Source organism: Nelumbo lutea, chromosome 6, assembly GCF_056320005.1.
Source record: "Nelumbo lutea isolate HS-2025 chromosome 6, American lotus-T2T, whole genome shotgun sequence".
In the NCBI taxonomy this organism is placed as follows: Eukaryota; Viridiplantae; Streptophyta; class Magnoliopsida; order Proteales; family Nelumbonaceae; genus Nelumbo; species Nelumbo lutea.
Genome location: NC_142689.1, coordinates 9,098,542 through 9,166,343, shown reverse-complemented (window position 1 = coordinate 9,166,343; position 67,802 = coordinate 9,098,542). Strand labels below are relative to the sequence as shown.

Here is a 67,802-nt window from a genome sequence, read left to right as displayed (position 1 = left end):
ACAAATGCAGCCTGTAATGAAAGGGATTGGCTTCATGCAGCATCCAGTGCAACTTAACTATTTACTACTCTCTCTTTCTCTGGGATGAATGGGATGAAGATAGTAACTAAAGTTCCTCACCATCTTCAAGGTACCTACACTGTGCCCAATGTTGATAAAGGTAAGATGCTTTTAGTTCAGCAATTTTTCGGCTGGCAAAAGCTTAGGCTCAGGCCTTCAACTTCAAGGACACACCATATTTAGTACATAACAGTCTGGGTTCTCTGTGTTGCATGTTCTGAGGATCAAAACCTGCAAAATGATTGGGTCTTGCCTAATAGAAATCTTCAATAGATTATTTATTATTACACCTATATTTTCTTACGGTATTTATTTGAGGCAAAGAAGAAACAATTTCTATTACAATTTGTGATCCAATCAATATGAATTTTTGGACTAGACATTCTGTCAGATGGGGCCACCGGTTCAGCCACTGGGTCTGATAGGTTATGGGGCCCCAGACTGCCAAATGCATCCCAACAACAGTGCCCTCTTGCCAAACTAGGGTTAGGCTCTTGTGATCTTAAAGAAAACCAAAGCTCTCACCCATTTAGATTTCTCTGCATAGATCCAACCAAGAAGTAAGAATCCATAAAAAAAAAAAAAAAACAAGAAGGATGCGGTGATTATGGCACAAGCTATCTTTAGCAAAAGAAAAAGGGCACATCCAATGCCAAAAGGGACAAAAGATGCCCTCCTTTGTCTTTATATGTACAAACATTTTGTCTTCAATACAAGGCTGTACCCAATTTATTAAAAAACTGATGTGCCCATATCAATATTTTAACAATAAAATAATAATAAATTCACAGTAATCAGTTTGTGATGGAATAGACCCGTGAGCAGACAACTAGCTTGTTACAAAGGAGAAATAGACTGGGCTTTACAGAAAAGATAACGGGTCTTCTGTAAATCCTCTTCCATAGCCTTAAAACCACAATCTATTCCACTCATCCCAAGAAAACAAAACAAAACGAAAAATAAAGTTCTAATCAAAAGGGGTATTTTGCATTGCAAATGTGAAGTAATTTTCTCTGGCTCAGTTTAGAAAGAATACAAATGCAAATATGAAATTAGTCTAGGAGACTTAGTTGGTCCAGCTAGATATTTAGCTAATTAAGACTCATATTACTCCATTATGAGTATTCTGAACATGTGTGGAGGAGTGAATGAGTGATTATTGTGATTAAATTATTTCTGTTTGACTTTACTTGGTGATATGTACTTGTGTCTGTACAGTTCACTACTACCCCCACCACCACCGGACAGTTCAGACTAGTCCAGGGTTTGGAAGCCCAATCTGAAAGTAATGGGCGCCCCTACCCACCAAAGTAAAGTACGCCTGCTGTCGAATGGCTGACTGGCAGAGGACCAGAGGTGCCAGAGAATTGGATTGGGTCAGGCTTTTGGGTAGAATCAAGTCCCGGTGCCCGGTGGGCTTTGGAAGTGCCGACAGCCGAGTCCAGCCTGACTTCACAACCTTGGAGGAGCACGGCAGCCGGCAGAAAACCAGGTGCTTCTGTAGAGAATCTGGGTTAAATCAGGTCCTAGTCAGGCCGGTCCAGGTTGGTTTAACTGTTTAAGCAATGTTTAATTTCAACCCAACCCATGCTTAAAATTGGCTTAGGCCGGATGACCCAACCCTGAACTTTTGAGAGATTGGGCCAAGAATTTTCACCTCTAATTATGCCTTTGATTTCCCTATATTAAAAGGGGTTGGCCACCACTCCAATGTCGGTGAGGCATCCTCTATTAATAGAAAACGGATTAAATTAACCAAATAAACAACTGAAGCAAGTTGAAAGAAACCCATCAGAATAATACTTAAATACCCATCAAACATTCAAACTTAATTTAATGGATTTTACTCCATAAGTGATTAGTGTAATTTGTCTTCTAATCCAATGATATGGCAGTTGAAAGTTGAAACTACATTATCCACTCTGGTGTAATGGTTAAATCTCAGACTGACGAGTGTGTGAATATGGATTTGAGTCTGCGAAAAATGCCAAAAACCCCAGATGGATGAGACCAACATTGAGTAATGCCTTGGGGGTCTGCCTCATTTTTGGACCAGTAATTTTAAATAAAGTAACCAATAGTATGTTTGGATGCCATGTGAAATTAAATAATTTCATTAAGCTTTCTGAACATTTGGACCACGATTTAATAAAATTCTAACTAAAAAAAGGATCCACTTTTGGTTGTTGAGAAAAGATGGAAATGAATTCATTCCTGGAAGCCTTAAAATGACCTCTTAACAAATAATTTTAGGTGGTGACTTTGTCAGTTGTGGCGTCAAATACATTGGAAATTGACAATGGGATCATTTCAATGCAGGTGGCATCCAAACATGCTGACAATGTCTTTACTGTTTTTACTTTTTCGTGCCATCCAATTGTCTGGTTTATTTGTTTGTTTTGGAAAGGAAAAGTGGAAAAGTACTTCGTTCGTTTTACTGTTACTCGTGTCTCGTGTGTCGTGACTCGTGCCATTCGATTGTTGAATGTCGGAATTTGCGAAGCTTGGGTAGAATCTTTAAATCCATCCATAACTTGACACCCCCGATGGTCATATTAGTAGGGTGATAATGGGCCGGGCCGGACTTGTGGGCTTATGACATTAAAGTTTAAATTATACTGGGCTGGGCCTAGGATGGACCTGGAATTTTCAAGGCTTGGCCAGGCTAGAAATGATCACCCCTACATCTTAGCTTACCGATACAAACCAACTCATGCTGCTGCATTGATAAGGGATAAAAGAAAGAAAGAAGAAATTGCAAGTAAGAGCCCGTTTGGGAAAAGTCAAATTTTGGGCTCATGTAAACTTATATTTTTAACTTTCTGGATTTTTACCAAACAGGGCTTCAGGGCTTTTCGGGTTTCTTGGCTCATGCAACGCCCAAAACTGCTGCATAAAGGCCCTCCCAAATGAGCATTAAGACTTAGGTCGTGTTTGTTTAAAAACATTATTTATATGGTTACCAAGTTGAGGTTTAGGGTTGGAACTCTTTGATGAGTTCCTGATTAGTAGAGGGAAATGGAGCATTTCAAGAGAAGTTGGTAATGATGAAAAAAGGTCATTACCCAATGTTGGCCCCAGCTATCTGGCGAGGTAAACTGAATGCAATCCTGACTTTTAGCATTTTCTGATACAAAGTTGGCCGCTCTAAGACTCAAACCCGCTCAAACCCACATTTTAACACTTGCCATACTGATATTTTACCATTACACCAAGCAATGACCCCTAAATTGGCGAGGATGACATTGCTAATTGTTATATTGTGTCTTGAATTCTTTGTTGCGGCCCACTTCAACTTATAAGGCTTTAAAATCAAGCTTCCAAGGTACACACCATTACCTGGGGAGAGCCTAACAGAGATGAGATACTTCGAGCAGTTCTCAATTGTTCTAACCTTTGACAACTCTATGACTATCATGGATAAATGATCCCTTTCTGAAGGACCTGAACCCAACAGAAAATTGTAGAAGACCTACAAATCTGAAGCAAAAGTAAGCCAGGGTTTATAGTCAGCCCATTTTCACTCTTATTCATTTACACCAGTGCAAATGAAATTTGCATTGCAAATAAATGGAACCTTGAGTTCTTTTCTTTTTTCATGGTAAAAGGAGCAGATTTTTTCACTCATAATTTTCAGCTATACATTTTGCTCCTTCTGTGGAGAAGATAGGCTTTCTACCCTTAAACATTTATAAACTAATGCCAGCCTTAGTTACAAATGGATCGATCAATGGAAGAAAACCCCCACTTTGAAGTTGAAATAGGTAAGTGGCATGCCTGAAAGGATAGAAATAAGAACAAGTACACATCTGATCCCAAATAATAGGGATTAGTTTTGTCTGGTTGAATTTGTTAATTGTTCGATGAAGTTTTGTTGTCTTCACCAAATAAGTAATGGGCACAACAAAGTTCAAAATTTCCTGTAATGGAAAAGTTGTTTCATTTTATACTACCTCCAAGGCCGTTTATTTTTCAATAAGTTATTTATCTGGGTAAGTTTTTACCGGAAAACACTTATTTGGGTAAGTGCATTTACTCATATATATATATATATATATATATATATATATATTTTATTTCACAGGTAAATAAGGCAATGACCATTTTAGCCATAGAAATCCATTATTAAAAGGGATATTTTCTATACATTCAAGTGTTGGCAATTTTTCCTCTGTGGAAAAATTAGTTATCCATCTAAGAGATGGGTATCAGTGACATCCAGAAAGTGATACCCATGAAGATAAACTTTTCTTGACCTCAAAGAACCCCCCAAACTTTCCTCCATAAGCTTATGCAACAATGTATAGAGGATTGTTTTGGAGGTTCTGATTCTGGTTAAAGAGTTCCTTCAACAGGTGGGTTAAATCAATTGCTGCCTCCACAATCCTCATCTGTTTTTCATTCACTCGTTCTCCACAGAAATAAAATCCAGTCCCAACTGGGTCATCATAAACAGAATTTGTTTGCACAGACCCAATTAATTCATCCTTAATCCAATGAAAAAGAAGGTTATACTTACAGCCTAGCCAAGTTGAATTCTCAATACAATTCCTGAGGCAACCTTCTCAAAAACAAATGACAATCTGGGTCTCTAACATTGGTTTCCTATTGATTTCGAACAGCGACTACTCACGGGTCCTCACTGTAACCACAGAATACTTGGCCAGAGTGAGTGGTCTTCAACTCTATTCGGACTTCTAGAATACCCACTAGAATTTATGGGCTTCTACAGTACACAGTAGCAGCAGAAATTATAAACTGGGAAAAACAATGCTTACTTAAGTTCTGTCTGATAACGTAAAATGAAGCTGAAAAAAGATCAAACAAGGAAAAATATAGTTACTTGGACGGATTTCATCGTGTCCCCATAATGCGGATCCGTAGTCAGTGCCATCAGTCATGGAAAATTCACCATGAAACAGGGAAAACAGAGCAGAGACGAAGAAGAAAACAGAATTTCTGCAATGTAGAGGGGAAAAGAGCAGAAACCCATTTCGGAAATCGAGCAAAAACTATAAAAGGTTAAATGATAAACAGAGAAAGTTAAAACACTTGCACTGTTATACTGTTATGGGACGAAGTCTTCCACACTTTCTCTACAACCGAAGAAACGTGGAAGAGAAGTTAGAAAAGGATGGCAATGGTGATGAACAAAATAAAGATAAAAAGAAGGGAAGAAGTGGGATTGGTCGGTGGTCATTTGCAAGGCTGTTTAAAACAAGAAAACTGAAGATATTTGCAGAGAAACCGAGAAACACTCAATCAACGAGATGTTTTGTGTGTGCAGAAAACGTAGCGTGGTTGCACTAAGAGACGTAAAAGTGAGGACTGAAGGGTGCTTTTTATAAAGAGAAAAACCGAAAAATTTAACCGAATCAAGAAAATTGAATAAAAAAGATCTGGTTAATCAAACCGATCAGTTTAATATTTTTGAAAAATCAAAAGATTGATTCGATTTTGGGTTAACCCGAAGTTTTAAATATTGATCCGCCCGATATGCTGGTAGGGGAGTATCGGGCAGTATTGGTATTGTTTATTTATTCAAATTCGGTTCAGGGGCGGTTTAAATTTCTTCCACCCCCTGAATCAGTCAAAACCTCAATACACCCTTTATAGGGGCACATCGGGGTGCTCCCGATACAATACATATCAGCCAATACATAACAATTTTTTAAACCTTGGGCTAACCTAAAAAAATCAGCGATTGACCAAACCAACCAACTGAAGAGCTGAACCGGTCAATTGGTTAATTGGTGGTACCAATTCGATTTCAAAAAAGAGCTCATGGTTCAATTAACGAAACCGTAGAACACCCCTACGCATCACCCTGGAATGGAATATTTACTTTGGTTAGTGAATAAGTATTTAGTGGCTGATAGGGGTAGTCTGGTCGGACCATTCAATCCATCTCTCGTCACGATTCTGGTTTGTATTAACCTTAATTCTGCCTTTAGTAAACTGTTGACTTGGTCATTGACCCGTCAACCTGGGTGGTTGAACCATCAATCAGCTTGATCCGGCCAGTGAGTCACAGATAACAAATTACAATATATGTTATTTTTTTAATTGCACCTGTATCCATATATTTAGGGGAATTTATAAAATTATGTGTTTATGAATGTATTATTTTCTGCATATATGATTATATACTTATAGGTGTTGTGATATGTAAAACTAGAGTGGGTTGGGCCTGGTCCAAGGGTTAATCAACCCAAACCAAGCTCAATTCAAGGCTAAGTTCAAGCTTATCAACCCAAGCTCAATCCAAGTTGAATTCAACATGACTGGAGCCAGCTTCGGGCCCAATTGGGGCTTGAGTAAGCTTAGTCGGGCTAATCGGGTTTGAATTAAAATTTAAGCTGTGTTTTGCAGATCTACCTTATATTGGACTTTATATTAGGAATGGTGGTATAATATGTGCATAATTATAAATTAGTAAATATACGTATTCATTATACATTACAATTTTAAATAACAATAATAATTTTAATATTCTTATCAGAACATATTAAAAAAAAAAACAAATAATCAAAACATGGTGGGCTGACAGAGTTAAATTTTGTATTTTGTCTCTCTTGTTAATAAAAATATTTATTATTTATTATGGAACTTGAGGATATTTGAATCGAGATCTGAAGGGCCATAGCCCTTGCAATTCACTTTGTTTTCAACTCAAAATGGTAGGAAAAGAGACAGACCTCAATTATGATACCGTGACATGGTATGTTATTGTGATGGGTAGAACTCTCAACTCTGTTCCATGTTTGGGCTATGTTGTTGGGCCTGCTTGTTTTTCTTAAGTCAGTTACAGGACAAAAATCTTTATCAAGATGGGCCTAGAACAATCCTAAGATAATCCACCAAGTTCAGCCCTTCATTCCGAGTAATGAAAGAGATACCTCTTTTCCTACGTTTCTTCTGGCAAACATTTTCTGCTCAATAGTTTTTTCTGACAGCGGAGAATTTTCATTTTTTCGGTAAGTAAAAGGTTTTCTTTGATTGCGAGTAAATTTTTGGCTTGTTTTATCACTGGTTTTTCCAATATCTTAACAGGAATAGAGTTGTTAATAGGTCGGGTGTACCCGATAAAACTGAACTGATTAATAATTGTGTTGGACTGGTTCCCGTTTTTTTTTTGTAATTTTTTTCTTTTTTTATTTTTAAAAGGGTAAATTTCATAGATAGTTTATAAGATAATTTATCGTTTTTATTAAGGTTATATTATAAAAAAATTAATATTAATTCAGTTCTGGATTTATTTTAAGGAATCGATTAATAATCAGTTTGGCACTGGTCCAAACCAGATCTGACCATCTGTTTGGTTCACAGTTGGAATTGGAATCAAAATCCTTTGGAATCGGAATCAGAATGGCCTATACCCATAATCTGTTTGGTTCAGATAGGAATGAGAATGGGAATTGAAATCAACGGGAATGAGATTTCATTCCCAAGAAAGAGGCAAGGAATGGCCATTCCCTCAAATGGGGGAATGCCATTCCAGTAGGAATAAGAATGAAATTCTGATTCTGCCCAACCAAACAGCTGGAATTGGAATAACCCATTTCAATTCCGATTCCAAACCCCTATTCCTGCAAACCATACGGGGCCTAACTTCAGAGTTCAGACGGCCCTTGGCCCATTTGCTACTATAAATTTGCATTGTAATCGTGGAGGGAAATAATTAAAAAAAAACCTGAAATTTGTGGTCCAGTTAAGGTACATGACGGGGAGACCTTTAATGTTGGGTACTGATCCAATGTAGCAAATGGGCTCAAACCTCTTTTTACATTGGGAAGGGACTGATGGTTTCTGTGGGCTGAAAATTTCCAGGCAAGTTGGTAAAACGGACCGCCTCCAACTCCAAGCACCTGATTTTGGGTTTTACATGGGCTCGATTATTAGCCGAAGGATTTGTGTTGGGCCGAGTTTTTATTTGATGAGACCTTATTAGATGTGCTTAAACCTTAGAAAAGAAATGCCAATAGTTCCTCTGTGTTTGTTGAATTTTGAATACAACCATTAGCGCTGCAAATGGTACTCGTTTGACTGAATTCTAATCCAAATTTGATCTGGTTCATAATTGGGTCAAATATGGATCCATCCTATTTGATCCGATATAATTCGATTCAATTTGTTTTAAATATATATGTTCATATATGCTTAAAATTCATATTATATCTATCAATAAAGTTGATATGAATGTTGTATTTTTATTAAATTGTTACAAGTTCAAGTTTCATACCAGTAATTTCGAATTCAATTTGTCCAATAAAATATAATATTAAAATCATTTTATTAATTATAAATAACACTTTGATCATTTTTAACTTAATTTATTTATCCTATTTAATATTCGATTATAATCCAAATGTAAATCCACTGGATACTGATTCGAATTGGATTAAAACAAATCAAATTTGCATCTATCAATATCTGATTCAATTCGATCCATTTACAGCCCTAACAACCAAAAACAGGAGGGGGCTTACGTGGGCATTTCTCCATGAAAGCGCTTCCGTCTGAAAATCAATAAAAACAGAGAGGAAGGCAGTGGGACAGCTAGACAACTAAGCAATCGTTACAGTAGGAAGTGGGGTTTGACATGGACAGTGCATGCACTTTTGCTTTTCTGGGGAGCAGTCTAGTTATCCCACAATTGAATGGAGTCTCCAGATTTGTTGCTGCATCATCTCTTCACATGGCTGAAAGAGAGAGATGGGGGGATTGCAGTTGCAGACAAGAATCTTAGATGAGCTGTTTGGAGAAATATTCTCTTCTGGACAAACTCAGAATCCAGAGGATCTCCAATCTACTTTGGCGGCATTTGGCTTTCTGGTTGGCCACAAAATGGTGGGTCTTCTGGAGCAAAACCTTATTGCATGTGCTCTACCCACAAATCAATTTTCTATTTTTGCTTAACATAATCAGTTTTAGCTTCATTGGAGATTAATAAATTGATAAAAGCTTGATAAGCTATTCTCTAACTTTTATTTTTTTCCCCTCTAACATGGGTTTAGAATTCAGATCATTATTGGGTGTGCTTGGTAGGAAAAAAGAAAAGAAGGAAGATTCTTTGGTTTTGGGGACTAAATTTTTCTTATTATCTATTTTTCTCTCTACTGGGTATACTACTAAATTCACTGATGGAGATCGGCTTCACTCAATGCAAGGCCCGTTCCAACATTGTTCGAATACATTTTTTGCAACCTTGTATCGAGACATCTCCAAACTTCTATGTTTTATTTCATTTCATGGGGAAATATTCGGCTATGATGGCTGTTCGAATGGAGTTTGCACTGATTGAATCTGGTTTCCTACCGATAACTTAGTAGCTTGGAAAAACTTTTGCTGTTTGGAAGAAATTAAAACAGCCTGGTTGTTTTGGAGCTTTCTGTGCATGACACGCTACTATGGGTGAGAAGTAAAAGAGTAATTACCAACCAATATTCTTTTTAGTACAGAAGACAAACAAGGAACTCGGTGGGGTAACGTGCCATGTGGTGGAAGATCGAAAGCAGTTCAGACTGTTTTGGATTGGACCCGTCCAAACCAAAATCAATTTGAACAGATTGGATGGGCCAACAAGACATAATTGAATTGGACTGGCCCAGACTTAATGGTCCAAAGTATTCATTGGACATCTGTAATGAATTTATATTGGATTAGGTTAGATGAAACAACATTTGAGCCATAGATAAAAAATAAGAATATAGGTGTCAATGGACCAAGTTTGGGTTAGAACTAATCTTGGATTAAATCAAATTTGAACAGAATGAACAGTCTAAACATCGAATTGAACCGGTCCAAAATATTCATTTGATTGGATTGGACCTGGTCCATTTATAATGCATCTACATTAAACTGGATTGGATTGAACGAAATTCAGTCCAATTGATACCCCCTACAGCCTGGGTTGTTTTGGAGCTTTCTGCGCATGACACACTACCATAACTGAGGGGCAGGGTTTCCATGTGGTGAATGCCAGTGGGCCTAAGCATGCATCCCTTCTACCACTAACTCCATTAACTGGGTCTAGTGTATAGCACCTTACTAAGTGGAGGACATAGTGGATGCAGTTTTTTCTTCATGAGACATACAGAAAGATTATGAAGGTGGAGGATAAATTTGAGATATGCAGAAAGATAGATTATGGAGGTGGAAGATAACAGTTAGAGATAGTCACTTGGTATCCTTCTAAAATGGAAGCGTAGGATCAAACTCGAGTAACTGTAGGCATAGGTAAATGGACCTCATGTGCACTCTACTTTTATCCCGATTAGACCTCTAGTCATTCAGTTTCGATAGTTTTGAGGCCTATGGGTTCGGGCTTGGCTGTAAATAATAGGCCTGATTATTTTTTGGGCTGGTCCTGGAACTTTTTAAATAAATCTGGCCCGATCCTGAATTTGGCCTGATTAGTATATTATAAATAATAAAAAATATATGTTAATCATAGATATTAGGTTATAACTTGTATTTACTATTAGTAATATTTTTGATATGCAAAATATGCGATTGGGTAGGTGTAAGTTGAAAAATATGAGAACAACTCATGAATAACAGATCCCGAGTGAATTGAGAGGGTGCAATTTTTATATCGAAACTTTTGGCTATATAAATTGGGGCCCACTTGAAAGGTCTTAAGCAATGTTTGATAAAAATCCTCAAGAGCAAAATTTGATCATCATAAAGCTATTTATGTGGCTTTCCACAGAAGCCAGCTCAAGATAAGCTTTGGTTCAGCCCCATAAGTAAGCCTCAGTGATGTACTTTCAGAAGTCAATACTGGAGTTGAGAAGTTGGCACTCCATTGGTTATCTAGAGCATGTGATGTCATGTGCACCTTGAAACATTTAAAAATATCAAGACTATCTTTTTCATGTTTCAAGATATCGTTTTTCCCTCTTCTTTATTAATCAAAAATGAGATTTCATTCCCAAGGGAGGGGGATGGAACATGACCATCACTCAAATGGGGGAATATCATTCCATTAAAAAATGGGAATGGAATTCTAATTCCGTTCAACCAAACAGTGGAATTTGGGATGATCCATTTTGATTTTGATTCCACACCCCTAAGTTTCTAAAACCCTTAGTTATTAACTTCTTTGCTATTTTCTTTTTTAGAGTTGGCATTTAAGCAACACAATGATCTGTGCATTAATCATGCTCATTTCTATAAATTTACAATTTTATTCTAGTTATTCAAACTGTGAATGGGCATTTGGATAAGTGTACCACTTACCACAACATAGATTAACGACTTGGATTTGAGTGTTCATTTCTGAAAGTACTAGGCATGATTTTCAAAACCTGACCGGACCAGATGGTCAGACCAGAAAAACCAGGAATATGTTCGTTTACCCCAAAACTGTTATTTTGCTAAAAATCGTTGATTTGATCAATAAACTACTAACTCAGGTGGTTGAACCATTTAACGGTTTTGACCGTTTTTTAATTTTTTTTTTAAATGGGCCATCCATTCGCTTCAAATGATCGGACCATTCGACCCGAGAATCAGATCCTTGATCGGTTCATTGTCCGATTCAATTTTAAAAACCTTGGTACTAGGTACCTCCTTATAATTTTTCCCAAATATTGATCCAGGCCTACCTAGAAAGTTGTGGTCCTGGCTAGAAATGATCACTCTTAACTTCATGATCTTGAATACTGACCAATAGATGGTCTCATTGGTCTGAATTGGCCATGCCAGCCCTTCAAATGGCACAATGAGGGGAGATGATGTAAATCTATACACCCTTCTATAGGAGTCCGGATCTTCTTTGGACTTGGGAACATTCTTCTTTTTTCCTACCATTAATCTAATTTTGACTTGGAACTTCCTCATCAGGCTGTGTTTGGAAGCGATGCAAATGGAGTGTAAATCTTTGTTCAGGGTAAATTTGCACTCTAATTCACTTTTGCCTGTATTTGGCAACATTACATTCACTTTTGCTTATATTTATGCATTGACAAATGACAGACCAATGCATATTTACATTGATAATAAGATGTAAAACTACATCAATAAAAAAATAGTAAATTTGCATTCAAAGAGATTTTTGATAAAAAAACATATGCTTGAAATTTGCAAAACTAACCAAACTTCACAATTTATATGAACCGTTTTACACTCTACATATTTGCAAACGCAGTATAAAGGAAAAATGTAAATACAAATAAAGGTTTTGCACTCTATTCCTTGCCTTAGAAGTTACAGGTCCAATTTTAAATCCAAGCTTAAGGGTTTTCACATTTCTAGAAAAGAAGAGGGGAAAAAGGCTTTAAGTCGTCCAATTTCTGGTTCTTTTAATATAATAAATGCAAAGAAGTACACAACAAGAATGTGTTATAATAATAAATCATTGAAAAGAAGGCCCTGGCCCATTGGGGCCTGCATTAATTTCTTTGGATTCTAGGGTTTTCAGGAACCTCTTTGCAATAAGCGCCAATGGGCCATCTCTTCAGTGGATGGGAGAGAATTCTTGTTATTGACTTGTGGATTATTAGGCCCATGTGTGGCCCGGGAAGCTCTAGGGTTGGATGGTCGTGTGGTTTATTTTTACAATGCTTAAAAAAAAAAACTTGTTTCTTAATTTCTCATAACCTCAAAAAGTCATGGCTCACCACAAGTATGTGCAAAGAATCTGAAGTAACGTTTGATTGATATCCCAATTGCTCTTTCCTTATTCTCTGCTTAATTTACTCTAGCTATAGGTGTTGGGTTGAAGGTCCGAACCCGAATCAGATCTGGCTGGGGTTTTGGTCGAGCAATAGTAATTCATCCAACTCCAACCTTGATTTTGACTAACATGTTCTAATAAGTTTGGATTTGACTTATCTAAATTCTATTGGCTTAATCCAATTCGACTTGATGGGTATTCTGTAATATGGATGAAAAATTGGTGGGTGTGGATTGATCCACGTCACACTTTGTAGAGGAACTAACTTGTATACAACTTGTGAGATAGATTGGATTGGATTCGAATCAAGGTATATCCAAATCCGATTCAATCTGGTCCAAAGATCTGATTGGAATGGTAATTAGAATTCAAATTCGTTAAGGATGTCAAATATCTAAATCTAATCCGATCCGATTCAAATTATGAAAAAAAATTGATAAATTATTAAAAGTCAAAACAAAAAAGTTTATCTAAAGAAAAACAAGAAATATAAGTAGTTTTTCAACTATTTTGATCATATATATTAATATGTACATGCCTTTTTATAAAATAATTTACAAAAATGTAATATAAATATATTTAAATATATATATATATATATATGTGCATTTTTATAAGTAAATGTGTTCATATATATATATATATATATATATATTTGTGCATTTTTATAAGTAAATATGTTCATAAATATATATAGGTTGGATTGTATCAAATAGGGGTGATCCGAATTCCAAATGGCTCCGATCCAAAAATCCGACAAAAGGTTTATTCGAATCTAACAAAAATAGGATCGTATTCAGATTGGATGATCCAATCCATTTGCACCCATGTCATGATGAATGAAAAAACCACAGTTTAAGCCAAAAATATTTTGAAATAATAATGATGGATAAAATAAAACACCAATACGTAATTACTAATAAATATAAAAATAAATATATTTATCATTATAATATTATCTTCAGCAATAAATAATTTTAATATAAATCAAAATATATTGAAAAATTAAATAAAATGAGAGTCATTAGACAAGTGTTAATGTTCTTACGTTACATCCACAAAACAGAATACCACATTGCCTAATACCATCCCATTGACATGGCCTAAGGATATGTGGGTCTAGGTCAGGTCAGTCACTGTCTTGAATCGATGGATCTGATTTAACCCTACCAACTCATTTCCACCCGCAATTTATGCATTTCTGTTGGGCTATTTAACTGAGTTAAATATTCCCTGGTTGGCTTGTTTATTGTATTATGGCTTCTGTTTTACTGGGAATGTCAACAATACTTACTTTTTAATTTGACTTGAAAGACCTAACAATTTATTAGTCAATTACGCTTTGGGGATAAAGTTACATTACAGAAAGAAGTGCTTGTTTGTAGCTGAGATGTATAGGTTGTTAAAGGAAAAATCAAAGATAGGGTATCCAAACCAATCAAGACCCAAAATCCATATGATTGGTTACCCGTTCATTGAATGGGTTTTGGTGGATTTTCTGAAATTAATTTTTTTTATTACTATATTGCAATTCATAGTTTCGTTTCATATCTTGGATAATAAAATTTTCTTTTACGTCAATTTGGTTGCAATATAGTAATTTTTTGATGCATCGAAAACATTATCAGGTGGTCCTGGAGGGGGCCGACGCACACTTGTAGTGGCGTGGGTGCATGGGTGAGTGCCCTTGACAAATGCGAGGACAGACCAGGCCCCATGGCTATGGCTCGCCATACACAACACTTAACCCAGCATTAAAAGTCCACAGGCACATTTTTACAAGCATGTGCAGGACAACACTGTTGAGGCTGGGGCAATGCATGCGGTGTTTATGAGCCGCACATACCACCAAAGGTACCATGCACATCCACTCCCCTTTGATGGGGAGAGGGTAATTGAATACTATCATTGATCACTGACGTAGGACAAGCTCCACTTTGTGTTCCGATGGCACCACGACCATGGAGGATGTAAATTTCTGGTGTTATGGTTCTGTTAATGATCAGTAACGGTAATCTAAATCTGGAAGGTGAGTTTTGGACAATAAAATTCATGGAGGAGTTATCTGGAGGTTTTGAAAAGTCATGATAATTTTAAGAGATATACAGAAAGTGAGTTTTAGATAATATTTCTAAATAATATAACTCGGGAGCTTTGAGGCATAGAAACTAGAGGACACACACTCTCTCTCTCTCTCTGCCCCTCATCCTTTCAGGATATCAACTTTGTTCACATTTGTGCTTGTGGGGCACCCCGTGGAGCACCAATGTGCTCGATCTCATGTTATAGAGACAATGTTGTCAAACTTGGATTGGACATAGATCTATTTTGGTGACTTATCATGGGTTGAATGTGAACAGAATGGAATGACAAAGCAGTATTCATGTAGCTAATCCCATATAGTTGGAACAAGGCCTAGATGATGATAATGAATGGTTTAACCATTTGGTTTAACTGCTCATTCATTCAAATAAAAAGTTGTATAAAAGAAAAGATCTTCAAATTCAAATGAGATAGAAGAAAGAAAAAATGAAAGAAATATGTCAAAAGCCTTAAGACTGTTGGAACATGTCAAGTCAAGATATTTAACCTTTAGAAAGAAAGAAAAGTGTCTAGTTCAGGCTATGAAACCTAGAGAGTCCAAATAGAACAAACTAATCAAGAAAAGAAATACCCAATAATTTGATAGGAAAAGTCTTCCATCCACTTGAGTGAATTTGATGTCAAATAATTTCCACTTGAAATCCATCAAATGTGGTCCAGGCTGCCAGTTCCTCTTGCTTGTTAATAAGTCATAGTTGTAATCCGAAAGATGGATCGGACCTTTTGGATTTATGTATTTATTTATTCTTAATGCTTTTATTCATTATCGTTGAAAGAAATTGGATTTTGTTGGGGCATACTACTTTTTCATTTTTGGGTAGTGATTTAGACGAGACCTAATCAGCCCCCCACAACATCCCACAGCACATCTCTGCCGTGTATTAGAAACATCTCCCGACGATGATATCATCATTTCTGATATTATCATCAGGAGATGTTCTTAATACAAAACAGGGATGTGCTGTGGGACGTAGTGGGGGGCTGATTTGAACTCGATTTACTAAAGTGAGATAATCTCTAACAACCAATGAATTGGAATATAATGGTGGGATCCATCAATGTGCATGTGCCTGGTTTAATAATTTAGGTGGTGTTTGATATGAACTCCCATCTCTTACCCACATGATAGTATAGCTCTACATTAGGAACATTTCCCCATGAATAATAACATGTAAATACCAAAGATATTCCTAAGGTATGTAGATGGAGAGAGAGATATTTTCCTTTAAAACTAGAAAGTTGACATAACTTGAGTTTTGAGAAACTTGAAGACTAAAGAGAATTAATTATCTTAAACGCTACAAAGAGAGATGAGAGAAGAGCACATAACATCAGCACATGATAGATTAAAGTGGTAATAATGGGCAATAAACCAATAAGGGAAAGTTATTGGGAGGAGCATGTTCCCATGCATGTTGCCAGCTTTCTTCTCCTTATTTCTCACACAAAGGGATCTATATTATCAAGTATCAACACAACTTAATCAAGCAATGCATGCTTATTAAATCTAAGTTCTTTCAATTTTTTAGGGTAAATTAGAGACAACCACCCTGTACTTCAGGAGTGATAGCACACTAACATTTAGACCCCCAAACTTTTAGATTCCAAACAGTACTTTACCGCTGACCTGATATATGGGGTTGACTGTGAAAGTAAATTCACTAAATTGCCCATTGGAGACTCTACGGTCTAACAACAACAAATATTAAAATGCTGAAAATAACCATTCTAAAGTACAAGTCATTCTCAGGGTGTTGAATTGATCATTTTCAAAGTCTCCTCAAAATGAGCTTTGTTGAAAGAAAATTGAGATAAACATGTGAGTTAGGATTTCATAAGATAAAGGGCAAAATAGTCTCAAAAATTAACATAGGGGTAATTTGGAGATATAAAAATGTTTAAAGGAATATCCATGAAGTTAATTGATGAAATGCTTACGGGAGGGTCAAGATGCTGGAATCCAAAAGTTCAGAGGGGTTTTTGTAACAAAACAAAGTTTGGGGGACTAAATGTCACTACCCGCCAACGACAAGGTGGCCATCTACAATTTATCCTTTTTTTTTTTTAATTACTAATTTCCAATATATTTCGTTATATACTTTTCTAAGGTCCTCTTTTACCTACTTTAGAGATTGTAACCATATATTTCATTTGGCTTATGTAAGGGAAAGCTTGATATAAAGATAATAAGGTTATCATGGTTATTTCATTACATGGCCTGCATAGAGAAAGCTGCTTGTTATCCCATGGGTCCCAATTAAGATATAAAATTTGTGTTTTTCATTATTGATTTTTTTCGGTAATTAATGATTTAACATAGCTGATTCATTGATAAATGTTGTTATAAAACCCCAAAACAAAACCTTATATACATCATAGATATACTTATTTATGTTGATTTTATGTTTAGTAGTTAATTCTTTTGAGAATTTGTATACTAAATAATAATTACCATCCATTAATTAAATATGGATATAAAATATGAAGTTAAAAATAAATAAAAATTTATATAGATAGAATTTGAATTCTATGTGTAGGTAAGGATAAGGGTGCCAATAGTATTCGAAAATCGGATTTTGAATATGAAATTCGATATAATTGAATCGAATTTGAATATGACCTGATTTTATTCCATAAAGATCTGAAATCAATCGATTATATAATTCTTATATATATATATATATATATATATATATATATACATATATTAATTATCTAAAATAATTAATTGATCAAATTTGAATCAAATCGAATAAATGGAGATGGGTTCAACACAAATTCACCCCAACTCAAAAACCAACTAAGAGATGGGAAAATTATAGAATATGAGGAGAGCCAATTACAATAAGCAATAAATAAGATACTATTTGGATATTAACTGTTTGATGTGGGTTTTGTACAAGGCTGTCTATGCAAGGTTCAAAATATCAATATGCCTAATACGTCAGTAGGGGTGTATCGAGCGATATCAATACTATTTTTTTTAATTTATTTATTTATTTTTTCAAAACCAGTTCAGGGAGCTGGTTTAAAGCTCCTCCACCCCTTGAACTAGTCAGAACCCCAATACACCCACTGTAGGCGCGTATTAGGGAGGTCCCAGAATGATACATATTAGGCGATATAGGCCAATACATGTTGATACTTTGAACCTTGTGTCTATGATATCTGATTACTTATTTGGCAAATATACTCAAGCTTCAAAATTCAAAAAAAGAAAAAAAAATTACAACCTATCGATCAATATGTATCGGTTTTCAAGGTCAATGATATACTAAATACAAGGATCTAAGACAAGTGACTATATTCAGGTATTAATACTCTGGCCAGAGATGACCTGGTTCAAAGCTTGAAACCTAAAATAATTTCTATGTATGGACATCATATCCATCAATGCTTTGAATTCATTGTCTATAGAGATTTAATTCAATGTGCATTTTTAGAAATATTTTTGAGCTTAAAATAAATGTAGCAACCACCCACTTGCCTCTAGAATAATTAAAACTTTGTTTGGAGACTAGGTGATGGTATTCAATATCAGCAAGCATAAACAGTGCCCCATAAAATGAGTGGTCCAGGTCCATGATGCAAGGTTCAAAGTATCAGTTGATACATATTGTGCCGATGGCTTCCTGATACGCTTCTATAGGAGTTGTATTGGGTCAGCCACTGGTTTAGAGGGTAGCCAGGCTTTAAACCGGCCCCTCTAAACTGATTTAAAAAAAAAAAAAATGTACAACATAAAAAAAAAGCACCGACACGATCTGCCCATGTTGATATTTAGAACATTGCCATGATGTCCATGGGTGATGATACCCTCTATACTACCTAATAGCTAGTTTTTAATTGCAATTTTTAGGCTCAGTACAAATATAAATATATAGTGCAAATACAGGTTAGAAGTACAAAATATAAGGTTTTGCATTGTGCATCTTTGTATTTGTCTTTTCCCAAATTGAACTTTAGGTTGCGTTTGGTTGCAGTACAAATTTATTTGCACTAATACAAAATATTGATGGTGCACTGGTGCAAATGATTTGGCTGCAAATTCTGATTTATTTTTGTCTCAAATTTCACCTTATTTGTTTGACTATAGTACAAATGAGATAAAGTAAGACCTGAAGCAGAATAAATTAAAACCCAAAATAAAATTAAATTAAAATTTGCACTCTTTTCATTTGCACTCCCATTCTTTTATACTAGTGCAAAGAAAATTAAATTGCAACCAAATACAGCCTAAAAGAAAAAATAAATCCAATTGCAAATGATCATTTTGTAGAGCATGGAAAATAAACAGCGGAATTGCTTATTGGATGATTTGCCCACCAGACCTACCATAGAAGGTGGGACTTGATTCCTAGTTTCTGTCTAGTGGAATGTCTTTTCAAGGGTCCTACCATGTCTGTAGGGATTAGGCATATAAGAGTTGCACCAACTCGTTGCTTATAAATAAATAAACAATATATATATTTTTTTTCAATTTTATCTCCATGCTTCCGATGACATACTCGACCTAATTCAACGTCAGCCCAAATATTACCATTAAAAAGTTTTTTGAATTTGGAGGGCATTTTGGTAAATTAATTTGCCTGTACACCCCCTATACTTTCATGTATTTATTAAAACCTTCCTATTATTAAAACACTTATTGCAGTTTGTAACCGCTTTATTTAATTCAGTTAATTGACTTTGTATCATCAACTATTTGTATTTTCGTTTAGGAATGGTCTCAAGGGCTGTTTGGTTTTTAGTCGGAATTGGAATCTAAATAAATTATTTTCCTTATCTGTTTGATTTAGATGAAAATTGGAATTGAAATTAGAATGAAATTGAGATTTTTTTTTTATTGATGACTTACCACATTAGAATTTATAGCTAGGGTTCATTTGTTCGAGGGGGCATCGAGATGGAAGGAAAGAGGTGTCTACAATGGAATTCTCATTCTTAGGGGGTGGGGAATGCCTTTCTGCCATTCTGATTCTAATTCCAAACCGTTATTCCTGTAATCCAAACAAACCCTATAACTCAGTAAAATACCATGGCAAAATAAGCATTTTTTTTTCATTTTCTTTTGATTAATTTAGTGGAATTGATACAGGGGTAAAAAATGTGAATTCTTTCTCATGTCTAAAGAAAAATGATAAATAAGCCGGTTGCAAAGTGCAAAGAATAAGAGATGTCTTAATAATATATAAATTATAGGATAGGTTTTGTAAATTCATGAAATTGTAGGGGAGTCTATGTAAATGACCTTTTTCCATTGTTTTTTTCTTAAAAAGTAAAAATTAGGAACACCTATGCTTTCGAAGGTTGAGCCACCCAAGAATCTTTTATGTGGCAATTTGATATTTTACATCAAATTTCAGTCTATCTTTTGCCACGTGGCCATAATAAATCTTTCTTTTAGGAAACTTAATTGGGAATATTAAAATATTAAAAGTTTCTATTTCTACTGCCAGAATAACTTTGGGAAAGAGTAACCGGTGGATTGAGAGTAGGTGACCAAACCAGAGGGTCCACTAGCTTGGATTTGCCATGTCATCCTTGTCCGTTTCACTTCATCACCCAAAAATAGACCATGGGAGCCCGCCACGTCGACATTAATACACACATGCCATCCACGTGGGACGGAAGTTCACGAACAGCTTTCCTTCCCATACATAACATAGCTTTTTGCCGACCAAAGAAGAGTCAAAGCAGCGTAAGCGCCTAAGCCCAACTCCTCTCTCCCCATCCAACGGTCGAGACTCCACTCGAGCCACAACGGTCAATCTCGACCGTCAATGTCCATATTTGTTCATGTGCTTGTCCCCTAGTCGAGGCGTTGTTTTGTCGTTGAATTCTAAGTCGCAGGTCGTTCGTTTGGGCATCGCCCACTCCCACCCGCTCTCTCTCTCTTCCCGCTGTTCATGTCTCTCTGTAAATTATCCGGCATTATCAAGAGGGTTCAACGGTTATCAGTCGAACAACACTTCCATACCTTCAAACTTCTACTTCCAAAGGATCGGCCTTCATAATGGTAATGTTCAGCTGCATGCAGTCTGAAACAGATTCAATTCACAAAGCAAGAATCGATTTATCTTCTTCTTTTAGTATTATTTCCCGTTGCTTGATTTATGATATTCATGAATTTGTGTTCTCCGGCGGGTTCTTGACAGGGGTCAATGTTAGTGCCGCCGTGGCTGGAACCATTGCTGTCGACGGCATTCTTCTCCATTTGCCGGACGCACGGCGACGCAGCTCGAAGCGAATGCAACATGTATTGCCTAGATTGCAACCGTGACGCATTTTGCTTCTATTGCCGTGGGTCGAAACACAAGGATCATCGAGTGGTTCAAGTGGGGATTCAACTTTTTCTTTCTTTTTTTTTTTCCTTACAGATTAATTATGGCGTTGGAGTCTGAATTGGGATTTGGCTTTTCGGTTGCAGATAAGACGGTCGTCCTATCATGATGTGGTGAGGGTGGCTGAGATTCAGAAGGTTCTTGACATCAGTGGAGTTCAGACCTATGTGATCAACAGTGCCAGAGTTCTGTTCCTTAACGAGAGGCCTCAGCCGAAAGCCGGCAAGGGGGTGGCTCATACATGTGAGATATGCGGAAGAAGCCTGTTAGACCCCTTTCGTTTCTGCTCATTGGGATGTAAGGTTAGTTGAAGCTAGCTTCTCTCTGTCACACTCATCGCCATTATCAATCATCCATCTCATCTACCAAAACCCATTAATTGATTAAGCAAGCTATGCCATTATCACACAAAACAGTAGTGTTTGTTAATGTTGATGAAATGGGGTTACTTGGATTGATCTTGACAATAATGGGTTAACTTTTTTATTCATCGCCATTATCATCCATCCATCTACAAAATCCATTAATTGATTAAGCAAGCCATGCCATCACCGCACAAAACAAGCGGTGTTTGTTAATGTTGATGAAATGGGGTTGCTTGGATCAGACTTGTCGAGAATGGGTTAATTTGTATTCATCGCCATTATATCATCTATTCATCCATCCATCAATCTATCCAAACCCATTAATCGATTAAACCAGCCATGCCATTATCACAGAAAACTAGTGTTTGTTAAGAATGGGTTAATTTCTATTCATCGCCATAATCATCCATTCATCTATCCATCCATCAATCTATCAAGACCCATTAATTGATTAAGCAAATTATGCCATTATGACACAAAAACAAGTAGTGTTTGTTGTTAATGTAGATGAAATGGGGTTGCTTGGATTGGTGTCGACTGATTGACAAGAATGGATTAATGTTGTGTTGATGTAGCTTGTAGGAATAAAGAAGAATGGGAATGCGAGCTTTATCTTAGACACCGAGAATGAAGCAATGGAAAGAGGAGAAGGGATATCGAGGAGGAGAGAGGAGGAAGAATTGCGTGAAGGTAGGCAGCAGGACATCTATCCTCCCACGCCTCCACCTGTTTCAAATCCAAGGAGAAGAAAGGGTATCCCTCATAGAGCACCATTGAGGTCCTAACTGTACAAAAGAGAAAGCCAAATATACCCAGCATTCAATCCTTCACAGTAATCCAACCCAAATGTCTGTCTCTAATCTCTACTCTCTGCTAGGGGAGGGCTCTAAAGGAGAAGGAGAAGGAAGGAGGAGGGTACAGTAGGTACCCATTTGGGTTTGGGTCTTAATCAACATCTCACTTTCTTTCTCTTCTTTTATCTTTTCTTTCTTGTGGAGATGGGGATAGAGGAGAGCAATAATGTTGAATTATTATTATTATTATTGGAAGTTGCAAGGTGTAATGTAATTAATTTATTAATTAATTGAATTGATAAATAAAAGTAAGTCATTGTGGAATCCGTTAAATAGTTTTAAAGCCCCACCAACCACATGGACCTTTTATACAAGGAATCAGTCGACCTTTTGCTTTCTTTTTCTTATTCAATTGTTTAATCCATGGAATGGGCAAATCAGCTTTCCATCTTTCTAACTGATTTGGTGGAATTCCATGAATGTGGGTCCTTTTTATTTACCTTTTACGTGAGAGAGAGAGAGAGAGAGAGTTGTTTGGCAATTCTTTTTAGGTAGATCTTTCAATAGCCCAGCCCAGTTGCATTAACATTTTTGGGTCTGGTCTTTAAAGACCTTTCGTGGACTCGTGGTCTATCAGGATGTTAAAAACGGATGGGAAGGCTATTTTCATTGAGGAAAGATTAAAAGGCTTTTTCAGTCTTTTCATGTGTTAGTTTTCAGGTCTTTTAATCTATAGGTCTTTTAATCTATAGTTCTATTCAATTTTTAGGCTGTTTACAAGCTGAGCAGGCTTGATTTTCAGTCTATTCCCATTTGATTCTCAAAAATCTAATTGCTAAAAACTGGAGCACCAAAAAGATGCAAGAAGTCCATTTTGGGCAGATTTCAGAAAGTTCCAAATAAAGTTTTTCGTGTTTTTTACATTTTATTTTCGCGTGGAAAGACATGGAAAGATGTATATCTGCCAAACTAATTTCGGGCTGCTCAAATCTTCATACAAAAGCTCAATACGTACTTTGACTGTCAGAGCTATCAAAAGATCTTTCCAAAAAGACTTGCCAAACGGACCATAAATTAATTAATTAAATGTGAATCCATGTTTGCCATAGCCACACCTTAAATTAGATGAAATTACTTCTTGGTGGGTCCTTGCAGTAGATTCAAGGCTATAATTTTCTGTTTTAGCCCTGTGTCGCGACAATGTTGTGACAGAAGTGAACTCATTAAGGCTCTGTTTGTTTCACAGAAATGGGGGTTTGGAATCGGAATCAGAATAGATTATTCTGATTCCAACCGTTTGATTGGGTGGAATCAAAATCCCATACCCGTTTCTAGTGGAATGGCATTCACCCAATTGAGAAAATGATCATTCTCTCCCCCTCTTGGGAATGAAATCCCATTCCTGCCGGTTCCAATTTTCATTTTTGTTCTTGTCTGAACCAAACAGACTATGAGAATAGACTATTTCGATTCCAAAGGATTTTGATTCCAATTCCAACTACAAACCAAACAGACCGTAAATGCTACTATTTCCCTTCTTTTTATTACTCCAGCAAGTAGTAATGGAGTTTATAATGGCTGTTTCAAAAATCACATGAAGCGAAAACAGAAACAAAATTGCTTCCATGTGTAGATGGTATCATGATACTTGGCACGGAGGTCCTGAGCCAGCTTAACTGGGCCACCCTTGGACAGACCGAGCCTGGCCAGATCGTAGCACAGTCCAAACCTGGTCCCAACTACATAATATATGATAGTTAATACGTACAATAAGCCCTTTACCCACTAAGCCCGACCCAGGCCCAACCCCAACCGAAGTGTTTCAGTTTTTGATTTGGGTTGGGAAATCGGGGTTATCTTTGGGAGAGTCTGAATTTTTTGCTCACAAGAATTCCGTTTACATCTATCCATATAACATTGCAGCCACACATGAGGAACATTTCATCCTCTTATATGTAGGGAAAGATGTTCTCAATGCACAGAGATAGTATGTTATGGATAGACATGAATAGAATTCTTGTGGATTGAAGATATAGAGTCTCTTTGGGATGGATTTGGGGACGGGCCTCAGACCCAAACAGATGGAGTTGAATTTGGATTGGGCTATATCTAGATTCAAATCGATGAGAAATACATGATATCCGAATTCAATTTGAGTCTGATGGATACCCCATTTTTCTCTAATTGAATTTGATTTGATTGATTAAATGGATATGCGGTTCAAATTTGTTTCAATTCGACAAAGAGATTCAATAGGCCAAACAGATCTTTAACGGTTTAACCATTCAAATTGTATACAAGACTAAATACATATTCAATTCTTATTTAAAAGTTTCAACTCAACAACTGGATCCAACGAATTATAACACACAAGAAAATTCTATTTGTAAAAATGTAAAACAAAAGAGAAAAAAAAATAGTTCTATTGAAACAAAAAATATAACAAATAGAGACAAAACAATTAATAAGTTTCATGTCAATCCACACATTAAAAAAGAAACAAAAATACTGCAATAGTGCCCAACTGAACCCTTGAAGAACAGAACTACAAAAGGGTTTGCTCTCATATCTTTGTCAAATAGGAGCTTCAAACGAACCCTGAGGCTCAGTTTGGAAGGAGTACAAATACATACAAATAAGGTTTTGCACTCTACATATTTGTATTTATACTCCTTCAAAATTGAGCATGAGATTTGTAGCTCGGTGATGCAATGCACGGGTGAATTTGATTATTGAAGGAGGTATCGGTTTATGAAACATTTCCAAAGCATCCAATCTCAATGTTAAGGCATCTGAGATTAGAGATGAAACAAAAGAAAAAAGTTTCAAAGGGTATAAGAGGGAGAGAGAGAGGGATAAGTAAATGCACTGGCATCCATTGTTGGCGATGCTCGAAGGGTGCAAGAAGATGCCGGTACTCTTTAGTGGTGTTGGCATCTTTCAGTGGTTCAATGTAGTTTTGTAGTTTTGGGCAAGAGGTTAGGGATGGTACTTGTAACAGAATTTGTTCTAATGGGTGCTATAGATGGTCTTTCATTCATGTAAGCAAACCACCTCAGTTTACTTTCTCTCATTTTACTGCCTATTGGAGCTGATGGAGCGCTTTCTCTCATTTTACTGCCTATTGGAGCTGATGGAGCGCGATCCGGCTGGTCTTAGTTGTCCGTTGCCTTGCTTTCGAACGGGGTCCATCCCGAGCTGTTACAAGGTGGGTTAGTTCGGCGAAGTGTCCCTTGTTCCCGCCTAGGCTTGACCTCTTTTGCCGAGCTGTCATTTCTGCCATGTGTCTCATAATAAAGAGGTCGGGCCAAATCTTCCTTCATCAGGAGCTATTCCCAGGTTTCTTTCTATGACTTCATTTTTTTTTATTATATCCTCTTTAGTTTTACCACTCAGCCATCTAAGCATACATATTTTTGCCGATCAAACCTTAGATATCCAATCTCCAAATTTTAAGGTTTTGAAGTATGGGAAACATAAAGAGTAAAGAAAATTCTAAAAAAAGTATTGCCAAATGCCTTGCAGATACACATTGATATGGTGGAAAAATTAAAATATGCATGGATACAATAGTTTTAGATAACTATAAATAAATTAGTAATGATAGATGAACTAAAAGATGTGCGTGGTTGTCTTTAATGTAGGAGTGATTAAAAGTTAATGCATGAAATAAGAATTAAAACAAAAATTTGAATTTGAAAAGTTGTAAATTAATGAGAGAGAGAGAGATTGTAGAGGGGCAATCTCAAAAGATGTTATCAGCATTGGCAAATATCGATTCTGGTTATATATGCACATATAGAACCATAATATTTAAAGTAGCACTAGTAAAAGTTGTCTTCTTGCCTGGCAAGAATGGCAAAATCGAACTTGATTAGGGGTGTCAATTGGACTGGATTTGGTTCAACCCGATCAAGTCCAATGTGAGTCCATTGTAAATGGACCTTCTAATCTGTTCAAGTTTATTTTGATTTAGATTGGTTTCAACCCAAACCCGGTCCATTGTCACATATATTCTTATCTTATATCAATGGACCAGATATTGGCTTAATCCAACCCAATCCAATATAAATTTATTATGGACTGACCAGGTCCAATCCAATCTAATAAATATTTTGGACTGGATTGGTCCAATCCAATGTGTTTTGTTGGTCCATCCAATCCGTCCAAATTGATTTTGGACTGGACGAGGTCCAATCCAAAACCGGTCCATTTACACCCTTACTTGAGAGCAGTGCTTATAATGGGCCACTAAAAAAACAAAGCCCAGAGCAGCCTTGTGAGACCATAGGCACGAAATCTTATGAGTTTGAACTTTGAACTTACTTTCAAGTTTCGGATTTGATCGTCAGACGCTTGTAGGTGCTTAAACAATCTGCAATGAAAGCGTTGCCCCAACTATTTAGGGTCCACCAATCTAAGTTCTAGGACGAACTGACGCAGTCACTTACATGTGCTGGTATAAAATATAAACCAATTCAAACTTCAGATACTTGAACCCCATTTCACAGTAGCAAATTTTGGAAATGTGAATCATTTTCCATGAAAATCATTCCTATTCCTTCATTTTATGTGCAATCAGAAACAGCCAAAATGAATTTAGTGGAACGAGCTTGCTTCAAAATGGTCCTTTAAGACAATAGATACAGGTAGTTCTATTTTCTGAAAACAAATGTAGGGCAGCAAAGTGTCGTTGACATTAAAGAATTTTATAATAAATTTACAATGCTCTACTACATAGTTCAGACAGGGTTTTTGTTCTCAATAAATCAGTTGTGTTAATGCTAAATAAAGTAATAAACAAATGTGTAAATCTCGATATACATATAGCCAAGTTTTGGTACAACATTCCTCTTCCACTGCTCACCAATCAATGTTCCAAAACCGGATTGGAGTGGACCAGTGAACCAGGCAAAAGAAAATGACCAATATCCTGGGTCAATAATTAGTGAATGATCTGATGGTATAACTATTACCGACTTCGCCTTCCACAAGCTGCAAGTATTTTCTGAGACCTACCACACCATGTTAAGGTGGGACTTTTACGCAGAGCAGTTTGACGAAATATGGGACTAGTCCTCATCAAAGCCCCCATCATCTCCATCTCCATAGTCATCTTCATCCATTTGTCCTTGATCACCCTCACCAACACCAACAGGATTACCAAAGAGGACTCCAGTATTTTCAATCTCATCAAGTTGGTTCTCCATTGCTTCAAGCATGGTTTGGTGCTTCACTTCCATGGATTTTAAGTTCTCATCAGTGAAGAATGATTTGTAGGGTTTCAAAACCTGCAAATATAACTAATAGATTATAACTTTCTGGTAGAGGAGAACATTGCAATTCAGAAATAAAGGAGAAAAAGTTCACCTTAAAGAGATAATTTCGCTGTTCAGCACTCTCCACCAGATTCCGCCAATGCTTATCTGCTCGCCTTAGTGTTGATGCAGAGCCTACCACCTAAAAGCACATCTAAAATTCAGTACCTAAACCAGAAGAGGAATTCAGTTTTATCTAGTCTCACGGGAAAATATCCGAGCTTGAATTGACCTACCAAGACGGAAGACTTTGCTCTGGTAATCCCAACATTCATTCGCCGGAAGTCCGCCAAAAACCCAATACCTTTATCACTGCTTGCCCTTACACATGAAAAGATTGCAACATCTTTTTCCCTGCCCTGTAAAGAACATGCATTTTCATTACTTAAGGGTAATTTTAAATGGCAAATGCTAGTATGTGAAAAAACACTGTATAGACTCTATGCTATGAGAATGAATTGTGACCACACAACTGCCCTTGTATTGGCATGCATGCCACTCTTGTGACCCCAGGTCCCACTTGATGACCTCAGCTTCCATGAAGTGAGATATTAAGGTTTTCCTTTACCCTATGATTCTCACCAACTAGTATAACCCTATTTAACTCACCCCTAATTTAACAGAAAAAGCTGTATGAAATATAGCTTCATCACCTGGAATCCGTCAACTGTGTTTATATCTACTAATTTATCTGATTCCACACCAAAAGTATCACGGAAACGTTCACGGAACAGCTTCACTTGATGCCTGTAAGGAGATATAATGGCTAATCGAGAGCTAGACTTCAGCTCTGGAAATCTTGTCACTAATTTATGATACATGAGGAGAATAAACTCGACCTCATCAACATTTATCCAAGAACCACTTCCAGAAGGCTGTGATTCAATCCCTTCTTCTATATCAAAGAAGCAAAATGGTGCAAAACAACGGTAAGCATGCCATGAACGTTCAGTTTGGTCCTTGACATCAGGTCCATCTTCCAAAGCCTCATTGTAGAACTCCCTTGAAGGAAAGCTTCTTATCTGTGTGAAAGGTGGATTTGAACAATTAATTTACTATATAATTTTTGTCTTGATAACTACTAGAGGTGATCATAAATTAGCAAACTCTGTTCTTCTGCAAGGTCACTTATTCAAGACTTTTTCCCACTTTCCAGTAAATTGATCCATTGAAAGAGAGGCATAGCCTATTGATAAAAAAATAGAGATAGAGAGAGAGAGAGAGAGCTAGGTAGCAAACATCTTTTCTATTTGAAGAACAAGATAAATAAAAAAAATAACTCAATTCTTATAGACTAACCTCTGGATGCATGCGGTATTGGGTTTTCAGCATCTGAACCGGATAACCAGCCCTCTGGAATCTCTTGAACAAGCTCATGCCATATCTACAATGAAAGATTTTAAACATATCATACAATTGAAGAGGTATTAATTAACAATATTATTACAAGATAAGTGTTACATTACCCGAATCTCTCAGCAGTAGGAGATATTACAGTTGCTGGCAATTGAACTGGATCACCAACCTAAAATTGATAAATCATCCATGAGAGAAAAATCAGATATTTTCTCAATAAAGAAGCCACAGAGATATCACATAAGGAATCAAATACTGTATACATGAAAATGATATGGCAAATAGCAATTTTAAGAACAGATTGATTATTTTGAACATTTACTCCATGATTTTTTTATTTTTTTTTCTTTTACCAAGTCCACACAGGCAAGCTTCATTTTGTTAGAATGCTAGAGTGTGTTCGGCTGATAGGGTCTCCTATTAGCCCATTCTTATGTTATTTTTATCTTGTAACTGGGCCTTTGCTAATGGGCCTAATCCTGTTTATGTTTTAAGTATTCTGGTTGTCCCATTACTAATCAGGGGTATACCAGTAATTTTATTGTACTTTGTACTTCACTTGTATTTAAATAAAGGCGTGGTCTACTGCTAACACAGTTCGACATTCTCTGCATCTAAGAAGTTCATCCTCTTCTTTACTACTTCGAGTTCAGCTTCTTAGTTTACGTGGTATCAGAGCATTAGCTCCTTCCTGGTTTCAACCGGTGCACTATCTTCTCTTGCTGCCTTCTTTCATCTTCTCCTTTCTTTCTGGGTTGCTGCAGTGAAGACCTAGGAGTGTAAGGGAACTCAACAAGTTCGAACCTAGGGTTTCTCTTGGTTGTAGGACTCAAGGGAAGTAAGACCCAGAAGTAGATGTCCTACTAGTTTTTTTTTAGCAAGTAGTAGCTATTTGGCTACTAAGAGAGGTCTGTACAAGACAGACCTAGTTGAGGACTGATTCCAGCAGTCCTAGCACTAGCCGAAAGGGGGAGGGCTTCCTCTACAGTTGCAGGTTCGGTGCATCAGCAAGACCTTTACAGAACTGTGGCGACTTCAGTTACAGATCATTTCCAGGTCGGTTATGAGCCCTTCTTCTGGTATCAGCACTACTTCAGCTCTGTGAACTGGTTCAGTTACAGACCTTTATCCGGTGTGCTACCAGCACTGTGAACTCTGTGACCACTTCGGCCAGCCCTAACCAGAACCACCTACAGCACTGTGAACAAACTCTTTGACCGAAGTTAGGATGTCATCACTTTCTGGTGAAGTTTCTTCTAGAGATAACAGATCTGTTACAAGGTCCTCAAACCTGGAGAACCCTAATCTGCATAGCTTGCAGATTACAAGTGTGCTATTGGATGAGTATAACTTTAAAGAATGGTCAGTCTCAGCAAGACTGCTCATTACCTCTCGTGACCTCACAAGCTATTTGGATGGAGACAAAAAGAAACCAGAAATCAGCAGCCCTGAATACACTGTGTGGTGCAAGGAAAATGCCACAGTCATGTCTTGGTTGCTGGCCTCCATGACTCCTCGGGTGGCCAGAACTGTTCATCACTTCCCTACAGCCGCAAAAATCTGGGAGAAAGTATCTAAGACATATGGCCAAAAGAAGAACAATGCCAGAATCTATAGGCTGAACCAAGACATTGCAGCCCTAAGGCAAGGAGACATGTCTGTGGCAACATACTTTGCAACACTGGAAGGCCTCTGGGAAGAGCTTGACCATCACTTGATATTGGATTGGGAAAATGCAAGGGATAAGGAGAGGCATGACAAGCAGATTGAGGAGGGCAGAGCCTTCAAGTTCCTGGTAGACTTAGACCCTATATATGAAGGTGTAAGGTCACAGATTCTAGGGAGAGACGAATTACCTGAAATTCATCATGTTTACTACCTAGTGAGGAATGAAGAAGTAAGGAGAAAGGAGATGCAAGTTGTTTCCCAGAAACAAGCAACAGAACTATCTGGGGGACATTCAGCTTTAGTCTCCACTAAGGGAAACTGATTTTCAGACAAGAAGACCCTCAAGTGTACCCATTGTGGTGGTGAGAAACACACAAAGGAGAAATGTTGGGTATTGTACCCTCATCTGAAGCCAGCTGCTCTGAGAAAGGACAAAAGGCAACATAAGGGCCATACGACAAGTGGGAATCTTGCCACCAACAGCAGTAGTGACATCTCATAGAGTACTCAGCCAGTGTCTTCCTCCACCACAAAGCAGGTTGCTGATTCTGCTGGACCAAGTACCTTGGGCTTTACAGCTAGTGAGGTAGAGGTTCTCAACCGGGCATTAGCCCGTTTGAAGAACAATCCTTTAGCTTCCACCTCTCTTGTCAAATCAGGTACAGCCTCAGAATTTAGTGCAACTAGATCCATTAATTCTAGCTCTTGGGTGATTGACTCAGGAGCCACTGACCATATAACACACATGTCCTCATTATTCTCCTCATATCATTTGTTGTCTGGACAGGATAAGATGAGAGTAGCTGATGGGTCACTCTCCACCATCTTGGGCAAGGGAGTGGTTGACCTAAGCAAGGATCTCTCTCTTAAATCAGTCTTACATGTTCCTAGTCTTACATCAAATATGTTGCCTGTTTCAAAGCTTACAAGAAACTTGAACTACAGTATAACTTTTTTTCCCTCTCACTGTGTCTTCCAGGATAGATTGACGAGGAGAACGATTGGGAGTGGTCGTGAGTATGAGGGCCTCTACTATTTTGATGCGGATGTTAGCTCAGCACTGCAAGCTTCTACTACTACTAGTCCAGAAAGTGAGGAATCAAGAGCTAGGCTACACTTGTGGCATGCTAGGCTAGGTCACTTGTCCTTTTCTTCTTTAGCTATGTTGTTTCCCGATTTATGTAAGGGAATTCCGAGTTAAAGTTTAGTTTGTGATGTGTGTCAAATGTCAAAACAGTGCAGATCAATGTATCCAATTTCTAGTAATGAAATACAAGCCTCTTTTGATTTGGTCCATTCTGATGTTTGGGGTCTTTCACCCATTGTTTCCATTGATGGCTTCCGTTATTTTATCAATTTTATTGACCATTATTCTCGGTGCACTTGGATTTATCTGTTAAAAGGATGTGAAGAAGTTCCACGGATAACTATGATGTTTTGCAAGATGATTGAAACACAATTCGGGAAGAAGATTAAACAATTCCGTTCAGACAATGCAGCTGAATACTTTGAAAGATCCCTGAACTCATTCATGGAAGACGAAGGCATGTTACATCAGTCATCATGTGCTTACACCCCTCAGCAAAATGGAGCTATTGAGCGCAAGAACAGGCACCCAATGGAGACAGCTCGAGTTTTACTTTTCCAGCACAATGTGCCCAAGCAATATTGGTCTCAAGCTGTCCTCACTGCATCATACCTGATAAATCGGATGCCATCTAAGGTACTGGGTATGAAGACCCCCTTCTCTGTGTTGTGTCCCACTTCCAGATTTTCCTCTTCCCCCACAGGTTTTTGGATGTACGTGCTTCATACATGTGAAGGATCCAAAGAAAACCAAACTGGATCCTAAGGCTACAAAGGGAATATTTTTGGGGTACTCTCCTACACAAAAGGGGTATAAGTGTTATGATCCTGTCTCCAGGAAAAATGTCACCAGAGATGTAGTCTTTTTTGAGTCTCAACCATATTTCCAGTCTTCCCAGAATCCTCTTCAGGGGGAGACTAGTGGAATGGAAGAGGATTCTCAACCTCCCTTCTTTTTTGTTCCCCTTTCATCACCTTCCACTCCCCTTTCATCACCTAGTTGTAACATTCTGGGTCAACCTAGTGAGACTCCAGCTTCAGCTGATGCTTCTGATGACTCCAGTAGGCAAGAGAAAGAGATACTTACATACATTAGAAGGAAGAAGGGCCCTCAGCCTCATGATTGCAACCAGTTGGACTCAGATCAATCTGTCTCTGCAATCCAAGGTATTTCTGACTCTCCCAATTCAGATTTGAATCTTCCTATTGCTCTCCGTAAGCCTATTCGTTCTTGTACCACTCGGCATTCCATAGCTGATTATGTCTCTTACTCACATTTATCACCTGCCTATCATTCCTTTGTGTCTGCTCTTTCCTCTATATGTGTCCCTTCCAGATATTCAGAGGTGGTATCTGATCCAAGATGGAAAGAAGCCATGAATGAAGAAATGAAAGCCCTAATGAAAGCAAGAACGTGGGAATTGGTGGACCTACCAGAAGGGAAAGGCACTGTTGGGTGCAAGTGGGTATTCACAGTAAAGCACAGGGAAGACGGGTCAATTGAAAGATACAAGGCCAGACTTGTGGCAAAGGGATTTACACAAAAGGAAGGAATTGACTACAAGGAAACCTTTGCCCCGGTAGCAAAACTCAACACAATCAGGGTTCTACTGTCATTAGCTGCAAAATTCTCTTGGGAACTCCATCAGCTGGATGTGAAGAATGCTTTCCTAAATGGTGATCTACATGAAGAGGTATTCATGGAACCCCCACTTGGATATAATGTTGGAAAGAAAGTGTGTAAATTAAGGAAAGCTTTGTATGGCTTGAAGCAATCTCCCCGGGCATGGTTTGAGAGACTTTGTACGGCCATGAAAAAAGTGGGGTACACTCAGAGCAGTGCGGATCATACATTGTTTACAAGGGGGCAGGATGGAAAACTTACAGCTCTCATTGTTTATGTGGATGATATGGTGATTACTGGAAATGATGTGAAAGAGATGAAGAGGCTAAAGGAGTTCTTAGCTTCAGAATTTGAGATCAAGGACCTGGGAAATCTGAGATATTTTCTTGGGATTGAAGTTGCTAGATCAAGAGAAGGAATCTATATATGTCAACGAAAATATGTGCTAGATCTCCTAGAAGAAACATGCATGATGGGGTGCAGGCCAGCAGACACACCAATAGAATCGAACCATGGATTACAAGAATCAATGGGTGAGGAATACTGTGATAAGGAAAGGTACCAAAAATTGGTAGGAAAACTTATATACTTATCCCTCACTAGGCCAGACATTGCCTATGCAGTGCATGTTGTCAGTCAATTCATGCACTCACCAAAGACTCCTCATATGAGAGCAGTGGAAAGAATTCTTAGATACTTGAAAACTTGCCCAGGGAAAGGAATTCTATTCAAGAACAATAGACTTGAAATTGAAGCCTACACTGATGCTGATTGGGCTGGGTCTGTTGGAAACAGAAAATCAACCTCAGGTTACTGTACATTCTTGGGAGGAAACCTAGTTACATAGCGCAGTAAGAAACAGAATGTTGTGGCTAGATCAAGTGCAGAAGCTGAATACCGAGCTATGGCACATGGGGTGGCTGAACTCTTATGGCTCAGAACTCTCCTTAATGAGCTTGGTATCAAGACTGAAGGTCCTCTCAAGTTGTATTGTGATAATAAAGCAGCTATCAACATTGCCAACAATCAAGTGCAACATGACAGGACAAAACATATTGAAATTGATCGACACTTTGTCAGAGAGAGAATTGTTTCAGGGGAACTCTGTGTGCCTTATACTCCACCAGAAATGCAGATTGCAGATGTATTAACAAAAGGGCTGGCAACTACAAAGTTCAAGGACATACTTGGAAAGCTGAATATGATTGATATCCATGTTTAGCTTGAGGGGGAGTGTTAGAATGCTAGAGTGTGTTCGGCTGATAGGGTCTCCTATTAGCCCATTCTTATGTTATTTTTATCTTGTAACTGGGCCTTTGCTAATGGGCCTAATCCTGTTTATGTTTTAAGTATTCTGGTTGTCCCATTACTAATCAGGGGTATACCAGTAATTTTATTGTACTTTGTACTTCACTTATATTTAAATAAAGGCATGGTCGACTGCTAACACAGTTCGACATTCTCTGCATCTAAGAAGTTCATCCTCTTCTTTACTACTTCGAGTTCAGCTTCTTTGTTTACACATTTTATGTGCTTCGCAACTAATGCTGATGATCAATTTCAGATATTTATGCTTAAGCATGTTTTTCTCCTCTTCTTTTGGATGAATATAAAATTCTCAGTAATTATCACTATCAGTTTTTTTAACCTGGCATAATGCTATTTTGACATTGCCAGAATCTAAAGTAGCAAAATTTGTTCAGCTTTGTGCAATTGCAATTTCTTCTATTTTGCACTTGATACCACCAATTTTATCCATGAACAGGAAAGAATAGAAGCTATGGAAAGATTATAAAATAAATGATTTCCTATATATAGAAAAACTATAAATTTACAAGGAATCATTAAAGAGTCAGCACAAGAGTATACCAGAAATACTTGTTTGCATCCATTAGCTAATGGGACAAGAGTTGCTGGTTCCACCTGTTAACAAGGGATAATTAGATATAACATGAAATAATTACTTGTGCAAGATTAAAGATGGGCAGAAGTAAAACAATCCTTTTTTTGAGAAAAACGATCTTCTGACATAACTGAATAGAGATTATGGCATGGTCATTGTGAAAATTTGAAAATGTATTTGTATACTCCTATATAATGCATCCCACAACTGGTAAGCATACAAATCATCCCCAATGCAGCTGAATAGAGATTATGGCATTGTCCTTTTTGTAATTGCTGTGGAATTTAAGTATGGAAGAGGTAGAAAGAAGAAATAGATAGGTGTCCATCATGTGGAATATGGTCCCTACACAACAAAAGGCTTCAATATAGCATGCAGTCACAGAGCGCAAAATCATGAGGAAAGCATGAACCGACTAAGCAGCAATAAGCATTAAAGAAATTTATACAACATAATCACAATAGGTCAAGGAACTTACAGCTTGAGCAGCTTCATCTATTATAACGACATCAAAAACATGATTCAATTTACTGAAAAGATGTGAACCACTGAAACTAAGGGTTGAGAAAACCTGCATAATATCCGTAAGTTACCAATACGATTAAAATGATGTTGTAAATCACTTTCCATGGAAAATGCACATACAATGGCTGCTTCATTAAGAACGGAAGCACGGGCATTGTCCAGATCTTGTGGTCTAGCACCAGGTTTTCGTGTATCAGCTATAGAATGATCCATGCCAGAAAGTTTTTGTTGCACCTGCAGAGGGGAATTAATCACACTATATGGATTCAATCAGAAATATGGTATCCCCTTTTCTGTTCATAATTGTCATATACGTACAAGATAATCCATGGATACTGCTTGAACAGAATGATGTGGCTTTAGACCAATTCGCACTATCTTTGGATTATATGTATGGTCATTTTCATCACGAATACCTGACAGCATTTAACTAGAACAGTAAAAACCCTTGTTGTTGAAGGAAAAATAATGTATAAGTTCTAAAAAAAAAAAAGTTAAAGAGACTTGCTTATATCTGAAGGTGTTGCCTTAACACCTTTATAGGTTGTAATCTTTTTATTTTTCTCGCATCTTAAGCTGTTAGGTGAGGTCCCTGAGTAGCCCTTTTTTATTCTCTAACACACCGCCTCACGCGAAAGCTCATTGGGCTTGAAGTGTCAATAAGCACAGGCCCACCCATACCTTGTGCTGAAATTTAATAAATATAACAAGGAATGAGGATGACAAGGATCAAACACTAGATCACTTGGTCAACAGGCTCTGATACCATCTCACGAAACCATTCGGACCTAAAAGCATAAGCTGTTACATGAGGCCCCTGAATAGGCTTTTTATTCTCTAACAATTTTAATGAAATTCCTTTTTCCTTTACTAAGAAAAAAAGACACTGAATACTTTTAAAATTTTGACTACAACAACAAGAAAGAATTCCTGATTGGCTACAAGAAGGGTTCAAAGTATCGATACTCTTCTGTGTTGATTTTCACATTTCAGTTAAGTATAATACCTGTTGCGGTACCAACGGTATAGTTGTTAAGATGGCACCTAGACAACATATAACATATGGGGGGGGGGGGCGGAATTGGTGTAACACCCCAAGTTTAGAAGACCTTTGTTGGATCGTAAAGTGGGGGAGTGTGTTCCATTGTTGAGTAGACTAGAGAAGAAGAAGATTTCAAACTCATCAAGGGATGAGTTGTAGTAGAAGTACTGAAAAATGGAAGATTTAGAGAGAAATCTATCTATGCAGCTTTAGTTGGAGGTCAGATGGAATCCTCTTCTCTTGAAGGTATTTGAGGTGTGGTAATCATATACCTCTGAGAGTGGAGGCTGGCTTTTGCATGGATAGTGGATCACTTGAAAAGTTGAGGTTACAGCATGACTAGTGTGTCCTACATTTGTTGAGAGGAAGATGAATCATTTTGCCACTTGTTCATCTTATGTAAGGTTGCTGAAATTTCAAGGAAATAAGGTTGGGGCATTTGGAAGGAGAGGAATAAAAGGACTTCTGAAGGCAAAGTCCGGAGAGTGGAGAGAGTGGTGACAAATATTGGAAAATTAGTTGGTGATTCAATGTTGATTTTACCAGGCTTTACTCAGATTGATAGATAAGAATTTGGGGGAAAAGTTTTGGGACCTGTTAGAGTTGCAAAATTCTGCTAATGTTTGTATATCGGATTAGTCAGTTTACAGGGGGTCAGTCTGCTAATTTTTGTATCTTTGTTTAGTCAGGTTTTAAGGTGTTGTCTTCACACCTTTATGATGATGTACTCAGTTACATTTTGAGTTGTAATAAACTCTTTTTTTTTCTTTTTCCATAAAAAATGGTGATAAGACTATAGACCAAATGGGTGGTCCCTTTAGCTTTCCATAAGCATGATTTCATTAGGATGATGAAATATTTTTTCCACCAATCCAATCTCTGGAGTAGCAAATTTCACCGTTGTTACTGGGAGCATTAGGGGTGATTGCTTGGTGTAGTGGTTAGTAGTATCTTTGGCTGACAAGCATGACAATGCAGGTTCAAGTCTGAGAGCATCCACTTTGTGCAATAAAGTACCAAAGGTTAGGTCCATATCCAGTCCACTGCTCCCAAGACTCAAGATAGCTAGGACCAACTTTTGTTTTTAAATCAATTACAGGTTAGCTGGAACCAACATTGGGTAATGGCTTTGATCAAACAAAAAAATAAAAACATTGGGTAATCCGGTAATGGTCTTTTTCTTTTAACTTAATTGGGAACATTTATAAGCTAATCTCCAAAATTCTAGCAAATTGCTTGAGAAAGGTTCTCCAATACATTATCTCACTTTTCTAGAGAATGCTTGTTCCTGGGTGTCATATCTTGGATGGATTTCTTATTGCCAATGAATGCTCTAATTTATTTGGGCCTTCCTTCAGGTAAGAACTAAAGTTCCAAGGAGACATGGGATCTAATAATGGAAATATTCAGGAGGAAATTAGCTGGATGGGATGGGAGGAGGGACTCGTATTAATTCAAATTGCCTTATTAAAACTACCATTATAGTTTCTCAAAAGAGACCAACAATCTTTATCCCAGCCTTGATAGCCACAAGATTGGAGAAGCTAAAGAGATGATTTTTTGTGGGACTGTCCCAATGATTTTAAGGAAATTTCATCAAGTGGCATGATCACAAGTATGCACCTCTAAAGTTAAAGGCAAAGGAATCAGATCTCTAGGGATGATGAATAAAGCTCTGGAAGAGACGTAGTCTATGGAGAAGAACCATCTCTAATATGGACAGGATCCCATGCATTAGGAGACAAAACCCATCCAGAGCACCTACAACTCTAGTATCTAGAAGGGAATAATGTATATAACAAATAAGCTCTCTAAGTACGTGATTTTTAAACCAGGAGGAGGTGAACCAGTAATTTTTTGTGTGGAGACAGACCTCTGAGTGAAGAGCATCCAGATTCAAACCTTGCTTCAAATAAAGATGCCATGCAAAGAAGTGTTATGATTGTGAGTGTGGCAGCACTTTATGGTTATCTTTTCCTATTGCACAATCTATATGATTTGCATTCTTTGGCAGCTTTATTGGAGACACTCAGCCATACCATATTCTAACCAGGTACTTCTGATGCTAGATTATGTGGGGCAAATAGCTTGGATAGCTCTTGGTAATGGTAATATCACTTTATGACAAACTAGAAGGCTTAGGATCTGATTCTCCCATGCTGAGGTAGCTACGAAAAAGCTCATTCCCAATTTAAAGTCTTATTTTTTTATATGGACAGGCACTTTGAGTTTGGACTGTATATTATTAAGAATTGACCATCTACCTGACAAGGATATAATAATCATTGATGGATGCAGTCTTTGTGTGGGATTTAGTGTAGTGGTCAATTACTTGCTAATTCATTGCAAAGTCACTTGTCTAGTGTGACTTGGAACCATTTGCTACAATTGTTCAAATGTCATCAGTTCATGCCTCAGAATCCACTTGGAGTGTTTTAAGTGTGGCATATGAATGGTCTTAGTAGGAGGTGTAAAATACTATGGAATCTGATCCCACTTGTTGTATATCGAGGTGAATTGGAAGGAAGTAACATAAGGAATTTTTTAAATACTTATTGGGCTTGAGCGAAAGAGCTGTTGGAATTTGATGCCGAGGTCGGTAAAAGAGCTGTTATGCTGCTGGCATATCTTGGGCTTGAGCAAGAAAAAGAAGACTTTATGGAAGATGATTCCAAGTGCTGTAATTTGGTGTATCTGGACCGAGAGGAATAGAAGGGTGTTCAGTTACAAGTTTCTATGTCTGGAGGACTTAACCCAGAAGTTAGTGGGCAAGCTGATTTCTTGGTTCTGTGGTGGCAGATTTTAGAAACTGTAATGTGTCAGATGTATTATTTTCTTTGTCTTGATGGCTTGTGTAATTGCTGAATAGATCAGTCAGCCTGTTTTGGGACTGATTTCGGCCTCTTGTGTGTATTTCTTTCTCAATAAATATTACTTTACCTTTTCCAAAAAATAAAAATAAATACTTATTAGTAGAATAGAGTTGAAGGCATTTTGCTGGGTGAGCATTCTCAAGCTCTCCATGGACTTCCGGCAAGACCATTTCAGGAAGGATGGGGTCACATAATTGTTTAATCTGCTTTTGAGGTGTGAAGAAAATTTTAGTTTACTCAATTGTGTCATGCTAGAGAACCGATGTATAGTATCTTTTCCTTTTCAGTACCTCACTTTACTGAAATTCCACCATTTATTAAAAAAAAAATTCAAACTGAGCCAAGATAAGCAAAGTCTGAAGGTAATTCATAAATGGAAAACATGAAAATTATTAAAAAGGATAAAGATGATCTTAAACATGAAGTTTTCTTTAAAAGGTAAAAATCATCCAGAAAATCATCAAATCACCTCAAAGTTTGCACTCCACCCAATTAAAGTACAATTAGTAATTAGCTGAAATATGAAGATATTGTGAAGTTGTGCACAATAAAGAAACTCCTACCAGTGCTTAGAAGGCGCAACACAATCTCATCTAGTGCAGAGTTGGATGGAGCACAAACCAACACACGAACACGATATTTGCGATGTGAATTAACTACTTCAGGTTTCTGCACAAAAGAAGTGAATTTAGAAGGATCGTGAATATATAATCATCAATGCCAAAAATAAAAGAACAAATATACTTACCAACTCATTGCCAGTGGTTGGAAAAAAGCCATCGTCGCCATCAATGGGCATGATTTTATCTCTAGGATTAATATCTGTCAACCATGGAGATGCATTGTTCCAGTGCCTGTATCTGTAAACCTCCAACGAGATGCCTAATAAGCCCTTCTTACTTAGATTGGTGTTTACTACCAATTATTCTATTTGTTTTACCAAAAAATCCACTCAATGCAGCTTTAGTCTGAATTATTCTGGGCTTGCTACACAAATCTTGCCCTGTCATTGTGCTCTATTAAGAACCATGTGTCCTACTTTTCTTTTTTTTTTTTTTTTTTTTTTTTGAGTGGTGGATAAAACATTGCAAATCATTCATAATCATGTATAGTTAGGCACTATACAAAAGAAGGCTAAACTATGGTAGCCAATATACAAAAAAACTCAAGGAAAAAAATATTTCTAGGTTGAAGCATGCATGATATGGAGAATTTTCGTAATTTGCATATATAATATCCTGAACTGATAACGGATAACCAATAAATAATTGTCCCCATTGACCTTATAATTGGCTCCTCATATGAAGAGCTTTTTGTCCTCAAATATTCTGAGGTTTCTCCTTCATAGACATCAAGTTACAATAGCTGGGACCACACACCATAATTTTCTCCCCCTTCTATTTAGGTTTCCAATCTTGCAGGAATTCAAGTGCTCTGGCATGCACTGGCTCAGGTTTACAAGATTGCAAAAATAATTATACACCCCACTGGCTATTGGACAGGAAAAGAAAAGATGATCTGTACTCTCCCTCTCCCCTCCACAAAGCATAAAACTCAATGATTGGAGCGCCAAAGAGCCCACACCTCAACTCTGCAGGCAGTCCCTGGTTAAGCATTTGTCTAACATAGCAGCCCATAGTAATTATCATAAAAAAAAAAAAAAAAAAAAAACATAGCAGCCCATAGCAGACAAGCCACTTTGGAGGGGATATGAGGCACCCAAACTTCCTTGTATAGGAAATCGATCTACCACCTAAGCTTAGGTTCCTGAAGAATGACCTCACTGAAAATTTCCTGGAGCTTTCCCATCTCCATATCTTTTCATATTCCTGATCTAACCGTGGGAGTGAGGCATTGAGCACACTGACCAAGGATACCAGGTCCTCAATTTCCCAGTTGTTTAGATTTCTTCTAAATGTTAGGCACCATGTGACAGCTTCACCATGTGCCTCTACAGATCTGACACCAAAGAATCCATATTATTTGCCAAGATAAGAAATGGCAGGAACCTATCCATCAGGGTTCCATCATCACACTAGGTGTCTCTCCAAAAGCATACTCTATCTCCCACCCCTTATTTTAATCTAACACCTTGCAGAAAGCTAAGATGAAACTTTCTATTGCCCCGCCAAAATAAACAACCATAACTCTCATTACTGAAACCTGGATCCCAACTGTAGTTCCTGGTACCAAACTTTTCTACAATGATTTGCCTCTAAAATCCTTGAGGTTGAGAGCTAAACGTCCAAAACCATTTACCAGTTACGGCTGTGCGTTCATCAATTTCAGTTTTTCAACTCACAATCCCCCAGCTACAATCGGTTGGCACACCTCATCCTGATCAACTAAGTGCATCTTCTCCTTCCTCTTACCTCTCCACAGAAAATTTCATTGTAATTTCTCTAGTTTTTGCCACTTCAACGGTTCAACCTGCATTTGGAATGAAGACATGAAAAAAGTGGACACTTGAGATAATTTACTCAACAAGGTGGTTTTTGCCCCTGTGAGTAGATACTTGGATTTCTACGTGGCCAATTTTCTGTCCACATTTCCACAACAAGATCACACAAGATTTTTTAAGTATTTTTTCACCCCAGCAGAAGACCCAGGTATGTAGTGGGCACCTTGCCCACCTTGCAACCAAGGAAATCTGTCAATTGCTCATAAAGATGTATATTAGCATAAATTCTAGATAAGCAACTACCATCCTTAACATTGATTTTCCATGCAATTATAGTATACTCATATATCGATATATGTGTGTCCATGTGCATGGTATAACTTATTGAGGTTTTCATACAGACTTCTTTGAAACAAGCAACAGTGATTATAAGCAAAGGCAGTGTAATCTACCTTCTACAAACCCTTTTCTTCAGAATATATTACTTAGAAAAATGACTAGGAAATTTCACCATACTTCAGAAAATGATAACCTAAAGAAAACACTGATCCTCTTAAACCAACTCTGAACACCAAAAGAACTAAAGGTCTAATATTAAGTAATTGAAACATACTTCTCCTCAATGGGAAGTAGAGGCCGACGTTTAGCATCATGCAATGCTCCCCTGCATCAAACAGGAAATAGATATCAAATGTCTCAAACTGATAGAAATATGAATGATGACACATCCAATTTCTTTTATCTTATTTTATTTTTACAGGAATGAAACCAAAGAATAACACAATTTTCAAAATAAAATGTAATTTAATTATCAAATAATTGTGGAAACAAAACTTGCAAAAGATTTACTTGGATTGCACTCTTTCTGGTGTTGCATGCAGAATAGCGCTAAGGAGCCCAAGGATGGTTTGAGTTTTCCCTGTTCCTGGGGGACCCTAGAAGGAAGCAAATGGTCAGGTGCTACAGACACCAAAATAAGAAGTTCCTTTTAGTTATATGCATATTTAAAGTGGAAAAAGCCTCTGGTATATAAACATACACAAGTAGTGCAGAGGTTTTTTCTCTTTCTTTTAACATGCAATATTGTACTCCACCTTAATTTTAAGAGTTGAGTTGAGTTGAGTTATCACAATGTTTTTACAATGTTGATAAGAAAATGGAATGTTAAGGTACAAGCTAAAACACGTCAAGCTTGTTAAAAATACTCCACAACAAGAATAAATAATGCTGACCTTGTAATGGATTTAACCAGAATGCTAAAAAAATGGTTTTAACTAGAATAACACAGATGCCTTTTTTAGAATACTACAGATGCCTCATAACATCTTCAATCTTGACAGCAGCATAATTCATATTTTTCTATGAAGCCTAGAAATTAAAAGTGTATAACCAAAAAGGTCAAAGCTCATAAATATAGGCATGCCATTCAATGAACTGCCCTCACCATTTGTCCTAGTTTAATAACATTTAGAAGATCAGGCCTACAAACTGTTAATTAATAGGAAGCGCAAGTCAACAAAAGGATTTTGTTTCATTCCACTCATGGGTATCTCTAGTTGTCTACCTCAAGAACGTAAGCATCTTCTTGTAGAAGAGGAAAACCTCAATAGACAGATGAATGTAGGATGTCTTATAACTTAAACCAGTAAAGCTAATTTTAACACAAGAATGAAATGCACAAGTTAGGAAAGATTTTAAAGTGTTCACCTGTAGATCTGCACTCAGCAGAGTCCTTGAACAAGAGATGCTCAGAATGTTATCCTGTAGATGAATGTCTAGCACAGTTGAAAAAGGACGCTTTGGACTGTGCAGAGATAAGGTGATTTGGTCATGATTTGTGGAATAGGGGTGCAACATGGGTTGGCCCAACCCAAGCCCTATCTGACCCAACCAAAAATTTAAGACGGAGTGGGATTAGATTTTCAGTCCATGGACTTGGGCCCAAAACCCCAGATTTTTTCATCTTTCAGGCTAGGCCAGCCTAGCCTGATCCTAGCCCAGCCCAGACCTGGCCCAACTACATAATACATAATAATTAATACATACATTGGACCCATTAGGTCTGCCTAAGGCTCAAGCCCAACTGATAACTCTAGCCCAACCCAACTCTGTCAATTTTTAGTTTGGGTTGGGTTTGGGTTGAAAGAACAGGCTTATCCTTCAGCTAGATCTGGGGTCGTGACTTAGACCAAGCCTTAGGGTGGGGCCTTGGTTGGCCTTAAACCTGACCCAAACTGCCCAAGTTTCACCCCTATTGTGGAAGGTGACTTGTAGAAGGAGAAAGGATTCAAGATTTTTTTCCCCCGTACATCCTTTTCATTTTCTTCCTTAAACTTTTAACTGGAAAATAATCTAGGAAAAGAAGAGAAAATCAAGGAACTGATTATTCTTCTATTTATGTTTTTTTTTTCTTTTTACATGTGCGTGATGGGGGGGGGGGGGGTTCTCTACACAACAAAACTGTAAAAACTAGGCTATTATTTCACTTCCATTTATTTTCCTTATTTTTTATCAGTACATTTATTTTCCTCATTTTCTGCACAACCAATAAAAAATGTTTCTGCAATCTGCATTTGATTTATTGTACAAATCAAAAAACTAACCTAAAGATAATACCCACATATTATACTGCACCCAGAAAGTCTAATAGTTCTAGTAGCATGTATTGCATATGCACTTGTTAAAGCATCTCTAGATCAATCCAGTTCTAAGGAAATTGTTCACTTACAAAGAATCTCAAATATTATTTTTTTAAGCAAACTCCCAAATGTTTTATTTAACAATTAAACATGCAAAAGCAATTTTAGAACCAATAAATACAACCAGAAAGTGGGATATGCACGATTTAGATTGAAATACACAAAAAGGAAACTGATAGAAGACAAGTCGAACCTGTATCAAGACAAAGGTTTTACGTGACAGGCCTGCCTGCATTATGAAGATAATTTAGAAAATATTTGATGGAATACTAATTTTAAAGAAAAACAGAAACAAATGAAAAGACCATTCTATAAGGTTGTTTCAACAAATAAAGAAATAACATCCTAAATAAGGCTAGTAAAATATGCCCTTGCAGATTGACTTAGTCAGCAGATAGGTGATACCTATTCTCAACCAAGAATTAAGAATATGTTGTAAGGATTTTGGAGACTCACGCGTATGGCTTCAAGTTGCGATGTATTATGATTACTTTCAAGAAATTCCATAAGTGCTCTAGGAATTTTCCAGGCCCGATCTTCAGGATATGCATCCCTTTCAGCAGCCGACAATATTAAATCCTTGAATGGAAGGGAGCCAACAGACCGCAGAGCCGCATATTCACGAAGAATAGTTGATAAACTGCAAATCTGCAGAGAATATTGCATTTCAGTTAGGATAACTAAATTATGATTAGAAATTGAACAAAAAATCCGATACCAATGGAACAAGTTCATATATAAAAGCTAAGCATTTTCCTGAACAGTATGACAAATTTTGCATCTAATCTGTAGGTTGTTTCAATTGATCAAATAAACTTTTTATTAGTAAAAAAAAATAATTGTCTTAATATCAAAAGAAAGATTTAGAGGAAACAAAGGGAGAAAATGAAGGATTAGGATGAAAACAAGTCATTGCTGTTGAAGCCTCGAAGCATTGTGAATCTAGTTTAGCTTGACTGGGATAAGGTTGTTGAGCTACTCCCAATCATAGCTTATAAAGAATGAGCAATTTAAAATAATTTAGTGAAGAGGATAATTGGGTCTGCAGTAGACAATTAAATGGGCAACAAACCCTAAACTAATTTAAGGGCTTGGACCATGTTTATAAGGGGTCTGCTTTGTCAGTCAACTAGGAAAACCTATATGAGTGGCCCGGCCTCTTCTTATTTATGAAGTGTCCCATTACTCTAATTGGGACATCACATATCTTCTCATAAAAAGAAGCATTATTTCTCCACTTAAGCCCCTCTATAAGTGGGCACACACGGAACTCTGAGAGAAGCAAGGTAGGATAGTTATCTAACCACCTTTGTTTCTATTAAAGCCCATCTTGTTAATGCTAAACTGTTAAGTAACTTTCCAGCAAGCTATGAGCAAAAACTAAAAGAGAAAGAAAAATAGAGGCATGGAGAACAAATAAAGGAGGAGAAATCTCAGTCCAGATTCATTGAGATAGGGGTAAGATAATCTTTCATATCTTCACTGCTATATCTGCATACCCTCGTCTACGAGGAAAAACAAAGTTCTATTTCTAATTTCTTCTACCTCTATTACTATTTTGTGTCTCTACATAAAGAGATTTAATTTCACGTAGGGGAAAAATCTATCTACAGCCTTGTTCACAAAACCAGATTGATTATGGTTCCCTACACAATATCAATTTAAAAATTTTAACAAAATCTCAACTTTATGTAGGGGAGAAAGCCATCTACAGCCTTGTTTACAAAACTTGGTTGATTATGGCTCTCTACAGAATATTAATTTATAAATTTTAACAAAAGCTTAAATTAATGTAGAGAGAACAGTCATATAAAGCTTTGTTCATGAAACGCAGATGATTTTTTATGATAATAAAATAAAAATATTTATTAAAAATACAAGAGGACAGGGCATAAGGTATCAGCCAACTTAGAGAACCCCTTAACACCACAAGGACAACAAACCCTTCAACTAGAAAACAACAGAGATGCCCATTACCCAAACCCTTACACAATTTCTAAACAAACACATCCAGAAAAAAAAAATCCAATTAACCCTTTGACCCGACCCCACCTTTTCAAATTATTACACCTTACTAATTCCTTCATTCAATCACATCTCCTCAAACTCCTCATTCTCTAATCCTTCCACCATTTCCTTTGAATCCTTCACTATTCCTCTTCTCTAGCTTCCAGAATGCTTTTCTTGAGAACTCCTCCCCACCCAAAATAATCCCATCAGTTTACTAACTTGTACTTCCACATTCCACCTCAACTCTTAACCCCCGCCCCAACCTATCTTACTTGGTCCATAACAGCATCTAACTCTTCCCCTTGTTCTTCTGTATATTTGGCACTAGGTTTTATTTACCCCTCCGATTATCCTGAAAACTCTCCATTTCCTCCTTACTCCTTGCAAAAATCTCCTGATCTCCAACAGCCTATTTTCCATAATTCTTTAAATTATTCAATTTAATTTTCACCCTCCATCTTATGGACTTGTTACAAGGCCCTGCACCAATAAAACTTTCAACCATGAAAGAACTTTGGTAACATAAACAAGATGGCTATTACTTGGTCCTTTAAGTTTCTTTGGATTCAATTAGAGGTGTCAGTTGGACTGGATTTGGTCCAATCCGATCAAGTCCAATGTGAGTCCATTACAAATGGACCAGATCCATTCCAATCCAATGAATATTTTGGACCATTTTGGACCAGTCCAATTCAATGTCTGGACTGTCCAATCTGTTCAAATCAGTTTTAATTTAGATTGGTTTCAACCCAAACCTGGTCCATTGACACCTATATTCTTATCTTATATCAATAGACCAGATATTGGCTTAGTCCAACCCAATCCAATATAAATTTATTATGAATGGACCAGGCCCAATCCAATCTAATAAGTATTTTGGACAGAATTGGTCCAATCCAATATGTCTTGTTGGTCCGTCCAAATTGATTTTGGACTGGATGGGGTCCAGTTCAAAACCGGTCCATTGACACCCTTAGATTCAATGCAGGCTATGCAGCTCCACTCTCTTCATCTCTTTGAAACTTTTTCCACTATCTGTCAAGATCCTTTCCTAGTTTACCAATAATCACTTCTCTCACTAACCCTCCATATCCTCTTTATTCCTCTACTACCATATCTGCTAATTCAATAGAACCAATAGCACCACCAACATTATTCTCAACATTTTCCATCTCTAAACATTTTTTAAAGATAAATAAAAAATTATATTAAAAGAAAAAAGAGAATACATAGAAAAGGTGATAAGCAATCACCCAAGAGAAACAACAAACCTCCAAAGCCCCCAAACAAAACCAACCACAACCACCCAACAACACTATAACAAGCCCAACAACCAAACCCCTACAATTCGTCCAACAAGGAAAGCATAAAAAAAAAAAAAACATTACACAATAAAAGCCCCAAAACAAAATGATCCTCAACCAACATAGACCCCAATTATTCCCTTGCAGATTAAAACTTCTTCAATTAACTTGAGACTTTAGCTCCTTGCAAGATTTCTCCTTTTCTTCTTTTAGTTGGCCTTTTAGTTTTCTTCATCATCTTCTTAGACCTCACCCAAACAATCCCCTTTCAACCTGGCGAACACCTTTGAAACTGGAATCTGTTGCTGACTCTTTTGATTTTTGAAATGCCTTACTGCACACGAAACTTCCTTATCTTCCTTCAACCTTTCAGAAGCGACCTTACACCTATCTGAATCCAGAACCCTCTCTCACACCTCTACCCCCCCCCTCACAGACTTCTCACCATTCCCCTCTGATGTTGTCTCCTCTTGGTCCGATAAAACATCAGAAAACCAGTATCCATTGAGAATTTTGTTCTCTCCTTCTCATCATTCCTTTCCTCCACTGACCTGAATGCTTCCCTTGCAAACTCTTCCCCTCGTAAGAAAAACATCCCAAGATTTGGCTCACCTCTACTTTCTTGTCAAGTACTTTCTCAATGTCAACATCATTCTCAAGGGGGAAAGTTATATATTTTTTCAGTTCGTACACTCTTTCTGCATCCCACTTTCTACTGCCTTCGACCTCTATCTTGGCTTCCTCATCCCTTTTGGCATGCTCCTCTCCCCTAGTCTAGTGTCTTCCAACCCCCCAACATCAACCTCGCCTTTCTTCCCAACATCCTAAATACTCCCTCCCTCCCTCCCAACATCTGTTATGGACGCCTTCCTCGGGAAGACGTACCATCGCCACCGGCAGCAACAGGCCCCGGGCCCACTGCCAGCAGCAGCAAGGATTCAGTGATGCTCATCCTACCCAGTTCGGCAGCAGCAGCCTTATCTAGATTAGATTAGCTCATTTTGCTTGTTCTTATCTCTTATCTTATCTTGTTAATAGCTTATCAGATTAGGATTAGCTTAGCTTATCTTATCTTGTTAGTAGCTTATCAGATTAGGATTAGCTTATCTTATCCTTAGCAAGATAGAACTGGAAGTCTCCCTATTCAGCAAGGAGACTCCCTTTGATTAGGACTCTTGTAATCTCCTATTTAAGGAGACCCCATTATTGAATGAGATATCAAATTATTCAGTCAAGAGTGAGTTAGGAGGGTTGGTGATCTCTTGGACAAATCACCGAAGGCGCCAAGATAGGTTCATCACGAGCAGGAAGGAACAAGGGAAAACAGGAGGTTTTCCCCGTGGACTGACCCGTGACGAGATCCTATTCCCGGGCCCTCAACAACATCCCTTTTGGCTTACTCTCTACTACAGTCACTGCTTCTCCTATTCTACTATGAATTTTTCCTTTCTCCCTTCATCCCGCCAAACCATCTCGTCATCCCCTCCACCTTTATGGATCAACTCAATATCCATTCCACTCTCACCAACTTCTTGTCATAGAGCACTCTCTATGGTAAGAACTTGACCATCACCCCCATCATCGGTTGAAGCATTAACGTCCTTCAATCCTTTCTCTAAAACTTTCAAATTTTCCACTTCTCCAAAATGTCCATGCCTCTCCCTTGGACGCAACCCCTTATTTTTATAAAAAAAATGGCGTTCTCCACACGAAACCCTATGCATCACATGATCAAGACTCTAATACCTTTTTCCTTATCAACAAGCCAACTAAGCTCTCTTTCTACCTACACGAAGACAAAGATAGACCCAAACTCTAGTCTATTGACAGACCATCACCTTTTGACCTCATGTGCAATAAAAAAGGATCATGTGCCTCAAGGCTCATTGGCCCATAGAAACTCGACCCATCCCCTCCCGCTTTGCTATCAATTCGGTTCATGATTCCATCTTCGGTGGGCCAATCAACCGAACCAACCCATGAAAAACCTCCAACTGATTTATAATTCCTTCTTTAGTGGGCCTACCATCCAGCCCAAAAACAAACTCCAACCGACCATCCAATCGAGCCCCCATGTGGTCAATTAACAAGTCACATGTAAGTTGTAACATCCTACCCCACTAAATCAACATGTGGTATTCGACTCAAGCCCTCATCTTCAACGGAAATGCTCAATCTCCATCTCAATCCCCCTTGAGAACCAAACCCCAAAGCTTTTCCTTTCTTGTTCTCTCTAAGCATTTTTTTAATTATTCTCTCTGAACATTTTACAACCCCATTACTACCACAAGTAACCACCTAGGAAACTAAACAATCATGTGTTGACTTTCCTTCTTTTCCTGGTTCCAAAGCTTCTCCACTAAACTCCCATCTTTTTCCTCCACTCTGAAATCTTTCTCCCAAACTTTTGAAACTCCTCTTCTTGCTTAAACCATCAAGTCATTTCCTACCACGTAGGCTTTCCTCTTTGGTCCCTTCATCTTCCTCCCGACGAGCATCCTTCCACGGACGTTGTCAACCAGGCAAAGTAGCACCTCTGATCAAGGAACATCTCAACTTTCTTTGAAATCTCCTCTAGTTTAAACCCACTCAAGCAAATGGCAATAGAGTGAAGATCAGATGCAAACACACCCTCCAATCCCACAGTGCAAAATGAAAACTTCTTCCTTCCACAAATGAAAAGGAAGACCCAGGATCCATACAAGGAAATCATCTTCAATCTCCAATCTCTTCTCATTTGAAAGTGGACACCAATTCGAGGCAGTGATGAAGCAAGATCCAACCTCCAAATTCATCATTGTAGTTTCCATTTCAACTTCCACTAAATCAACTAAGACTTTACATCTTTCAGAATGATGATAACAACACCCTTAAGCTTCAAGCTTCTAATAAGTGTATCTGCTATCATCCTCCAATCATGAGGGTTACCATTGGTCCCCACTACTAATTTCTTTTTCCGATCCCCTTTCTCACCATTTGCCATCATTTTGAATTTGCCCCTTTCTCTATTAACAACTCTTTAGTCAACTCAACATCTTATTTTCTCCTTCCAAAATCCCCAACTCTATTGATTGTGACCTCCTTTTGAGTCCTATCTTCAAAATTCAAAAACTCTTGCAGCACCCTACAAATCTTTTCCCAGCCTTTCTACCCTCAAGAAAGCAAGCAACATGCCTTTTTCCTTTCCCCAAAAAAAAAATCAATAAAAGAAATGTACCTCCCCTTTGCATTTTCCTTTTTCTATCAAGCATCAACTTCTTCTTTTGTATACTTATAAGGTCTATTTCTTGTTGAGAAAATAGCCTCCTCAAAAAAATGTAAGCACCACTCAATCATCTCTCTTCCTACCAAAAGCACCATTGCCAAATTTTTCTCATTTATTTTCAGTGAAGTTTTTCCACTGAAAATGTCTTCAGAACCCTACTCCAAGCCATCAATCGAAAAGTAAAGCACCCTACTCCAATTCCACCCTAAACTTACATCATTGATGTATTCAGCTCAGGATGTTGAACTCATAATTTTCAAAATATATCCTCGAGTGTTTGGGCTGCCACCATCTCAAAAAGCCAATACATTCATGTTATCTCTAGCAACAATCAAATCATACCCACAATCATCATCTTTATCGAAAGCATGTCTATCCTTGCTTGTATCTATTGAAACTTGAAAGTTGTGGCACCGTGCCCGTGTCCTGTTCCAACATTCCTTGACAAGTTGTGCCATCCTCGCCCTCCACTACTGATGAAAAAACACCATCACACCTGGAGAATATAGTTTCTGAGAAAGACCATCCCTCGATCCACCCCAACTCCTCTTGTACAGATGGAATCCTCACCTGATCATTAATAGGATCAACAGAAAAAAAAAAAAAAAAAAAAGTCACATTCACAAACAGACATATGAATCGCCTCTTTCCCATTTTCTTCAACCTCGCATTGAACCAATACCTTCTCTCCTACCAACAATGTCATTGCATCAACCAAGCTCTTCTCCTCAATATTTCGCACATATCTTGTAACCACCCATTCCCACCTCTTTGTTTCCTTTTCCTTCTCCTCTAAAACATTTAGAAACCAGCTTGGATAATTATGGCTTCCTATACAATATTAATTTATAAATTTCAAAAAAAAAATTTTACCTTTACATGGGGAGGAAAACCATCTACAGCCTCATCCGTGAAACTTGGCTGGTTATGGTTCTCTACATGAAATAAATGTCAAAACAAAGTCCTACAGCCCACAATGGGACAGGACTGATTGCCATATGTAAAAATTCTATCTATTTGTTTATTTCCTTAGGATTCTCTTTCAAACATAAAAGAGGGAAATATAAACCAGATTTTTCAATAGAAAATTTCTGTAGTTAAACTTTATTTAGTTTATTCTATTGATTTACACTTCCATATCAGAATCATAAGGTTTTCTCTGCCCTTGGTAGAGATAATAATTAAAAAGAATATCGATGTAATATCTCAAATGGACCTTACCCAAATACTATAAACCCAGTTATTAATATAATTGGTGAATTATGTTATGTAAGACCTTATCAAACTTTCCATTAACAATCACTATTTCTAGAATAGAACCATACCTTCAACATCCACAAGAATTTGTCTAGTTCTTTAACAATGGTACGCATACTCAATAGCCTTGCACTAGGTTCAGTTTCATCTACACTGATCTGTTTTACCTCTCCAGCCAGAAACATGCGAACTTGAATATGATCCTTGCCCTCACGATTTTCCACAAATGCAAAAGCATAGGTATTCGGAAGTGTTGCCCCCTCTTGAAACTGCAAAAATGTCATTCCAATTTGCACCAGGCAATAAAATTAAAGATATCATCAGCCAATACATGCTTATCTTATAACAAATGCTATTTTTCTTTTGCGATCATCCTTACCAGTGCTAAACATACTATTTTTTTATGAATAATGCTAAACATACTATAAATCTAGGTACAACTTTATTTAGTTTCCATAGTGGCTGTAGAGACTAAAAAGTAAAAACAATAAAAGTAACCGGACATGAAAAATGTAAACACTGCATATAACTTACAAAAGAGAAAAACGTTCCTTTGTATCTCATCTAACTGGTATATTCTTTGCAAATCTCACAGTGAGGATTGCTACCACTTACTAATCTCCCGTTCCTTTCCTGCAAAGTCATGGGATTGGCTTTTTTCAATGTTTGGGTGCAGGTGAAATATGCCAACAGAAGTAAGCATGATCTTTAACCCTTTCTACCTTTCTCTTGGCCTAAAAAAAGAGGAAGGATTATGTGGAGACGTGCCAGAGGCCCAGAGCAGCTATGATTTGGACAATCTGTGAAAAGCTAGAATCTTCCGAGAGAAGGAGAGGAGCAGCCAAGATTTGAAGGATTGTGTGTTGAATAGGACAATAATTGATTAAAGATGCTAGACAGGATGTTGGTGGTAGATGACCAAATCTCATAGGGGTACAACAAGGAAAATTGGTGTTATTTATGTGGTGGAATTTGTCTTCCATCTACTGATCCACTGCCATTCTCTTTTGAGGTCTAGGCTCATTTTATTGCTCTGTTCCAACAGAAGGTTCTACAAATAAAGCTAGCCATTGATGTTTCTAGCATTTAAACTTATTAGGTGTGCAAGGGTACTTGAAGAAGTTACACAGCATCGACCCCAACCTTCGGACCAGGCCCATTTAAATTTTAACAAATACTCAGCCCAAGACCACCCAAGTTGCATGCCTACAGTTTAGGAGGGCAGGCATGAAATTCAAAGTGAAGAGACCATAAACCTCTAGGATCAATTACAGACGTGTCAGATCTAACAGTTGGCACTGGGTATTCAAATCCAATAGAATCTTTTCATCACTTCTTCTGCCAAGAGGTGACTCATAAAAATATTTAAAAAAAAAAAAAAACCAATCCCTATCAGTTACTTCAACTTAAGAGAAATAGTTAGTGCCTATCTCCCTATCTCCCTATGCCCTCTTACCACTAGAGTTAAGATCTTGTCAAGAGTTTTGTCCTACACAGTTTTGTGTGCCATTTGGGAAGGCAGGAACATCAAAACGTTTCATAATTAGGCAAAACCCTTTCACAAAATGGTAATGGTGTGATTCATACTGATTCCTGGCCGGTGGGACCATGGGAACAGGAAACAAACTGAGAGAAATGATGTTATTCCTTTATCGAGTGCTCCATTTAGCTCTTGTTATGAACCATAAATGTCTTATCATAAAGGGAGATAATGATAGCTCAGATGGGGGAGAAGTAATAAATCCATAGAAAGCTTTACCATCAGATTAGAGAGGCATGGTGTCTCTGGCTGCCAAATTGGAACTCTTGTTTATATGGAGCCTCAGATCCAAAAAGGCACCTGCAGATAGTCTTGCAAGAGGGTGAGTCACAATGAGTGTGCTATTCTAGGGATTTTCTTTCCCAGAATAGCCCCTTCTTTTCCTTCCCTTTTTCCCTTCTTTTTTTGTACATGTTACATAGAGGAGTTCATCTTTATTAGCAGGATCTGCCTCTTCCTTATTCTTATTTGTCCTAAGAGCTTGTACACTTCTACTCTATCTCACATCATAATTGATATAATTTCATCTGTATTGGTGATAAAAGAGAAGCATATTTAGAGGACGCCTTTCCTACATATCTCCCCTTAAAAGAAAAAGATTAAAACAATCAGAATGAAACATAAAAATTCAGAGAGCATTCGTTAACGTAACAAATTGGGGAGAATTCAAGCAGACCAGTAGAATACCTGTTCTTTGGAAAGTAACACAAGATCATTATCCGATATTGCCTTGCACTCGTCAGAATTATAGCCCAATTTTACTTTCAGAAACCCATCAACCTCACTGCATCCCCTTGTAACACATCCAGTCCATTCCGACGCTGCAATCAAAAAGACAAACAAAGGGTCCGAAAAAATCACCAAACAATCAATTCACACCTTTGGGTCTCACTTAGAATTTTAAGTCCACAAAATCATGCAAAAGCCAAACGCATAAAGTGACAGAAAGGAATACCCTCTTCATCGTCTTTTCCTTGAACGACCTGGGCTTTCACCTCCTCGAACAGGAGCGGCTCGAAGGTGCCAATATATTCGTCAACGTCTTTGTAAGTATCTTTTATTTTGTTCAGACCCAGAGCAGCCCCATTTTCTCTGGAGTTCTTCTGCTTCACAAGACAAAGAAAATTACAACTAAATTCAAATTCTAAAGAAGAGAGAAAACAGAGAAATGAGTTAAGTGTACCACGTCGGATTCCTTGAGGAGGCGTAGATAGTCCCAGCTAAGAACTATTTTGTGAAAGCGATTATGATGGAAATCGTCGCGATGCTTAACAGTCTCAACTGTCATGTCTTGCTCCTTGTGTAAACAGGTAAGAGAGATGAAGAGAAAATCAGAGCCAGGAGCTGTCTTCACCAGTCACAACTCCCAGACCCCGAGTGGGGAGTGCGCTGCGCGGGCAACAGGGTTTATAAGAGGGTTTTGGGACGAGGAAACCGGAAAACAAAGAAACGGGGAGTGATCGTGGACCGGGCCGGGCTTAGCACCTATGATAAGGGCCCAGCTTGGCCTGGAACCCGGATCTAAAATGTAAGCCTGGGCCCGGCCTAGTCACTTCTCCCTCATCATATATTGCGAGTTGGGCTGGGCTTGAAGTGTTGGGCCAAGGCCTAGTCAAAAGATTGGACTGAGGCAAGCTTGGTAAATGATTATTTTTTCCCTCCAACAGCTACACAACGAATTGGGATATGCTCCTTACTGCCACATCGACCGTGTATGGGAGCATTTCCCTATGAATAATACCCCCCTCTCCCCCTCCCAACCCGGGTGCAAGTGGGATTTGATTACAAGCATCCGCTATAATAAGCATTAAACCTTTTTTTTTCTGTTTTTTGTTTGAAGAGGCTACACAACGGGGATAGCCCAATACCCCCCAACCCTGGTGGCAACGGCATTTAATCCCAAGTATTACAACAAGTCAAAAATCCTACCAACTGAGCCATCATCAGCAAAAGACCTTATCAACCAGCTAACTGGCACCTTCCCTTCAAAATGTTTGATTAATCTACATTGTATTTAGAATTACTTATGAAAAAATTTGTATTAACATTAGACATCATCATTTTACATAGCGTATTATAATATACTAACGGAGACCTTTTCGATGCACGAGATTTGTTAAATGAAATCTAAACAATAAAAACACATAAGAGTATACAACTATTTTAGATTTTTTACTTTTTAAAATAATTAATAATTATTTGTATTTTGGGTTTGACTATGATATGGGAAAGATATAATATCTAAAAAATTGTTAACCAACCAACTAGTATCATAAATGTGGTAGCAAGTCAAGTGTTATTTATCAAAATTCATGGGTAGATTTTGATTGGTCAAAACTCCTTCAATACCATATCTTTCCCGCATCATAGATTTCCCCTTATATTTTATATACTACTTTTAATAATTTTTTAGCAATAAAAATAATAATAATTAATTTCAGTTAGAATTGTTCATCATACCGATGACCTGAGTTGGTCGATTTCCTAGTATTTCCAATTGCCTTTGGTTCAACAATTCCCCACCCCAACCAAGTTGGATCACTTTCATTTTATCCATTTGTAAATTGATCAAAATTGAATAACCTGATCATAGATATATATTAATATTTTATCTCATAATTTTACTTTTTAAATTCATTTTTAATAATGCAACCATAATTTTCTTAATTTAAATTTAAATATTTTGAATTGACCAACTAAACAAAAAAAAAAAATTGACCCAAAATGATACAACCCAAGTTGTTCGGTTTTCACTAATGGCCAGTTAGTTTCGGGTGATCAACTCCCTAACCTGACCAAGTTGATTCAGTTGGCTAAACAACCTACAACCGACCGAACCAACCCGTGAACACTCCTAATTTAAACTAAATTAATAGTCTAATCTCTAATAAATAAAAATAGTTTAATCTCCAATAATTATTAAAAAATTATAGCAAAAAATACACAACTATTTAAAATATATTGGTAATGAAAATACAATAAATAACTAATAAAAATACAATAAATACTAAACAATATATTAAATTAGTTAATAAGTACAGAAAATTAAACTTAAGATGTTAAATAACAATAGTTTAATCTCCAAAAATTATTAAAACTTTTTTGTTAAATAACAAAACAAAAAATAGATTTATACACAACTATTAAAAATATATTTATCACAAAAAAGATAAATTATTGTTGAAAGAAATAAATATTCATTTTATTATATATAAATATATAATAAATATAGATTAAGATTTTAATCATTTTTTCTGAAAATTATTTCCTACAATTATTGATATAAGTGAAATTAGTTATTTATAATATTGCTTATTTATTTAAATTTTAAACTATTCATTATATATTGAATTTAATAATCCACAAAATTATAATTTATACTACATAGTTTCTTTATTAATTTTGTAAAATGTTAAGTTATTATGAATTTAAATATTATGTTATAATTATTTTTCTAGTTTTAAGAGTTTTTTAATTTATTACATAATTTAATTATTTTAACTATTTAAAATCTAGTTATGTTAAATATTACGACTTTTAAAATATTTATTTATTTAAATATTTAAATAATATATAAATATTTAAAATTGTTGTCCTTTGAATTTTATGTATTTTAAATTTATTTCATAATATTAAATATTTTGTTATATAGTTATTTAGCTATTTTTAATGTTTTGTTATTTAAGATATTTAGTTACTGGAAATTTTAAATAATATTTTATTTTTTAATGTTAGTTTTTATTATTTGAATAACATTTAAATTGAATAATCTGGAAAGTCATAATTTATATTGTTAATACATAATTTCATGATGAATTTTTATTACTTATGTGTTTTAGTATATTGGTTGTTTAAAAAATGACAGAATAAAAAATAAAGAAATGAAACAAATTCTAGACTAGTGTGTTTTAGTGTGTGTGTGTGTGTGTGCGTGTGTGTGTGTGTAAGAGAGTACTAAGAAAGAGAGAGATTCCAACTTTTCTCTAAAAACTCCCCAAGTTGTTTGTCTAGTCATTAATTATCTTTAATGACGAAGCTAATCTTGAGCAGTCCCTCCATCTCAAACATTAAGGTTGCGTTTGAATGCAATATAAACATTTTTTTATGTAAAAGTACGTTGATGGAGTTCAACACCGATTGGTTTAAAGTTGCGAACCGTTATAAGTGACTATCGACATAAATATTTACATCGATTTTACCGATGTCGTAAAACTACTCTCCATCCAAATACTAACAAATATAGACTAGAGAGTTTAGTTACACCAATCCGTATTTACACCACAAACAAGCGGAGCCTAATCATTTTGATGACTAAACTCCACACCCTTTCTTAAATACTCCATCTTCGAGAAATGGCATCAATACTGATTGTTGCTTTTGTCCCATTGAGTGCTTTACCATCCTGAAAACGTTAGTCAATGAAACTTCATTCCTGAAAGCATTTATGTAAACATCTACTCTTTCTACTCCATGCATTTTCATCTTTTGTCTAGTGGAAAGTTTAGTGAAAATAAATTGGATCAGTTTTTTAATACTTTGTTGCATAAGTATTGGTGCATATGGATGCAGGATACGTTGTGAATATTAGTGTATTGGTCCTTACAGAACCTTGCTCACACCATTCTCGCATCCTATTGCAGTTGTGCATTGGGAATATCTTCATACTTGTATGTTTTTATTCATGGAGAGATATTCCTAATACATGGCTGCAATAGGTTGTGAGGATGGTGCAAATACAAAATCCAGTGTGAGGATAGTTTTGTGAAGACTAAATCTGAATATAATATATACCCATATTAGCACATATTGCATTCCATCTTACATGCACCAATTATTCAAACCCATATTGTGCCACGTTTCTCTATTAAGAAAATATCATAGTGATTTAAATCACTAAGCCACTGTGTAAGTTGCTTTTACACTCAAACTTTAAATGTAACCTTAAAGCACTAAACTGCTTTGTTTATTGTGATAAATGAAATATAATGACTTATATTTACTTTTGTGTCCACATACACTCCAAAGATTTGACATGTATTTATGTTCAACAACTCCAACTAGAGAATAAAATTCAAAATTGGTATTTTATAAACTAATAGATAAATAATCTATCAAATTCACATTTATATCAAAAAACGATTTTTATTCTCAAGGAATTTATATAAAAAAGTATTAATAAATAAAATATTTTTTAGTACTTAAAATTTATATATGCATATGATAAGCATCTTAAAAATTTTATATACTTTTATAAATTATTAATTATCATTTTAATTTACATTAAATAAGAGCATACTTGTTATTTATAAAAATAAAAAAAAAGTTTACAAAATATTATAGAATATAATATTAAACTGAATGTATCAAATCCAATAATCTACATTTATATCAAAAAATAAAATTTCATTCAAAAAATATAGATATAAAAATATGAATAATAGAATAATTATTTTATTAATTACACAATTTTGATAACATATTTAATATTTACAGAACAAAAATATTGTTAATCAAAGCATTTTATAATTTAATATTTGATAGAAGTTTTAGTTAATGTTAAAAGTAAAAATAGTGAAAAAAAAAAATTTATGTATTAATTAAGATATATTACTTGCATATGTTTTGTGCCTTATACTTAAATAAAAAATAATAATATAATGACATTAATTTATAAAATTTTATAGAATATGCGTATTTGATTCTCGATTGATGCATTATCAGCAAAAATTGTATGATATTTTATGCAATCTGAACTGAGGTGGACAAGCAACAGATGAAGTCCTACCAACTTGGACGAGCCCAGGTGAAAAGATAAAAGTGGTGCATCAAGCAGAATTTGCAACCAAAGCATAGTTAGAGGCCCCATGGAGGAGGTCCACAAGGAAGGCCCTCCGACGCTTAAGTTAGTAAGAGGTGAAGAGCTCAGTCAGGCCAACGTATTGAGACCGAGCAAGTCCGGGCTGAGCAAGAAAGCAGGAGAACAAAGGGAAGTTAGAGAGTTGAAGGATTGAAAAGACACTCTACCTTCAAGGGAAATGCTTTTAAATAATTGAGTGTTGTAATTTGCTGGATTACATTTTGTGTTTCGCGTGATGTCCTACTTAAGAGGCCGAGGTACGTGATCTTCAGGGTTTCCACACTCTTTGGCGTGGGAAGAGCTATAACTTATCTGCCTAGGGTCTTTGCTAAATGACAAATGCATATGGCAAAATAGTATTTTCATTTTTTTTTTGGGGGGGGGAATTTTTTGGAGCATAATATCTTATTAATAATGAGAGATTGAGTATGATTCACTATTCAATTAAGTCCCTTCTTGGATACCATTTATTGCATTAAATGACCGTTAATTGGTACTTGGGATATAATTAACGTTTCATGCATGCATTATACATGGCACCAAAGGACGATTCACCTCAAACTGATGGACATTTAAGGTTTGCCACATCATCCCTTGATGGGACTGATGGGGATTCTTCTAATTGTGAAGGAATAAATTAGTAGGTGTTTGGCATTGATGCCATTGTTTCAGAGATGTTTTATGAGAAAACAGTTATATATAGACATCACATCAGAAAAAATGATGTTTCAGAAAATGGCCTCTTATTTGATATCATTTTTTCATAAAAAATACTGCTTTAGACCATGCTTTGGAAATCGAGAAAGTATGGTCTGGAGCAATGCTATTTGATGTTTTCTGGAAAACAGCTCTTGCTTCCAATGGTGCAATGATGTGGTATCATCTTAAATGTTGGATGATATAACTAATGTTGAAAATGGTTATATAACAGTACCAAACAAAACCAATGTTGTTTTCTCATAAAACTGCGTATGTGGCAGCACCGCTTCCAAACAAAAAATAAGCACCATTTTCTCATGTCCAACAACGTTTTTATGAGAAAATGGTTCAGTGTTCTCAGCATTGATGCCAAACACCTACTCAATTTGACATTTCTTCAGACACACTTTCCTGATTTCCAAGGTGTAGTCTGGAGCAACGTTTTTTCTAAAAAAACGATACCAAATAAGAGACCATTTTTTGAAGCACCACTTTTTCTAACGTGACACTGATGTGGTGCCGTTTTCTCAGAAAATGGCATCAATGCCAAACAACGCCTTAGATGACTCAAAAACTTTCCACGTCGCAACATGGCTTTACGGTAAATGACCTATACTTTATTTTTTCTCAACCCTAGCTTTGATTGTAGGGATGACGTTGACTGGGATACAACTCCGGTCTCTGGACACATAAAAAAATTCAAAGTTGGTGATAGGAATCACATAGACTGGGGATCCAATCATTTCATTTTAATAATAATAATAATAATAATAATAATAATAATTGAATGTATAACTCTTTGAATTTTGAATTAGGATTTAGGGATAGAGATTCAGACAAATGAAAAGAGATGAAATACAAATAACGGAAACATGAAAGATTATGACTTCAGCGGAACACAAAAACTTTGTCTAAAAATTCACGCAAAATTTCCGGCCCAAACCGGTCCAACTTTGACTAAAATCATTCAATGAGGGCCACAAATCCCCATATAAACTAAAAACATAGAAACTATGCAAAATCGTGCAAAACAGAAACATTGCGACTTCAATGGAATCCAAAACCTTATATCCACCTTTTGAGAGGCCAATGTGGGTTGGCATATTTTCTAGCCCAGCCCAGCCTAACCCACCGGGCTTGAGCTGGTATGGGCCTGTAGGCAGCCCATGCAAATGCATCTAAACATATGGGCCACATGTGTTTTATTTTATTTTTTACTCTTAAAAAAAGATGAGATAAATCTGCGGAGGACAGTCAAGGGATTGGAATTGGGTCATGATCCAAATAGTTCGGATTGGAATATAAGATTGTGTAATTGAATTGGGATTAAAATACTAGAATTAGATTGTTTGATCAGATTATTCCATTTCTTTGTCGGTGGTCCTCTGTCTTATCTGTAACCACATTACTGCTCTTGAGCAAATCTTGAATCAGCTGAACTTCTGAAGCTAGATCATATCCGTACATATGGGATCTTAGTCCAGAAAAATCATCCATAAACGAGATTAATTAATTGTAGAGACTAGAGAGAGAGAGAGAGAGAGGACATTGCATAGGAATGGGTTCTAGTTGTGTCATGGCCCACTCTTTGATGGGCCCAGATAAAATTCATAGTAAACAAATCTTTTGATGCATGGGAGCCATTCGTCGGTGGGTCCCGATCTCTAAACATGAGACACGTTGGTAGTTTTAGGGAGGGGCCCCAAAATCCTTGGTGGGTCCCTTGCGTGCCATCAAGTTTCAAGGTATTCATTAGTTAAGATAATCAAAGCCACTGACTATATTCAAATATGGGCCCAATCAAGCAAGCTGAGAGCGGCCTGAGACCATATGCCCTCATTATGGGTTCACTGGATTTGGCTTGGTCTGGTCTGGCCTGGAGGCGCTGGACCATGGCATCCCAAGGCCCACCCATCAGGCCATCATCACCCATGTGATGGCGGATGCTGAGAGCCACTGATACACCACCGATCCAAAGGCTGAGAAGGTGACAAATCATGTGGGGTGGGGCCCTCGTGCAACCGTTATCTAAGGGAATCTGTGACGTATGAAAGGCACAGAGACAGAGCATAGAGAAAAGCAATTTGGGTTTTGGGATCCCATGCAAATGCAAATGCATGAGTAGAACATTCTTGTTCTTGTTTGTGGAGAACACATCGTCATAGATTGCCGTGTAAGATACCTTTCCCCACACAGGAACCCAGATCGGTTCAAGTACAAAAATGGTCGGTCGGATCTTCTCTTTTCTTTCACTTTCTCTTGCTTTTCCCCTTTTATTTTTTGTTTTTTCTTTCGGCACAAAATTAATTAGAAATAGAGAGAGATTGAAGGATAGGATACCCGGTACTGTTTGGATGGGTATTTAAAAAAGGTGCTGAAATAAGCACTTTTTCAAGGGTCAGGATTCGGACCGCAGACCCGCTTTTCCAAATTCCTGCATCCTTTATACCACATTGTTGTTATAATTATTCTCAGTCTCTCTCTCTCTCGTTTCCAAAGAACAAGAGTAGTGCTCTTTATTCCGTCAAAAATTAGGAAATGGGAAGAGTAGCTTAAGCTCTAAGCTCTCCCTTAAAGCTTCTTCTCTCATCATTTCGCAGCTTGTGGCGTGAACTGTGAAATGCAAGCCTGTTTCTTCATGACCCGACCCGCCATACAATCATGGTTGTTGTTGAGGGTTGATTGAGTCGGGTCGGGTAATACCCATAATCTCGTTAGCAGTTTCTTGAGCCGGATGTGTTGGACCGTTGCAGACTTATTATAGTTGGAGGGTATCTAGTCTAAGACGAGGCTAGAGGCTAGCTGACTGGAATATGCCCCATAATTAAATGAGGTATGTGTTTCACATCTTTTGAGTTAGGCCAGCAGCTTGTGGGCCCACTACTGGATCGGGACAGTCCAACAAACAAATGGACACTGACATGATCTTGATCTCTCTCTCTTGCTTCCATAACGTCCAAACGTGTATGTACAACAGCTCATCATCTACGAGTTCAACAGTAGGAATATATGATGGTTATTAGGAATTTTGGACTCTTTTTTTTTTCTTTGGTAGATCGAGAGATGATTCCTTTCTTAAGAGTTAAATGCTAGATAGGCTGGATCAATGAACCTGCCCATCCAAACCATGTATTAGTTATTTTGAAATAAAATAGGGAAGAACCCTAATTATTAATGTTACAAATGAACTATGCAATAAACAACTTTTTTTGACTGTTAATTTATAGGGTGTGCCGCATTTAAAAGAATGGGGTGTGCCCAAATCACAACACTCGTGTATGCAGTTTTATACTTTTATTCCCTCCCCCAATATAAACCATGGTGAATCACCAATGTGAGCAGCCACACAGAGGACTACAGGTACGAGTGCTTACGATTTGGTTAATTGAATCGTGCGGTATTTTTTTGAAATCAAATTGGTATTATTGGTTTTTGGAAAATTAGTAATCGAAATCAAACTGAAGCTAGTCTGTAAATTAGTTGATCGGTTTATCAGCTTTTTAATTTTTTAATTTTTACAATATATATTATAAAAATATATATAAATATATAATAAAAAATTATAAATATGTATATAAAACATTATATTTTAAATAATAAGTAATATATCATATATTATAAATATATATTTATATATAATACATATTTATTAATTTATAATATATAAAAAATATAATACATATATAATATAAATATATATGTGTACCAGTCAGTTCAATTAACCGTTGGTTTTCTATATTGATTAACTAAAACCGAACTGGTACCTTCGATTTTTTAAAAATACCAAACTGATCGATTTTTCGATTTGGTTTTGGTCGGTTCAATTTTTCGATTTTTTTTGCTCACCCCTAACAACAGGTGAGTCTTCTATGGTGATCTCACTTTCCTAATACAATTGATTTTTAAATTTGCAAGATTCAAAATATCACAATGTATCGATGATATTGGATGATATATATTGATTTTTTAATGCACCAAAAAATCAAATATTAGGGTAAATGTAGGAGAAAAAAAGCCAATTTTAATTGTTAATACCCTTTCTAGAGATGCCTAGTTCAAATCTCGAAGCTTGAAATAATTTATAACCATGAGCATCACCCCTTTGAATTGCACCAATATATTGATACTTTGAACAATGCCAACTTGCCAAGAGGGATTTCCCTGCTGGTGTACTTAGACTTGAGTAATGAGTACTATATACCAATGGGATCTTGGATCTCTGCAGGCCTCAGGTAGAGAATATCAGGTCCTTGGGTACTTGTTTGATACTTCTTCCAAGTAGCCTTTGGGATGCTAAACTGCTACAATAACCAAATTGTACAAATTTAATTTGACGCCAATCAGCCCCCCACAACGTCCCACATCATATCTCTGTCCTGTATTAGGAATATCTCCCCATAATAACATTATCATTCCTGATATTATCATCAGGAGATGTTCCCAATACAGGGCAGAGATGTGAATTGATTTGGGCACTCACCATTTTTGTTTTTCCCTCATCGTTAATAAGGAAATCCGCCTTATTTATATTAAAAAAAGAAAAAAAAAGCATTTAGATGAAAATAACCCTAATTACCATTTCTTATTGTTGCAAACAAGAGAATCTTTTCCCTTTCTAGGTGATGATGTGTGCTCTAATCATAACCCATATTTTAGCGTTAGCCCGACGCACAATCAACCTCTCATTGCTCTTCAAAAGGTGAAGAGCAAAATTTGTCTATTATTATTATTATTATTATTATTATTATTATTATTATTATTATTATTATTATTATTATAGTCTACACATAGCTTTTAGTAATTAATATATAGACATGGGTCTATATGTGAGCAGCAGTTTGCGGTAGTTGAGGTCTGTGGGTGATTAAAATATGATTAATTCTTATTTTCAATATTAATTAATGTCTAAGCTAGTCGATCTATTAAATTAAAGAACAAGAAGGATATAACGAGTTGCATGAAAGATTGAATGTTGTATGAGAGATTCAGACTGAGATATGACTATATTCAATGTCATTTCGTGATCAACAAAAAATAAATTCAATATTTTCTGATTTCTTCCCTTAATTAATTTATCAGCATCGCAAAAGCCGTGTCTATCACTCAACTACAGAAAATGTCAAACGTTTCAGAATCAACTCTTCAGACAGACGTTTATCTCCTCTTCCCATGACAACGCAACCAACCCGCCTGAAAGTCATCTCTCATCTTCCACAATCCACAGAAGAAGAAAACCCAGAAAAAAAAAAAAAAAACAGAAAACCCCATCAAACTAGAGCTACCCAAGAAGCCCGAGAAGAAGAAGAAGACGTAGCAGATTGATTGATCTGAGAAGTGAGAATGAATTTAGGTATAGATATAGATTACACTACTGGCCAAACCATGGAAGAGATCATCCCAGAATTAAGGATCATACTCTGCATCACAATTCTCTAAATATAGCTTATAGCCAAGTTCATGGAAAATGGCGCATATTATGATGAATTAGATACATAAACAAAAGAAGTAAATTAAAAAGAAGAGATTTAGTTATAAAAATTGGAGAATTGTAGAGGAGGCGGCTGAGACAGCACTGGATCATTCACTCGCACACCTTCGTTTCTTGATGTTGCGAGAGATGACAGGAGCTAAGAAGAAGGACTCGACTTCATCGTGGCTCACAATTTCGAAAAATTGCAGCTCTGACAATTTTCTCTTACACAACACCACCTTTCTTGGCTTCCTCGGCGCCGGCGGGCAGGTCTGAATGATGGGTATCTTGTGTTCTTCGGAGGTTGGCGTTCGGCATTCGTCCTCCTGGTTTTCTGACTGAATTATTGCTCCACCCTCCTCGCCGGAGCGCTCTGTCTGGATCTTGATGGGCCGTAGTCGCGTCTCCGCCGGCAAATTGCACCGGAATTCAAGATCTGTGGACATGGTGAGTGGCGAAGAGTTGTGCAGACAAAGAGATGGAGGGGAAGCGTGTTTGTCTCCCTATATGAAAGAGAGAAAGCTGGGAGGCGTGCGTGAGAAGGCAACAGGAGAGAGAAAGAGAATTAGATAGAGAGAGAGAAGAGCTGTTGGCCTGCTTTTATTCTTTATACAAAACCCTCTTATAATTTTCATCTCTTATCTTCTAATTTTCATCTCCACCTTATCTGATCTGTTTCATGACTTTTACTTTTTTTGTCTGGGCATGTGGAACATAGTACTTACGTTAGAAGAAGAAGAACAACAACAAGGGTGGTGGCTGGTAATAACTTAATAGTGGCTTAGCTTTTCACCTTATCTTCTCTTTTCACCTCTCTCTCTCTCTCTCCCCTATTTCTCTCTCTATAAATATATGGGTATGTGTATCTATCAATTCTCTCTAGGACAACGTGCATAGGATACCCATATTGGGATTTGAATTCTTCTATATCTACCAAATGACTATAAAAACAAATTAAGGGTGGGGTGGATTACCAACCATGATTAATGCATCTTTGCACGTGAAGTGCCTGCCAACCATTGCTTGATTTTCACAATTGAGAAGAAAAGCTCAGGAAAGGAGGAGTCTGAGGTTTAAGTTATGTTGGCTACTTGCACAACAACATTCCATGTCATCCATTCTTCACCCTTTTAACCTACAAAATCTCTCCTCTTTTCTTCTTATTCTCTTCTTCTTCCTCTCTTGATCCTTATTCTTCACTGTTCTCATTGGTTGGCATCAAGAACCCAGTTCTGGGGGAGGAAGAGTTCATATTACGCCTCCTTTTCAGATCCTCTCCTCTTTTTTACAAGATGAATGAATCATTAAAGAGATGGGCATCAAGACAGATTGTTTGGTCTTGGTCTTGTTCTTTGACTGGGTTAATGTTAATCATTCCCTTGATTTCTTAGAAAGCCATGGCTTTCACTTTCCTTGATTGGGACTCTTAATTTGTAGGACAGTCTGGCTCAGCTCCAACATTAGCCCATCTCTGGGTTGACCTGACCTATTATTCTTGGCTCAGCCTAACTAGACAAGTAGAGTAGGAGGTATGTTGGTGGTTATTCTTGGCTCAGC

The 67,802-nt window shown here is 37.0% G+C and overlaps 2 protein-coding genes across 9 annotated transcripts; one reads left to right on the top strand and one right to left on the bottom strand.

The window, feature by feature from the left end:
• The first annotated feature begins 20,663 nt into the window (after positions 1 to 20,663).
• LOC148847206 (protein RGF1 INDUCIBLE TRANSCRIPTION FACTOR 1-like) lies at positions 20,664 to 22,681 on the top strand. Its single transcript, XM_088948392.1, has 4 exons — positions 20,664 to 20,864; positions 21,004 to 21,183; positions 21,276 to 21,491; positions 22,130 to 22,681. Exons 1-4 carry the CDS (start codon positions 20,862 to 20,864, stop codon positions 22,337 to 22,339), a joined length of 609 nt encoding a protein of 202 aa, XP_088804518.1. The 5' UTR covers positions 20,664 to 20,861; the 3' UTR covers positions 22,340 to 22,681.
• Positions 22,682 to 27,023: 4,342 nt separating this feature from the next.
• Positions 27,024 to 55,608, bottom strand: MAA3 (P-loop containing nucleoside triphosphate hydrolases superfamily protein). Of its 8 annotated transcripts, none has more exons than XM_088952519.1 (20): positions 55,403 to 55,608; positions 55,175 to 55,325; positions 54,907 to 55,040; positions 52,748 to 52,948; positions 45,300 to 45,491; positions 45,037 to 45,072; positions 42,994 to 43,079; positions 42,758 to 42,808; positions 40,492 to 40,603; positions 40,307 to 40,412; positions 36,147 to 36,244; positions 35,949 to 36,062; positions 35,782 to 35,874; positions 35,270 to 35,323; positions 29,133 to 29,191; positions 28,966 to 29,050; positions 28,320 to 28,688; positions 27,903 to 28,025; positions 27,719 to 27,808; positions 27,024 to 27,639 (listed from the first exon to the last, which is right to left on the bottom strand). In XM_088952519.1, the coding sequence occupies exons 1-20, from the start codon at positions 55,505 to 55,507 to the stop codon at positions 27,421 to 27,423; spliced, it is 2,478 nt and encodes an 825-aa protein (XP_088808645.1). In that variant the 5' UTR covers positions 55,508 to 55,608; the 3' UTR covers positions 27,024 to 27,420. The 8 variants fall into 8 exon arrangements, with proteins under 8 accessions (XP_088808645.1, XP_088808650.1, XP_088808646.1 ...); XM_088952524.1 differs by having other exon boundaries at positions 52,847 to 52,948; XM_088952520.1 differs by having other exon boundaries at positions 55,175 to 55,322.
• Between the last annotated feature and the right edge of the window lie 12,194 nt (positions 55,609 to 67,802).

Bases quoted from the DNA above. Each gene is read 5' to 3' on its own strand.
- MAA3 (XM_088952519.1), bottom strand. From the start codon at position 55,507: ATGACAGTTGAGACTGTTAAGCATCGCGACGATTTCCATCATAATCGC. The intron at 52,949-54,906 runs GTATTCTACTGG...ACATTTTTGCAG, and splicing joins TGTTACTTTCCAAAGAACAG to TTTCAAGAGGGGGCAACACT. The intron at 29,051-29,132 runs GTAATGTAACAC...CTTTCATTGTAG, and splicing joins CCTACTGCTGAGAGATTCGG to ATATGGCATGAGCTTGTTCA.
- LOC148847206 (XM_088948392.1), top strand. The intron at 21,184-21,275 runs GTGGGGATTCAA...TTTCGGTTGCAG, and splicing joins AGGATCATCGAGTGGTTCAA to ATAAGACGGTCGTCCTATCA. The intron at 21,492-22,129 runs GTTAGTTGAAGC...GTGTTGATGTAG, and splicing joins TCTGCTCATTGGGATGTAAG to CTTGTAGGAATAAAGAAGAA.